This window comes from Alnus glutinosa, chromosome 14 (assembly GCF_958979055.1).
Source record: "Alnus glutinosa chromosome 14, dhAlnGlut1.1, whole genome shotgun sequence".
In the NCBI taxonomy this organism is placed as follows: Eukaryota; Viridiplantae; Streptophyta; class Magnoliopsida; order Fagales; family Betulaceae; genus Alnus; species Alnus glutinosa.
Window position 1 is genome coordinate 14,155,294 of NC_084899.1, and position 72,089 is coordinate 14,227,382.

The 72,089-nt window shown below is 39.1% G+C and overlaps 1 protein-coding gene across 1 annotated transcript; it reads right to left on the bottom strand.

Moving 5' to 3' along the window:
• Nucleotides 1-4,265: 4,265 nt before the first annotated feature.
• Nucleotides 4,266-26,386, bottom strand: LOC133856982 (E3 ubiquitin-protein ligase RGLG3). Its single transcript, XM_062292060.1, has 12 exons — nucleotides 26,229-26,386; nucleotides 24,799-25,120; nucleotides 9,874-9,958; nucleotides 9,640-9,780; nucleotides 9,437-9,550; nucleotides 7,521-7,618; nucleotides 7,343-7,422; nucleotides 7,157-7,262; nucleotides 5,730-5,851; nucleotides 5,477-5,645; nucleotides 5,340-5,396; nucleotides 4,266-4,582 (listed from the first exon to the last, which is right to left on the bottom strand). Exons 2-12 carry the CDS (start codon nucleotides 25,105-25,107, stop codon nucleotides 4,499-4,501), a joined length of 1,365 nt encoding a protein of 454 aa, XP_062148044.1. The 5' UTR covers nucleotides 25,108-25,120; nucleotides 26,229-26,386; the 3' UTR covers nucleotides 4,266-4,498.
• Nucleotides 26,387-72,089: the final 45,703 nt, after the last annotated feature.

Here is a 72,089-nt window from a genome sequence, read left to right on the forward strand (position 1 = left end):
ATATATATATATATATATATATATATATATATATATATATATATATATATATATATAATCCTTTTTGAAATTTTCACTGAATAACTAGACTTCTTGCTTCATTAAGCATTAAGTGTTCACGTCAAAAAGTGAGAAATTTGGATTGGTTAAAGCCATGGCTAGTTTAGTTTTGTAGCCTTTTTTTACTGGAGATAATAAGCTCTTAGGGGTGTTTTCACACCTAGTGCTTTAAAGCCATTTGGTTTGGGAGCATTGGCTTAACACTTACTACATTAGTAAATTAGAAAGCTTAAGGGAACTAAGCATTGAATAGTCTAAAAAAGAAGAAGAAGAAATGATTAAAGCTCTTACTATTATGCCATGGTCATTCATTCTGATGGGAACCCCAGTAAACTTTGAGGTATTGAGTCATTATACATTGGAAATAATTTGAAACCTCATGATTATGTTCTAATTTACTTTACACTGAATTGAACTTGTGATGCCTCAGCATGTCATCTATAAGTGATTAGACTTTGGAATTCCTTTTCATTTTGAAGTTGGAGTTTATCTTTTTAAGCTTGCTAATGAATGAGAATCATAATTTTGGTGATGCTTCAATCTTTTAGATAACACGATTTGCATATCATTGCTGGCAAACCCTCAAGAGACTTCACTCGCCCACTAAGGAATCTTAGAGGTTTAAAAGACTTGTTGCATAAGTTAAATGCAATCGTACATCCCACGAAAGAAGGATTCTTCTTATTGTTTTTCAGCTTATTTTCTATTTTGTATATTGCTAAGGGACTAGCAATATATAAGTTTGGGGGTGTGATAAGCGCCGAATGTTGCATATTCTATCCCTTTAACTCGCATATGTTAAATTCCTTAGCGTTGTTATTTGTTTAATTTTGTTTTACTCCATGTTTCAGGGCTTTATAAGATACATGTAAGAATTCAAGTGGAAATTGGACTTGGAAGACATTTTCTAATTATGCTGAAGCCCTGGGACCGAGCGCACCTATGCTTGAGCACCTTAGCACTTAGGCTCGAGTGTGCGACCACATCATCACCTAAGCTCAAGCACACATACACTCGAGTGCAAGCGAGCATACTATACACGACAGGAGTCCTATTTCAGCTTGGATTGGAATTTCAAAAAAGGAAAATCTTGTACTTATTCTACTCGGACTAGGAGACCTATTTATAAGTTTTTCTAGGATTCTTAGGGCTTCTAAAGCTTATTTAATCTCAATAAATAGACCTCTAACCTTTGAAAAAAAAAAAACACAAGCTTTGGAAAGAATCAAAGGCTACTCAAGAAGGAGGATCTCTCTAGTTTTTATTTTCCTTTATTATTTTCTTATGAGGATGATTTCCATCCAAATTTTGTGTAACTAATACTTTAATTAGGGCTCAATTGAAGCCCTAATCATGTCTCTTTAAGTTTTTCAATTTGCTTTACTACAATTTGTATATTGATGTTTAACATGATTAATTCAAGTTTCTTGAATTCCTCACATGTTTATGTTAGGCCAACATATTCTTGTGGTATGGATTTGTTATTTATGTCAATTTGGATGACTAAGTTCTGGGCATAATAGAGTAACGAAAGAACTTCGTTATAGGTAATTGGATTAATCAAGATAAAGACAACTGGAATAGATACCATGTTCCAATCTAAGTGTGTTTACCGATTTCCATAGATTTATGCTTTTTTGAAGAACAATTTAGTAGATACCATGCTAAGTCATTCAAGGAAGAAAAGAGTTAGAGTAGATACTATGCCTAACTCGTTGCTTAGGGAAATCAAAAGCTTTAGGAAAAGATATCATTCCCTTATAGCTAGTAAACATTAAGCATGATGTTATGATTGTAGTATAGTGCATCTTGAGAATCTTATTTTAGTATGATTAGCGGTGGATATCAAAGCCCTACCTTTTCTTATTATTATTTTAAGTCAATATTTCATCTCACTTCATTCAACATATCTCTTTTAGGAATATCTCTTTAAATACAATTTATATTAATCCTCGTGGGAATGATCTCGTATTTGTCTGCTATAATATTGTTTTGATCTTGTGCATTTGCAAGTAAAATGAACAAGTACTTACCTATTTATTTAGGTTGATATTTGCACAACAAATACTTTATTAAAGAAAAACTCTGAGACTATATTATCTACACACCATATGTGATTACAGGTGAACAACTTGATGATATTTTGACAAATTGAGTGTTTAGTAGTGTTATTCATTCAATTTTATGCAAGCTGGGCATGCGAGATATCTATGCCTCTACTTGAGGGGGAGAGTTGAATATGGAAACTACCGACATACTATGATTTTATTCTCTTTAAGTTATTCTAATTGTCATATTGTCTTTATTTCTTTCCATGTTAATCTATAGGTTTCTTCTATTTAAACCTATTTAATCATATGAAACAAAATAATTGAATAAGAATTTATGCTTCCCTCTCTTGGTCTATCTTTTCTACTAATAATAGCACTCCATATCTTTTACATCTAACCAAGATTCTTCACCCTATGTCGATCGTGACTTAGATCGAGATTGCTTCCTTCTGCCATTCTTCCCCTTAAACTTATCTCTTTCGCGCTTTTGCTCAAACCTCACCACAAGCCAATAAGCCTAATGATTAATAGGTTTTCTCTCTGTTTCACGTGACAAGAGAGACAGTCACCTCTTCAACCGCCAGTCTCTTTCTCGTACAACAATGTCGTAACCAAGTGATCATAAGAAAGGGGAACAATGCCAACAAAAGTATCGTTTTATCTTCTTGTTCAATCCTCACTCCAAAATTCAACAATTGTGTATTCAACATGTTGAACTTGTTGAGGTGCTTCAACAAATCTGTATTTTCCTCAATTTGTAAACCAAATAGCTGCTTCTTCACATACACTTATTTGTCAAGTTCTTTTCCATATTGAAACTTTCTAATTTCTGCGAAATTGAGTATGCTTTTTCCTCATCAATTACATTGTGAATGACTTCATCTGACAAATTAAGACGGATTGCATTGGTAGCCTTTGCATCCATCTTTTCACAATCATCATTGTCCATCTTCTTAGGTTTCTTCTCCTTTTCTTGTAATGCCTTGTAGACTCATTATTGAGTTAAGTTGAATCCCGAACCTTAACTCTAATACCACTTGTTGTGCAAAAGGCCATAATTACGGTAAATAAGACAAGACAATAACACCAAGATTTATGTGGTTCCTTCAATGTGAGGTATATCCATAGGCGGAGGCGATCGCGAAAAAAAATTATTATAAAAGATAGAGAACAAAAATAGTAGACAATAAATCACTCAAAACCCAAAGCTCCAATACACCCATATCTCACTATTACACAATAGAGATTCTTTCCAGTCAATAGAGTTTCTCTTTTCCTCTCTAACTTACTGTGACTAGACTTGAGCTCTCTATTTCTCTTTGAAGGCACAAAGCTGAGACAAAACTCTCCTGTTACTGTGCGACGCCTCCAAACGAAGAGCACCAATTCTCTTCCCGTGCAATGCATCAAAGAACCAAAGAGAAACTAGAAGCTCGTGCGGCGATCGTCGCTCAATAAACAAGGGCTGATTATATGCCCTTTGATAAGGAGCAAAGGCGGTCATCAAAGGCTTGTCCAAGTCAGTCTCTAATTGAAGTCACGACGTCAACAAATGATTTTCTAGCTCTGCCACTTAACGTGGGAACCTATAAAACTATTGTCTACCAAAGCAAGTGAAATCCTTGTAAACCAAGCCTTTCGTGCCTGTTTTTGCTTATGCAATAAACTAAATTTTCACATCAGTATTAGAGTAATGGCCTAAAAGATGATAACTTTCTCGTAATTAAAGAATAGTATTCGATAATTTAAGATCATGTAGCCCTCCTTGAGTAAAACGGACTCATGATGTTAAAGTATTCTTTTCGTAATGGTTGTGCATGCAATGACCATTATGGCAGTGATTAATAGTTTGTTTTCTCAATGAGAAACTGGACTCGAATACACACCAGGCATGAAATTCAGGAGACGTTCAAGAAATTGATCAAAATATGGGATATCATTATGCTTATGACAAAATTTAAGATTGTGTTCAAGTAAAGACCAAACAAAACAGAGCGATTACTACCAGTTTGCATGTCTAACTAGAGCATTGACGAACAATATTGCTATCAGTATTCACTAATAAAATTTGTGCTTGTTTGAGACTTCTTCACTTTACAAGGTGAAGATTTAGGTTTAAACTTCGAATCCATCAGGGAGACAATTATTCTTGCATTGGGAAGAAAGAAATAAATATATGTACATATATAAAGATACAAAAGAGGGGAGAAATGCAGCTCAAACACATCCACCAATTTGTCTAGGCAATACACAGAAGAGAAACATTTCAAATAGCTTCCATATATCTGAACGTACTAAAAATTTACAAACGGTAGAATAATGGTAATGTTGCCTGAGATCAATTAATGTTCTCATAAACAGTGAAGCTTTTAGTATTGAGGAAGTAATCAAGTATAGAGTCTCAGGCGTGTTGTTATGGGCTCCCGGCAAATAGGGCATGATGAGATGTTCCCACCGCAATCCTTACAAGTCTTGAACAAAGAAAACATAACGATAAATATGACGTACTTGAAGGAAAGTCAAACCCATAAAAGTAATTGTGTGAATTTTTACAGGATTTTGCAAAGTCATTGTATTAATATCTTCCCTACTTTTTTCTGGAGGTTTATATTACCTTCTTCTCCATCTTCTATTTAAAATTTCTTTTTTATGTGATAACCAAATGCTAAAAAACCCTAGTAAACACTGTTTTCAGATCAACTTTCATGTGGTACCCAGATGATTCCCAACAACTTTTACAACAGGAGCAATAAGAAATGTCTTTCTCCTCGAAACAAAAAATAAGTGGTCTTCCAAGGGGCACTCTAGGTTACAACCAAGAAAAAATGATAATGGAACATTCATACCATTTCATGAATTGACATTTTTAATGTTCATTAAATTTGTAAACGCTCAACTGCATATCATTTATTTATCCAACATATCTGCAATTTGTTTGTATACTCGAGGTTGTTCTACGAAGCAATCTCATGGGGAAGCAAAAAAAAAAAAAACACCAGGCGTTGTGAAGACAAAAATAAATCACAACTATAGATAATATTTTGATGAACCACCTTAAAGATTCCTTTTTACCATTTTTATTTTTAATTTTTATTTATTTTTTTTTTATTATTATTTTTTTTTAAACTTCCTCTATCATTTTGATCTTGGACAGGACAGCACATTTGTCCACTAGACTATATTATGATAGTAACACCACATAAGAAAAACAGATTTGCTTCAACTTACTGTATGACCGCATCCAAAAGCCATGTCCTTAGGATTCACCAGGCAAATTGGGCAGACCTTGAATAAGAAAACATATATCTTAGACCATTCTGATTTGAATATAAATGTGAAGGAGAATTAGGGGGAATTGAAATTACTTGTTCCACTGGAGCTGTTGGCTCAACTGTTTTATCGTTTGTCACGTCTGGGACTGATGATTTCATTACATTATCATGATAGATCATCTCTCTCATTACATTATCATGATTGATCACCTCTTGTGGAGGTGGAAGTGGTCTTGTACGTAAATGGTCCCCGGATTCTCTACTGCAAAGTGGAAGTGTTTGATGTTTTCAGAATTCCCTAAACTGGAATTACATATTTACTGAAAACTGCAACTCTTGGCCTTACATGATGAAATTTTGTGTTGCCCGGTACTGTATTGGTATTTCCATGAGAGCAGCAAGTGCAAAGGCTGTTTCCTTCTTTGATGCTTCGGTGTTCTCAGACATGATTTTTGTGAAGTTGACAAACTGCAAGAGGGAGTTAAAAAGTGAAATAAATAATTAAAAAAAACAGGTATCATATTATCATCCATTCATCAAAAGTTCAACTATCCAAAATGGAGTACTCTGCATAGAACGATCTTTCACGGTGTTAGGTTCATACTAGGTGAGATTTTTGAACTAGGACAAACCAGATGCTGTTGTCAATGAACTGATTTATCTTCCAAAAGCACAATTAAGCCAGTCATCCTCTCAACCCCAAAGGAGACCATCTCAAACCAAATCCTTCATTGGTCATGACTGTTTGTTAAGTTGTATTTCCTAGATCAAAGCAAGGTACATAACCCAAATGCAAGGACCTGAAGTAGTGAAGACATGGATGGAGAAAAAACTTCCATAGATGATATATATCAACTTGATAGCAAAAGCCAAGCTCCTTCAAAAAGATTTCTGTGGCTCAGGTAGTAGCCAAAGTCATTCAAAAAGTATTCACTGACTGGTTGAATTTTTTTTTTTTTTTTTGAATATTTTAAACGTGACTTAGATAAAGGAAATAGACTACAGCATTACAGAATGCATACATTGAGAAATGATTTCTCCATGAATTCCGTACCAATGGAACATAGTTTTCTTAAGTGAAACATTTGACAGTTTTACCCAAGACACCTTGGAAGGAGCACCAGCAGGCAAATTACTCTGCTGAGGGAAAATAACATGTGTGGCTTCTCAAAATGACTTACAAAAAGATCTAACCTCAAACTCCTTACTCTAACAGAGTATCCAACAAATGACATCCTTGTGAGCAACCACTGACTATTCACACCGAATGTTTTTAACTGCACTGAGGAAGGACTCCAACATGCAGCAATATACCATCCCATGAGTTCATACGAGCATTTAGAAACAATTTCATCGACCAGTGACCAATTTTACAGTTAACTTTAAGTATGCATCTCGTCTTTTACAAATTTCTACTTTCTGGTATGCAAGTTTTCAACCATTTCATGATCAAAGCTTACACAAGATGAAGATAAGCTTCAACTATATTTTTATGGTGCTAAGAGGGCAGAAAAGGAGCACAGAAATGGAGAAGACATGCAGCTAGCACACCAATCACAAGAGAAAGAGATAACTCATTATTTTGAACAGAAAGCTCATGCTTTATTAGTTAAACAAAATGACCACATATCTAAATATCTACCAGCCACCACATTTCAACCCTTTGGTGGGAACTGACCTAGATATGGAAGTATGAAACTTCATATAGACCGTGAGTACAGATGCTAAAGGAAAAGTGAAAAATCAATATGTAGTCAGACATTTACCAAGTACCTGGAAATTGTCAAATGAGCGGTGAGGAATGTTATCATCAAATTGCTGCATTGCATCCCACGGTCCATCCCCCACTCCAACCAAAATGATTGAGAGAGGATATTGGCTGTTTAGGAGAATGATACCGTAAACAAAGCACGGACAACTCAATGTAACAAATCATGAATACGAATGGAGTCGCCTTACCTAGCATCAACTATGGAGTCTACAGTTAATTGTTCTTGTGGACTGAACCTTCCTGGTGGGGTATCAGGACTTCTAGTAACCTATATAGAATCCCGACAACAAGGAAAAGATTAAAAGAAGAGAAAATGAAACCCAAATAAGAATAAATAAAGCATGGGATAAAACATGTTCAATGAACCTGTCCATCTGCAATAATGACAAGAACATGATACTGCCCATTGCTTCTCTCCACAATGTCAATTGCCGCATTAATTATTGGGGCAAATGATGTTGGACCTACAAACAAGGGTTGGAAAGTTGTCATAATCAAATATATGCATCTGCCTCCCTCTCTTCCTCCACGTCTCTTTTCTATTGGGTCTGAACCATGCTAATCTCATTTAAACCCAAAATGTGATTCACAAGTTATGTCTCAAATGCCAATGTGATACCATAAAGAGGTCACCTACATATAGCGTCCATCATAAAGATCATATCAAAGGTTTCACATATAATTAGCAATGCAGAAAAGTTACATACAAATTATGATGACAAGCTTATCAAACACTGGATTGAAAGCTGATGACACTGCCAGATAAATATAACATGCATAGTGGAGAAAGATATGACACACAAAGTGACAAAAAAGATAGCTTAATATAGGGGAGATAAAAAGGTATTTGTAGCTAACTCCAATCAATCAGGCAAAGGATCAATGAAGATAAATCTTATAAATTGAGAATAAGGCTTACTAGAGTTGCATTGAGTTGTTAGTAACCCAAGATTCAAAATTTTGGACTCAAGATTACAAGCTAAAAGACAAAGGCAAGACACAAATAGACACACACTCGCACAAAGACAAGGTCAAAAGAAATAAATAAATAAAAACAGTGATGACTAACAACATATCATTACGAAAATTGAAGGGGAAAATACACTCACTCCCTTTGAACTGACAACTCATTTGCACTTACCCCCAACATACCATTTGTGACACTTGACCCTCTTCAGCTATCATTTTCTTGTAGTTAACACCCTTCACTAGAGTTTGACGTTAAAATGGATAGAAACAGCACACGTGACCCAGACGTGCAAATTTTTTATTTAAAATACCACAATTTCAGGAGTTAGAATTTCGCATTTGTCCTCCAAAAAGACAACAAAATTTTAAAAAGAAACTAAGAGAGAGAGAGAGAGAGAGAGAGAGAGAGAGAGAGAGAGAGAGAGAGAGAGAGAGAGAGAGAGAGAGAGAGAGAGAGAGAGAGAGGGTTGAGGGGGTGGCTCGACCACCGCCAAAAGATGACTTTGGGGGTGGTTGAGAGTGGTTCGGTCACCCCCAAAAACGATTTTGGGGACGGCCAAACCACCACTACAGCCGTCAGCCGTGATGGAGGTTCAGCCACTACTCAACTCCTTGCTTCTTCTTCTCTCTCTTTTTTTTTTTTAGATAATAATAAATAAATAAAAAATAAAAAATTGGTTTTTTTTTTCTTAGGTTGCAGGGTAAATTGGACATTTCAAATATAAATTTTGCATGTGTAAGTCATGTGCGCAAATTTCCATCCATTTTAACATTAAAATTGAACATGTGTTGCAAATGAGCTCTAATTAAAAAATGGCACCTCCTCCCCTTATAAGTAAAGGGAGAAAGGAGAGGCTGTAGGTTCAAAACCCACCAGGTACATGTGACTTGATAGGAAATTAAAAATTAAACTTGCATTGGAAATGGATGTTATTGATGTTGTTTGCAAGGACTTCTTAGATAATCAATACCCTGAATTAGAGGACAACGTTCAAGGCACTAAAAAGACATTTAGATGTGGGGAAAGAAAATTTGGCAAGCAAGAAATTTTCTTGGTACTGGAAAACTTACAAGTAATGTCTTTCCTATTCTAACTAAAGAGTTACTAGTCCGGCATCATCATCAATAAAACTGTTATTTTGTAATGCATTTTGTATTAGCAGCTATAAAGTACAAAAATTACGATGTGAAAGAAAAAAGCAATCCCTTCTGCAGAGAAGATTAGAGGGAAAAGATACATAGGAACCAAACTTCATTAGCTGTTGGCAAAAGGAATATGTAGATAAGCAGCAAGGGAAAACTAGTAAAAGAACCTGACAGATTTAAGTTCGGAACAATATTTCTATAACGTGCAAGAGCTTCCTCAAAACCATTACAAGATTGGTGATTGGGATAAAAGCTGAACACATATTGATCATGTGTTGTTGCTGTAAAAAAAATAGACATTATCAGATAACTCGCAATGGAAAAATTTCTTTGCATCTTCTACCAAATGCAGAGAATAAAAGATACTAACCATCTCCAAACCCAAAACATGGTATCAAATTATCTTCATCAAAAGGAGACAAAGTGCGACCAATAATAGATATTGCTTGCTCATACGGATTAGGTGTGCTACCAATTGCATGAAGGCTTTTCCTGTTGAATGAATACTTGCCTACAATCATTGAATGTGATTTTTATTTACTTAGAAAACCCAAATTATTGATAACTATTTTATCTTTTCAAAAAAAGAAGAAAAAAGAATCACCTGTCCACTCATTGCTCTTAGTGAAGTCAATACCAAGTATCAAATTTGATGATTCAAGGCCAGCTTCCCTTAATGCAGAGATAACCTGAAAATTTGGGTGCCACTCCTGGTTACTATGCGAGTTCCATTAGGACAAAATAACAAGTATAATTAACACCACGTATATATAAAACCCATTCCCCAGGACTATCTATTTGAAAAAAACACATGCAAATGTTAGTTAAAAAGATAATTCCCAAAACTCTGTGTTTTCCTTCTATTTGGTTATATATCTTTTCTGAAGTTGAATGACTGCCACTCAAGATATGTAGCATTATTTTTCTTTGAAGATACTCAAATTGCTAACATTAAATTACTAATATAATACAACCAGAGAGAGTCTCGCAATGCTTTGTATGGTGTAATAATCTGTAGTTTCATGACAGTTCCTTGAAGATTTGAGACCATGGAGCAGTCATGATCATGCAGTAGGCAACATGCTTTTCTATGCTTCTAGAATATTCAATCAAGTGCTGTGTATTATGACTACATTATATATGGTCTCCCTACAAATAATTTGGTCTCATCAAGGATTTTGTTTGTTTCAACTTTCCCGTTTTCTTCAAAATTATCTTCAGGTTTCTTTAAACATCTATTAGATTTTAGAAATTGGCCTAATTCGGTGTCCAAAATCCTACTTGTAAATCATTTAATTTCCTAAGTGTTCAGTGTGAAAAAGATAGGTTTTTGGGTGTTTTTATTCTTGTCGTCAGAAGGACGTCAAGACGTGGATGTGACGTGGAGCCACATAGAGCCCAAGAAGCCCGTCAAGACATAGACATGATGCAAACCCATAGAGACCTCACTGCCTTGATAAGTCAGAAGAATGTCAAGACGTGAACATGACGTAGAGCCACATAGAGCTCACTGCCTTAAAACGTTAGAAGGATGTTAAGACGTGGACATGACGTGAAGCTATAGAGAGTCACTGCCTTGCAACGTCAAGATGTGAACATGACATGAAGCCACAGAGAGTTTCTGCCCTGCCACGTCAGTAGCCCGTTAGAAGGCTGTCTTGACGTCGCCTACAAAAAGTTGTCAAATGTCAGAGAGTTAGCGATGAAACCCTAACCGCCCTCTTGACGTGACGCCGTGATTTGCACAAATCCGAAGACGTTTTTGTGTCTTTTCTTGACCTCATATAAACAGTTTTTTCATACTCATTTCTGAGGTTAAGCAAGGAGATTAAAGAAGACCTAGAGAAAACCTCTAGAGGTAGCTTGCTTCAATTTTACTTTGATTCCATGACCAGATTTGTACAAAGCTTCAAGCATTCCCTCTCTTCATGTTTTGCTCTTGTTTTGTTCAAACCACATCATACACATCCTTGAACCACAAAGAAGTCTACTAGTGGATCAGTGAGGAAAAGCACTCAAAGAAGATTGGGTAGCAGGAAGGCAAGTAGGGAGATTATTGTCATACGGAGTCTTAGCCTTGCAAAAGGGTTGTATAAGTGTCTATGTTTGTATTTTGGATCTTCTTCATTATAGTAACTAGCTCATAACCAACGCAATGCGCGGGATTATTAATTATAATTTAATTTTGAAACTTAAAAAACCATCTCCATTACACATAGAACATTGCATCAATATATAAATCATATAAAATTTTACTATCAAAAGAACCATAATTTTAATTTTTATCTAAATAAATTAAAACATTTAAAATATTCCCAGATGTATAGTTTAAAATGGAAAGAAGTGTAAAGAGAAAAAGTAGCAAGAGAAAAACCCGGATTCTGATTATCAAAGCATTAATAGAAAGATTAATAGTAAGAATCTCTGATATTGTTAGTGTGATACGCATTACGTTTTCTAATTTTTTTTTTTTTTTTAGTGTGTATCACGTAGGACTTTGTGTACAAAGTGTGTACAAGAAAAATTTCTCTAAATTAAAACATTTTAAAATCTTTGTTCCCATAGGTATAGTTTATAATGAAAATGAGTATGAAGAAAAATAGTAAGAAGAAAACCATGATTTTGATTACCAAAACATAAATAGAAAAAGCAGGAATTTTTTCTATCGTCGGTGTGGTAATTCTCACCACTTAATGCTATAATGACACTTAATGCTATAATGCGAAAAGTCTTTATTTTGGTTTCATGAAGATTCACACCCATGATTTTTTCATTAAAGTACAATAAATTTATTAAAATCATGACAAAATCGGTTCAACTTTTAGAATTCACCGGTTTTTTACTTAAAAGACCGGGTCAGTATTTAAAAATGATGGGTTCACGCCATGTGTCACAATTATAGGCTAACTCTAAGTTAAAACTCGGCTTTTATATATATATATATGATAAGGAAAAGTTTTTAATTTTAGATTTTTTTAAAAAATTCTCACCACTTAATGCTATAATGCGAAAAAGCCTTTATTTTGGTCTCACGAAGATTCATACCCATGATATTTTCATTAAAGCACAATAAATTTATTCAAATCATGATAAAACCTGTTCAACCTTTAAAATTCACCGATTTTTTACTTAAAAGACCAGTTAGTTAGAACCCGGCTTTTATATATATATATGATTTCCTACCTTTGGCTGTCCCGTAGTAGTTTTTTCCTTTCATGTGTTCAAAGGGTTTTCCACTTTATCAAGAAAATCTTGTGTTGTGAATTTGCGATTATTTTTGTGGTTGTGTTCTTCATGTTGTCTTAGTTCAATATTTTAATTCACAAATTATTTCTAGTATTGTTGTTTGTGCAATTAGAACTGTTCCACGAGTTCCTTCAATTGGAAACTGGGTTCACTCTTATTTGAACTAACGTCTTGAGTGTGTTTCTTAACCCCTTTTGTTATGTTGTTTGTGCGGTTAGAACTGTTCCACGAGTTCTTTCAATTGGTAACAGACTGGGTTCACTCTTATTTGAACTAATGTCTTGAGTGTGTTTCTTAACCCCTTTTGTTATGGGTTCTTCTCAGTCCCATAATGTGCGTTCTCTTGTTAGAAAAAACAATGGGGACAAGGATGAGAAGAATACTCAAGGCATCAAGTTCAACACCCATGACCCACGTTGAAAAGATAGGGAGTAATCCACATAATCTACCTAACAAGGATGAGAAGAATACTCAAGGCATCAAGTGTAATACCCATGTCCTACATTGGGAAGATACGGAGTAATCCACATAGAATGGTTGATTTATAAAGATAGTCATGACTCATTAGTATTAAGTTACACATTACTAAGTTAGTAGATGATAGCACAAATGTGGCTAGCGCTTTTTTCTGGGACGTTAAGAATAAGTATCAAATCTACCTAATAATGCCAGGCCATGTGGTACTGGAGTACCGCATGACATGGTCCTGATGAGGACATCAGGGGTTTAAGAGGGGGGTTTGTAATACCACTGTCACATTAGGAAGATAAGGAGTAGCCTACATAGAGTGAGTGGTTTATAAAGATGGTCATAAATGCTGAGTCCCACATTACTTAGTTAGTAGATATGAATTCACATGAATATAATTGTATTAGCTTTGCACCGTACTTATCTAGTGAGTTTGTATTGATATTTATAAGGTTTTATAAGTGTAGTTTAACTACAATAGAAGTCAAGAAAGCTATTTACCAAAAGACTCCTAACTGTGATAGAATTCAAACTTATCACTTGTTTGATTCTAATCTCTAATCACTTACTTGTTTGATTCTAATCTCTTATCACTTGACTCTCGTATAGGATTAGAATTGGTTTGGATATGTGTTGTTTTGGATAACACGTGATATGCTTTAACATCCCCCCGCAAGTTCAACGGGGGAAAACAGACATTGAGCTTGTTACAAAACTCATGGAATCATGTGGCCACAATGGGTTTGGTAAGAACATCTGGTAGCTAATCTTTACTGGGGATAAAAAGGAATTGTAAGGATTTGTCGGCAACATGATCTCGGATGAAATGAAGTCAATCACCATGTGCTTTGTTATGGCATGGAAGACTAGATTTACCGAGAGGTAAGTTGCACCTATATTGTCAGACCATAGTTTTGGTGGAGAGGGAATCTTGATTCCAAGATCACGAAGTAAAGCCTGTATCCATAGCAATTATGCCGCGGTGTTGCGATGGATTTGTAATCGGCTTCAGTAGATGAACGAGAGATGGTTGGCTGTTTACGAGAGCTCCATGAGATGAGGTTAGGACCAAGGAAAACACAATAGCCACCCGTCGAGCATCATCCATCAGGGCAACCAGCCCAGTAGTGTCAAAAAATGCTTCAGGAATAGGTGACCTGGTTCTTTTGAGAAGTAAGCCATGTGACGATGTGCGATTGAGATAGCGAAGAATCCTCTTTACAGCTTGCCAGTGAAGCTTTGTTGGGCGGTGCATGAACTGACATACACGACTCACAGCAAATGCCAAGTCAAGTTGAGTGAGAGACAGGTACCCAACTGTGCTACGATATAGGGATGGATCTGCCATAGGATCACCTTTATACGCTGAGAGGATATGAGAAGAAGACGTTGGAGAAGTGATTGGTTTTGCTTCTAGTATGTTAGTTTTCTGCAATAGATCCATAATGTATCTGCGTTGGGATAAGAGGAGTCGTGACTGTAGAGGTAGAACTTCAATGCCAAGGAAGAACTGAGTTTGCCCAAATCTTTCACTGCAAAGTCAGCGCGAAGGAGTTGCAAGATATCATCAATAGTAGATGGTATGGAGGTAGTAATAAGGGGTAATTACATTTTCCCCCCATGAACTACCAACTTTTGTAGATACCCCCCACGAACTACCAACTCGACCAAAATAGAGCATTCAATTACCAAAGTTACACGTTTTCCCCCCTTCCGTCAGTCAGAGGCGTTATTTTGGACAGTCAACGCGTCATGTGCGCATCACGTGCATTTTTAATGAATTTTCTTCCACTTTTGCCCTCATCTCCCTCAATCCTCTCTCTCTCTCTCTCTCTCTCTCTCTCTCTCATCAGATTTAACACGACTAGAAGAAATAAGAAAAAGCTCCCCGGAAAACAACAAGCTCCTCGAATAGCTGCTACCGGCGCTGGAGAGTCTCGGCAGCGAGACCTGGCAGTTGAAGTTTCTGCCAATGCTGCGATCCCTCACGGGCTCCACCACATACGTCTTTGGGGAGCAAAAGCTCGCGGTCCCTGTCGTCGACACATGACAGACTGGACGACGACAACGACTTCAAGTGACAGGATCGCTCTCCTTTTCTCTCAACCAACCAATCTCAAAAAGCCGCAAAGATCGGGAAAAGCTGAGACGTCCACCCATTGCTAGAGTTTCCAACCTCTACCCATTTCCCAAAGCCTTCATGGTGACTGGAAACAATAAAGGATATTTTATGAATTTTTTTCTCATAGCTAAAGATAAAATAGCCATATTAGAGAAATACATTATTCATTACTTGAAAATCTCCAAGCTAGGTTCAGTATATGGATTATAAGCAGGCTTGAAACACAGCTTGGACATGCTTGGAGACAGGAGACAGAATTGAAAACGTCAAAATTTTCATTATATCAGTGCCTCCAACATCACAAATTCACAATACCCTTTTCAGTTGTTAATTATCCATGTCAACTATAAGCAGCAATAGTTTATATATGCAACAAAACCAACTAGCTTCATTTTAGAAGAAAAAATCGGTGCTAATTATTCAACATTAAGTGCATAAAACCACTTAGTGCTCAGCCTGGAAAAGTTCCAACTTGAGCAGAAAAATTACCCAACCTGAGAAGCGACACCAAGCATTTTTTGCAATGTGTTCGCCACAAATAATTCCAGATATATTTGCTATTGTAACCCAGAAATCTCCAAACTCTGTTTCTGAGATATAATTACGGAGTATTATTTTGCTCCTTCAATTCTTAAACTCTTGCTTTATTGCTTTCATTTTCAATAATAAGTCTTCACGAAAAATTATTAACTGTATAGTTAGAGGCTTGGTTGAAAGTCTTATGAACATGGATCGCAACAGTGACATGCCTCATATATATATATATATATATAGCGTTCAACCACAGTGAGTCATGAAGCATCCAATAGCAAGTTGGAAATCAAATGCTCTGTTTTAGACCCTCCAAAACAGAGCATTTGATTTATAAGGAAAATATAGTTGTAGAAACCTAAATTAATTAACAAAATATTGCATAAGGTTTTTGAAAAGGGAAAATTTAGACATGACCGGTTTTCATCATTTTCCCAAGCTATATGAGCACTCAAGGCCAGGTCGACCCATCATGTGAAGAAGAAATACTAAACGTATGATATGGCGACGAAGATGGAAATTTGTTGAAAAAAAAAAGAATCACGTCCACGAGTCGTGAATCATGTAACTTTGGTTGAATAACGTAACTTAACAATGCCAATTGTAGCCAAAAGAAAACTTGCAACTTTTCATAACGCTTTTTTTGCAATATAAATGACCGTTTTCTCCAAGTTTCCTTCGTATCAGCTTTCGCACAAAACAAACAAGAAAAATTATTTGCCTTCTACTTTCTAGGTCTCGTTTGTGCATGGCCACCATTGTCTTCTACGCATGCATTTGGGTCCCATTCCTGCAACTCAAGAAAGCTTTTGCCATGGCAATGGGCTTCGTCTTCTTCACGTCTCCGCCTGTAGAGAGCTTCACTCAAGAGTCTGTGATGCTGTGGAAGGAAAAGGAGGTTGCGCGGAGTTTTTGTCTACTCTCAACATTGGAGGTTTTCCCAGGTAGAAAAAGAGTTGGTGAGGTCTCATTACACGTAAGAGGGACTGGAAAAAGGAAAACAAAAAGATAAAAAATTAAAAAAAATTAAAAAAAAAAAAAAAAAAAAAAAAAAGCTGGGACAAATGCGTGTTGGCAGTGTCAAGTTGGGTCATTGAAAGTGAGGGCAAAAGAGGAAAAAAAACTTGTAAAACGGCACGTGATGCGCACATGACGCGTTGACCGTCCAAAATAACGCCTCTGACTGACTGAAGGGAGGAAAACGTGCAACTTTGATAGTTGGATGCTCTATTTTGGTCGAATTGGTAGTTCATGGGGGGTATCTGCAAAAATTGGTAGTTCATGGGAGAAAAGGTAATTACCCCTAGTAATAATAATGTCATCTACATAAATTAAGATGCAGATGAATGAAACGTAAATAAGGAAGAATCAACCTTGGAGCCAACAAAGCCAAGCTCTTGTAATTTCTAACTGGATTTACCTTACCTATAGTAATTTAATCACTGAAAATTTCTAATTGTTCAAATGTGAAAATTGTAAGAACAATCTTAATCTTTATCACTGTTAGCAAATTTTCTCACAATCTTACAATCTCTACCATTTGTTTAAACAACCAAAAATTTCCAATAATTAAATAACTAGAGGGAAGCCAAATCCTTCTGACAAAGCTATAAATTTATAATGCTAATTTTGGATTTCTTTCTTATAGACTAACGTCTAACGTGGGCCATTGTCGTGTGTCCTAATCAATCCTCACTCTTAACCAAATCCATGGATACCAAGCGTAAAATCAATTAACCAAACCAGATCCAAATCCCACCTTACACCTGTCATATCTTCTTGAGACATCTTTACTATCTTGAGCTCCACACTCTGATGCTTCCCTTCCCCATGCCATCACACGTCTTCTTTTTTGAAACACTTTCAACAACTACACTATCACGCCTCTTCCACTTCCAGACAACCCTAATCCTTCAACAATTACTTCTTCAAGTCTTTCTTCACCTTCCCAATTCCATCTTCTTCCCTACCAAATCCATAACACTCTATCTGGCTAATCAAGTCGTTCATCATCACCATCAATAACTGGTTAAAGTGATATGGATCAAAAACAGTGTCTATTCGATGAGTTAATACCAGGATCCATGTTCCTATTGGAGAAGAACGATCGGTCTAACTTTTGAGTAGCGTAATATGCACTCTTCGTACTAGATCATGACCTCTTTTTCCTTGGGGCAATACTCCTTAATCATGTCATAGGTTGCAGCACCCACGCACTCTTGGCAGTGGTGGTGCAGTCGCCACAGCAGAGGAATAGACCATAGACAGTGTCCAAAGTGCCTTGTTGAGCCAAGTACTCGGTAAGGCACTTGCCTCGGCTAATGGGCGAACTCGAGCTCGAGCTCACACAAGTTTTTGGTCTTGTCGAGTTGAGTCGAGCCTAAGATTCAAACTCAACTCGAGATCGAGTAAAATGTGAACGAGCCGAGCTCGCATAGCCACTACTCGGCTTGACTCGACTCATTTACAGCCCTGTATATATCATCCTGTAGTTAGGGGCATAATCATCATTATCACTTTGTTTCAATTGAATAGATTACCTACTATACTGCCATGTATAAAGCACTTCAAAAATCGAGACCTGATTTTTTGGGGGCATAATCCTCATTGTTATGGGACACATCATTTACTTTAGAGGCACTTTCAAGATAAAATCTAGAATTCAGTTTGATTGTTTTTTCTCCAATAGTTTTTATTTTAGAATATTAATTAAATGACTAAATTCACCATTTTCTATCAGCTAAAAGTTTTGGGACAACATATGATTTAAAATTTAAAATAGTATTAAAGCAGTGTTTTTGAGTTCGAACATTGACTCCTTAAATTACCTCCCATTTTAGCTTTGGGTGATGAGCCCCACTTGTTGAGAGAGGGGAGGGGTTTAGTCCACACGAGGGGGAGTATTGAAACATTAATTAAATAATTAAATTAACTATTTCCTATTAGCTTAAGCTTTTAGAATAACAGGGGTGTCTCCAATTAGTGCATTATGGAGAGGTGGTGCTGGGTGGAGGCGAAGTCGTTTGTGTTCTCAGTGGTAGAAGGAGCATCGGTGGTGAGATTGGAAGAAATTAGGAGGAATTTTTCAGGGCTGGTTTTGCTTGGAGCTCAAAGTGTTGGGTGGCTAGCTTCGACGATGGAGAGTCTGTTGTGGTTTCTGGGGGATAAGGATTTTGTTAGGTCTTTCAGGGAGGGGTCAAAGGTTCTCATTGTTAGACGAGGTGGTAATGCAGCTGGTAGATTTCTCGAAGTGGCAGTCTACGCTGTGGGTGGCCGGAGAGGGTTTATTTGCATTCCTGAAGGATATGAGGGGAGGGGTTGGAGCAAATTTGTTCTTGAGCTGGGTAAGGTTAGAGATTTTCTCAATATCCCGAATGGGCATGGCACGGGTCGTTTAGCTTCAGTTCCAGAGAGGATTCGGAGAGCAGGTGGTGAGGATAATGAAGGTTCTGTCCCCTTTATTCCGGTTGGTTCTCCCGGCAAAAACGGAGTTTCTTCCTTCGTGGAAGTCCTGCGTAGAGGTGCCAAAGGTCCGGAGGTGGAGAAGAAGCTGTTTCTTCCGGTGGCTCCGTTAGGTGAGAAGTGCCGTGATCACTCGGCTGAGGAGGAGCTGTCCCGATCAGAGAAGCCATCGGAGAAGAATTTTTGTAACCGTTGTGGCGCAGAGAACGTGAAGGATGGGATGGGTGTCAGTTTGTTGCCTATGAAATCTGCTGCTCGAGGCAAGGGTGGTAGCTTCTGTGGTGATCTTTTTGCAGATTATCTGCTGACAGGAGAAGGGCACACGTTTCCCTCTCTTTTGTTGTGGAAAAGCCAGCTGGAGAAGCTGAAGGCTAATGTGGATCAAGCTCTTAGCAGGGTTTGTGATGGGCTTTCTTCGTTTGGGCCTGGCTCTAAGTCCAAGTGTGTTGGGAGAGAAAAAAAATAAGAATAGGAAGAGAAGACTGCGTTGGGTTCCGAAAGGCCCGAAACCCAGCTATTGTGACCTTTTAGCGGAATCGGTAGGGCGTCCTGAGGTAGGTCCGTCGCCGGCGTTGGACTATGGCGATTCAGAATATCCTTCGGCAGTCTCTGAGCCTCTCGGTGGGTCGTGTCCCATGTCTCGAACGTCCGGTTTCTCTGCTCCGGAGAACCAGTCTTCCAGACCCGTGCAGGGCCATCGGCCTGATTCGGTCGCAGCGGCTAGGGAGGATGGAGTGGGTTCGTCGGTAAGGATGGGTACTTTTCCGGTGACTCCAGAGGGTTCTGGTGGGTCGTCTTCTTTTATGGGTTTTCACGATTTGGCTAGCTTGGTCTCTCATCCGGAACTTTTTTCTGGGGTTGTGTCTTCCATTCTTAGTCTGGAGGGTCCGGAGGCTAATCTTGCTTTGATCGACTCTCCGATGAATGCAGAAGGTGCGCTGGTGGTCGGGGCTAGTTCGGACACTTTGGTTGTTTCGGATTTTTCCCCCTTTGCTCCTTCTTTGGTTTCTGACCCTTTCGGTTCGATGTCTAGGAATGGGCTGGTTTCTGTTTCGATTTCTGAGGGGGAGGGTGTGTCTTCTGCGGGCATTCCTAGAGAACAGGAGGGCTCAAAGGAGTTGTCCTCCTCCTTTTTCCATTATGATTTCAGCTCTGTATACGTGGAGGGTGGTGTAGGGGATGAGGTGGAGGGTTTGGGCCCATTATCGGTTTTGCCTTTGGCAGTGGAGATGGACAAGGATTCTATTTCGAATGTGTTTCCTAGATGGGTGATGGAGAGGGTGAAGGGTTACTACAAACTAGTAGGAGTGTCTTGTGACCAATTTGAAGATAAATTGTTGGCTTTGTTTGAACAAATTGAAGCCAAGCGGGGGGGTTCTCAAAAAAGATATTATGGCGGTATGTTCAGAATTTCATAATAGTTGCCAGTTTGAGAGGAGTTTGAATGCAACATTTGTTCCCCTTTTTCCTAAGAAGGCTGATGCTTTGGAGGTTAAGGATTTTAGGCCTATCAGTTTGGTGGGAGGGGTCTATAAAATTATTTCTAAGGTCCTTGCTAATAGGCTCAAATCAGTGTTGGGGAAAATTATTTCGAACTCTCAGAATGCTTTTGTTGGTGGAAGGCAAATCTTGGATTCGGTTCTTATAGCCAATGAATGTCTGGATAGCCAAAGGCGGTCAGGGGAGGCCGGATTATTGTGCAAACTGGATTTGGAGAAAGCTTATGATCACGTGAATTGGGATTTCCTCCTTTACATGCTACAGTAAAATTTTCCATTTTGGTTAATGGCGTCCCTTCTGGTTTCTTTCAGAGCTCGCGGGGGATTAGGCAAGGTGATCCTCTTTCTCCTCTACTGTTTGTGGTGGTTATGGAAGCGCTTAGCAGGATGTTGAATGCGGCTATGCTCCAAGGCTTACTTTCAGGCTTCTCAGTGGGCTTCAGGGTAATGAAGCTTTAGTGGTGAATAATTTATTGTTTGCGAATGATACCTTAATTTTTTGTGGAGCACATGTCGAGCATGTTCGAAATTTGAGGTGTATCTTCTTATATTTCGAAGCAGTGTCAGGGTTGAGGATCAATTTAGGCAAATCCGAATTGGTCCCTATTGGCGAGGTGAATGATGTAGAGTCTTTGGCACATATTCTGGGTTGTAGAATTGGGTCTCTGCCGATGACTTATTTGGGTATGCCGTTGGGGGCGTCGTTCAAATCTATTTCTATTTGAAATGGGATTATTGAGAAGGTGGAACGAAGGTTGGCTAGTTGGAAGAAACTTTATTTGTCCAGGGTGGAAGGGTGACCTTGATTCACAGTACTCTTTCTAGCATTCCTACTTATTACTTATCTTTGTTCCCTATTCCTGTGAGTGTAGCTAAGAAACTGGAGCGGCTTCAAAGGGAGTTTCTGTGGAGTGGTTTGGGTGATGAGACTAAATTTCATTTAGTCAATTGGCATCGAGTCTGTACTCCAATTAAGGCTGGTGGATTGGGTGTTCGTAATGTTGTTAATTTTAATCAAGCCTTATTGGGGAAATGGATTTGGAGGTTCTCTCAGGAGCGCGATGCTTTGTGGAGATCGGTGATTGAGGTGAAGTATGGGAGTGTGAAAGGAGGTTGGTGTTCCTTACCAATTACGGGGCCTTATGGTGTCAGTGTTTGGAAGTTTATTCGAAAGGGGTGGGATAGTGTTGCCAAGTTTTTGCGGTTTGAGGTGGGTGATGGGTCTCATATTCGCTTTTGGCATGATCTTTGGTGTGGGGACAAGCCTCTCAAGCTCTGTTATCCAGCTTTGTACTCTATTGCGTGTTCTCCTAATGCTTGGGTGGTGGATAATTTGTCTGTGGTAGGAGGCGTGATTCATTGGAATGTTCTCTTTACGCGCTATGCTCAGGATTGGGAGGTGGAGATGGTGATGTCCTTCTTTGATCAATTATACTCTACTCGGGTTCGGTATAGAGGTTGATAGGGTGGTGTGGAATCTTTCCAAGAGGAGGAATTTTGAGGTGAAGACTTTCTACAAAGCTTTAGTGTGTCACGAGGCGGCCTCTTTTCCTTGGAAGGGTATTTGGCGTGTTAAAGCTCCGAAGCGGGTGGCGTTTTTTGTTTGGACAGCGGCTTTAGGAAAGATCTTAACTCATGACAATTTACGTAGGCGTGGTATTGTGGTGGTAGAGTGGTGTGTTATGTGTAAGAAGCATGGGGAGTCCGTTGATCACCTCCTTCTTCATTGTGATGTGGCACAGGTTGTTTGGAGTTTTTTTTATAGCTTGTTTGGGGTAGAGTGGGTTATGCCTAGTAGTGTGTTGGATTTATTGACTAGTTGGGGCACTGTGCTGGGTCGTGGTCCTGGTTTCCATATTTGGAAGCAGGTTCCTTTATGTGTTTTGTGGGGCTTGTGGCATGAGAGAAATTCTAGGCTTTTTGAGGATGTGGAGGTTTCGATTGGGGCTCTTTGTAGAAATGTGCTTAATATGTTATATCTTTGGGTGTCGGGGCATAGCCCGGGTAGTATGTTGTTCGCTGACTTTTTACTTTCTTGTTCTTTTATTTCCTCTGTATAGGGGCTTCTTTAGTATACTTCCTGTGTACTAGGGTTGCGCCCCTCTGCGCTTTTTAATGAAATCTTACTTATCAAAAAAAAAAAAAAAGAATAACAGGTGATTTCACCCCTTAAAACTCTATAAAGAACAACAGTCCAATAATACTAAATGAATCAGCTCCCATCAATGAAGTCCATTGTTCCAAGCTTCGCAAACCATCAATCATATAGTTGTTACCATATAAAGCTTGCTAATTGACTTCAAGGAATCTCTATCCTTGAAGGATCATCCTAAAGCTCAAACCAATCCTTCTCAAACCGATAATTCGAATTCAAAAATTCCAAGCCAAATATCCACACAAAACCAAATTAAATTGGAAAGCACCATCCTCATGACAAAACAAATTTCCTTTTCGCTGGATAACATTGATAACCCTTCCAGCTTGATTCCAAAGGACTTTCACATTGACCATTCAGCTATTTAGCCACTAATATAGGCATATAATAGAACTCAAGAAAGTATGTAGGAGGATTAGCTTATTTAAACCATTTGTTCCTTATTTTGACTCTTTTTGTTTTTTATTTTTTTTTTATTATTTTTTTTTTTTCTATTAAGTACTTAAGTTCATTAAAAGAGCACAAGGGGCATAACCCAAGTACACATGAAGTATAGAAGAGAAAGCACCCAACAAAGTTAAGAACGAGAAAAGAGAGTATAAAAGTCTACAAATTTAGAGATACTGAGAAAGGCGTTTGCAGAGATCCATTCAAACAAGGATTTAAGAAAAAAAAAATTGTAGATCCTCTCTAACTAGAAGCATAAATTCTTTTCTTTTTGAATGATAAATCACATTCTTGGTTTTTTGTTATATTCTTATTAAAATTACCTGCATATTGGTCATTCTATATACCAGATCTAAAGTTTATTCCCCATATGAAATCACTTCCTACCACAAAATGCTCAACCAATATATCCTCTAAAAAGAATGCTGGGTAACAGAACCCTAATTGGTGAAGGAGGGATATTCAAGAAACCAACGATATGTCATTTTGATGAGAATCTAAGACTGAACCAACAATATTTTTTTTTCTTTGTTCAAGAAACCCAATGAACTCCGAATGGGTAACAGAATCCTCTATTATTATTGGTTAAAAGAAGATAAAATAAAGCAACTCCAACTGCGTCAGCAATATGATTTTTTATATGCTAGTAGTTTAGACATTAGGACTACATCCCCTCAGACCAGCTGAGTTGCTTTGTACAATTCAAGAGATTATCCCAATATGGTGAACTCGACCAGGGTAACAAACTGGCTAGGTCTAGTAGAACTAACAAGTTTAAGGCTTAGGTTGGGTCAGGATCAAAACATCAAGAAACAGGGAACAAACTGGTTTTGGTTAAACCATTCCAACCTGAAACAAGTTGCATTCTGTTAATCACAAGAGCAATTAAAAGGACTTCATGTAATTTGCTAATGTGGACTCATTTGCTGCTTTTATGGAAATGCTAAATTGGTCTTCAGCTTAGTTTGGCAATAGTCTCTTCGCACAAACCTACATGTGTCTTAAAGATTTTGTTGAGAGAAGGGAGAGAGAAAATATGGCTCGATATATAAAAGAAAAAGTAAAGAAATTGAGAACAAAGAGAGGAGAGAAAAAATGGATAAGTGGGATAGAATCAGCTAAGAAATAGTTACGCTCATGCTGTTTTATACCCAAATTACATATTTGTTTCTTCTTTTTTAGGTGTTTGAGTTTGTTAACAAAGAAGGAAGACTTTTCAAGATATTCTAGTAAAATACTTATGATGTAAAACTCTCAGAGCTTTTCCTATTAGCAATAGAGACAAGAAGAAAATAAGAACCAATACGTTAAAAACTATTTTCTCATCTAAATGGTAGTCAATATTGATGATCCTCATGAGTTGTACATCTATGTTTCAGATGATTGACCAGCTTCCAGAATGATCCTTGTCAACTTATTCGAAATCGATGATGCCGTCTTATGATGCCCCATGACATTCAATAACTGAAGAAGCACCTTATATATTTATTTATAACTAAAAAAGAAAAGCATTCTGCCAATAATGAACTTGCATCAACCAGCCATTAACATTTAATGTCACCACAAATTCTATCAACAAGTCAAAGTAACAGTGAAAACCTGATCCAAGGATTTAAAATTATCAGGTATGCATGTAGTTTGCTGCTTCTGTCGATGGTGAGTATCTGTTGAACTTCCTGCATAAGAAGGTGGATGAATCCGCAAATCGTCATGGGCATCAGGATATATCTGTCGATAGTGAGTATCTGTTGAACTTCCTGCATAAGAAGGTGGATGAATCCGCAAATCGTCATGGGCATCAGGATATATCTGTCGATAGTGAGTATCTGTTGAACTTCCTGCATAAGAAGGTGGATGACTCCGCAAATCGTCATGGGAATCATCATATGCTGATTCCACATTTCCCATAACAGGATATCACCTACATATGCCAAGAAAAAATATACTTCAATACAGCGCATGAATCAGAGGGCTTACTTCTGAATAACATATCCACTTTATAAACTTCTAGAGTTAAATACATTAGGAAATAAATTAAAAATACTTTGGAACAAATAAAATAGCAAAACAAAGTGCAACAGGTAACACATTTCAATTAGTTATGCAATGTCTGCAGCAAAACCTTTCCTCACGAGCTATATATAATTATAAGTGTGTCCTCAAAGATCACAGCGTCGCTTGCTTTTGTAACCTCTACTACTCCTGATCCATATTTAGATTCCTAGCTGATATTGGGAGCTCCTTGAAATTATGCATAAAAGTAACCTCGATAGCAGTAGGAGTTAATAAAATGGCCACAACAAAATTTACTGCTAATCTCATCTGGACTTCCTAATTCCTATTGCAATAAGGTGAGACTTACCTAGATGCCGTACAAAAATCAATGTTGTGGCACAAATCAGGACACATGAACCCAGCCAAAAAGAACCGAACCTGCACTACTCGGGTTATATAAACTTGGCAGAATTCAGAACACGAGACAAACATGGATAATTTCTACTCAGATAAACGAACCTTTAAAATCTTAAACAGCCTGCATAATATGTAACTTGGTTCATATTCATTACTTAAACAAAATTAGGTTCTTAAATCAGCATACTTCTCCTATCATATAAGCGCATACCCATAAAAAATAAAGGTCAACACTCAGAGGTTCTATCTTTTTGACCAAATTTTTCTGAATAATACGGAGCATTATGCTTATAGAATTTGCCCAGCATACACACATTCCATAAAATTTTTGCTTTAAGCGGTTATCGATGTCGTTTTCTCCACACATTTAACTCACAGTTGAAATCTCTAAATTGAAACATTATGTTAAAAGTTTGTCAATTTCCCCGATATATATACACTAACCGATAACATCAATCTCAAGATGTCCGCAATTTCTAGAGGGCGCAAATGCTATAAGGAGTTCAAATACCGAGTTCTCATTGCAACCCAATGTAATCAAAGTACGAATGCTAAGAAAGAAAAAACAGGGATTCCAAGGCAAAAATGTTGAAGAGAATCAGAAAGGAGCGTCTTACCTGTAAGAATTTAGAGAGAAAGAGCAAGAAGAAAAGGGATTCAAAGCGATTCTGCAGTTTTGTAGACGTAGCTTTACTTCTTCTTTTCCAAAGGTGACTTTTGAGGGTTGACGTTTTGGTCGTTTGAAGAAGCCTCGATTGCTTCCTATCCATCGTTGTCTTGTCATATTATCTTATTCATTGGCTGGCTTTGCAATAGTCCTCTGGCGTGCCAACGTTGAATTCTAACGTCGACAGCTAAGTCTACTTTCTCTTGCAGATTAAAGAATCTGGTACGATCGATCACATGGGCTGCGATCACACGTGCTCACAGTAACTTTACGGATCCTACATTCCTGCAATAAAATATATATATATATATATATATTTGTATGAGTTAGAGAAATTTCATTAAAAGCGTACAGTGCGATCAAATACACAGGGAGTATACAAGAATGACAACTAAGAAGAAGAGGAAAACAAAACAAGAAAATCATTATAACTAATTACTAAAGGGGCAAGGAACGCAACCGTCCAAGAGTACAAAGAATAAAAGAAAAAATAAATGAGCTCATTAATGGTTCTTTTTTTGTCCTCTAACTGTCTATTGTTGCGTTCCCTTCACAAGCACCATAAGAGGCAGCAATGAACCATCTTCCACACAACCTCACTCCGAGAGCGCTCACCCAACGAAGCATAACCCAAGACAAACTAAAACGACTAAAAATGGCATTCCATAGAACGCAAGCAACCTCATAATGAAGAAGTAGATGATCCACAGACTCTCCCTTCTTTTTACACATACATCTTTCAATCACAATGACTTGCTTCTTTCTGAGATTGTCCAAAGTACAGATATTCCCTAGAGTTGCCGCCTAAGTGAGAAATGCAACTTTTAAAGGAACTTTGTTCTGCCAAATACTTTTCCAGGGGAAATGAACTGTCTCCTTGTAAGTAAGAATCTTATAGAAAGATCTAACATCAAACTTACATTTGCAAAAAGGAAACCACCAAATCTTGTCTTCCCCATCACGATCTAATCTAATAGAAAAAATACAATAAGGTGAAGAAGGAAGCCAAGACGTCCACCTCCTAATCGTGGGCCGCTCGAATGAACTTGACATCCCACTGAAAAGATCCATTCTCCAGAATCAAATGAGCTGCAACAAGCGAGTTCTTGTCGCAAGCTATGTCATACAAACTTGGGAAAGCTTCCTTAAGGGGCATCTCTCCACACGACACATCATCACAGAATCTGATCCTGGATCCATCTCCCAATACAAGATTGGAGCTACTAAACAAACTTCACTCCTTCCTAATGTTCTTCCAAAGCCCAACTTCGTGAGACCATGGGGGTCTAAGGAACACCAACCAGCCCAAGTAGAATTGTACTTAGCATCCACTATTGATCTCCACAAAGCCTCTCTCTCATGCTTATAACGCCACAACTATTTCCCTAATAAAGCCTTATTAAAGGTCCTCAAATTCCGGATACCCAAACCACCTTCTGAAAAAGGGGAACAAACCGTGGACCAGCTAACCAAATGATATTTGAAATCTTTACCTAGACCTTCCCACAAAAAAATCTTGATGCAACTTCTCTATACGACTAGCAACACTGGAAGGAAAGGGGAAGAGAGAAAGGAAATACGTGGGGAGATTAGATAAAGTGCTCTTTCTAAGGGTAACTCTACCACCCTTTGACAGATACATCATCTGCCAACTAGCCACCTGTCTTTCAATCTTGCCCACTACATCATCCCAAATGGACTTAGCCTTAAAAGGGGCCCCCAACGGAAGACTGAGATACTTTAAAAGTAGAGAGGAAACTCTGCAACCCAAAATGCCAACCAAATATCCATACTAACAACATCACCCACAGGAACCAGCACTGACATGGCCAAATTGATCTTTAAACCTGAAACCGCTTCAAAAAAAAAAAAAACTTGAAGAAAACGGAGGCGATCAAGATTAGCCCCGCAAAAGACTAAAATATCGTTTGCAAACAATAAATGAGAAATATTAAGCACCTCGTTGCTACCAGAACCAACTGAGAAACGTGATAAAAAACCTCTGTGAACAGCAACAGTGAACAACTTACTTAGGGCCTCCATGAGCCTAACATGAAATACTATAACCTCTCCTTGTTAGTTTCAAGCCACATAAAACTTCAGGTTCTACTAGTTAGGTAGATTATCACCAGTGTAGTGCCCTATATTATTAACAAAGGTAAATAAGTATTAATTGTGAAAAATAAAGTGACTTCTAATTTAACCGTGTGCGTGTGCAACGTGTAACAAAATATTGTAAATGCGGAATTTAAATGACACAAATATTTTGTTAACGAAGTGGAAACTCAATTAAGAGAAAAACCACTTCGAGGCAACTAAATCTAGGATATCCACTATTCAGAAGACAAAGCTAGTTACAAAGCAGTAGCACTCACATATCCTTGATGCAGTGGTCGTACCTTGAACTCTGATGCATAACCCAATGCAAACGCTTCCCAACCAAGTCACCTACTTGAAGGGGTCTTTGAAAAATTAAATGGACTTCTAATTTTATCAAGTGTGTGTGAACAGTGTGCAACAAAATATTAAATGCGGAATTAAAGGAGACAAATATTTTGTTGACGAAGTGGAAACTCAATTAAGAGAAAAACCACTACGGAGCAGTCAAACCCAAGATATCCACTATTCAGAAGATAAAGCTAGATACAAGATAGTAACACTCACATATACCCGATGCAGTGGTCGTACCTTGCTCTCTAACGTATAACCCAACACGAGCGCTTCTCAACCAGGTCTCTTACTTGAAGGGGTCTTCAATTGAATCTTTTACCTTAGGGCCAACCCATAAGATAGACTTCACAGCTGATCAAATCACACACTGGCAAAGCTAGAGAGCTAGCAGATCTTCAATATCTCCCTAAACACCCTCTCTAAGCTGTAGAGAATTCACCACTGAATTCTGTCTTGAAAGCATGCTTCAAGCCTCTTATTTATAGGCTTTGGAAACCCAAAATCGAGTCAAAAACGGATTCTGAGGCACGTGTGTCCGGACGGGAGCCAAAACATCTATCGTCCGGACGGTCCCACTTTAGCTGCACGCAATTTCCATATCAAGGCTTGGCGCGTTTGAACCATAACATCTATCGTCCGAACGGTTGATTTGATGCACGCAATTTTCATATATGAAGCTTAAGTGTCTGGACCATGAAGACTAACGTCCGGACAGGAATATACATCGTCCGGACGATTGCAACTATCTTTTCATATCTATGTTTTAGAAAGAAATCCCATAGCTGATCGAACACTGGACGGCGTCCGGATGTGCTGCTGAGACGTTTGGACGGATGCAAGGTGGAACAGTTTGAAGCTTCTTGACATAGAGGAAGGTCCAAACGAAAAGTTCTTATCGTCTATATGGATGATGCTTGGACAGTTGAGCGTCTGGACGGTATAACATGTCGTTCGGACGGTTGCATAAAACAGCTTTCTTGAATAACAAGCAACATTACATAGAAGTGATTTTATCCAACATAATGTAGCCAATCACAAACTAACAGCTCGCTTTTCGCCCTGAGGAATAGCATGAAAGAACTCCCTAAGATCCTCCAAAGAGGGAGCCACTAAAATCTTATTAAATGGGCTAGCAGAAATCTGAAGCACTGGTACACCAATGATCCAGCTGATGACCTGTGAATCAATTTGAATCACATGCCCCTCAATAGTAGATTGAAGGATAATGTCACTGTCCTTATCCTGCACAACCTCCAGATGCGTGTAAAACTCTCTGACAAACTTGGAGAGCACGATGCAGGCACAATTGTAGAGGTAGCCCCGGTTATATGTCTGAATGATCTCATTGATGACATCAAGGGGTGCTACCATAACATCAGCCTTGACGACATTCCTCTCTGGAATGACTGTCCAGTTTGCTATTCTGGCTATGGAAGTTGCAACGCCTTCCTATGTCCTCTGGTGGACCCTGCGCTGAGAGCTGCTGGCAGACATGATTCCGCGAAAAATAACCAAAAAATATTTGCCAAAAAAAATAATACCAATGATATTAGATTTTGTTAGTCCAAAAAAAAATCGGCATTATAACGGCAGTAAAATGGACTTCCCACAAATTACAAATAAGCAATAGATCCCAACACAGTCCAAATAAATGATACAACAGTTTTTAGGTTCTAGGTTCAACTTGAATTTGGTCAATTTGGCCATCTCATCAAAAACAACTTTCTCATTAGAATTTCCAGAAGCAAGAAGTCAGAGAGGAAAATAATGTACCTTAGGGGAGCCTTGGATAGTGCAGATTTTCAGGGCATGAGAAAAATAACTATCTATCATTAAGATGACACAGGAAAACTTAGCAGATATCATGCATAAACTCTCAATCATATATAAGCATATTTAATCAAGGCACAATGAACTGAGATATCAGGCAAAAAAATATGCAATATCTAAAAAGCTATCAAGAGAAAAAAAAAATAAAGTTCCGCATCTTCTCCCCCAATTTTTTTTTTTTAAAACAACAGAACATGCTTATGGAAAAGGAAATAACATCTAGTCCCAGTATGTAAGGTAAAACCAAACCTGTCCTCATGGAGAGAGGTTTAGAAATACCAAAACAGAAAAGCAGCCGCCCAACGTGCTTTTAATTGTCATCCCAAAAAAAAAATCTGTAGAAGTTTCTCAAGATAACAAGAGAATATATGGGGGATAGAATAAACGATTCCTCAAACAGAATGCAAGGCATGAATAAGATATGACAAGATAAACAATGCAATGCAAATATACTTGACATGCATTAGGATTTAGGAACCACAATTCTAGGCATGAGAGACATCACTTACTAGGTGAGTCAACTCCCCCTCAAGGGGTGAATGGTCTCATCCTTCCTGACCCATACCTGCTTGACCCGTGGAGATGGTTTGCAGGTCATGTCCATGTTGGCCATACTCCTTAGCATATCTTGCATTAAGCTCAGCAAACCTTCATAGCCATGGTTGCTAGTGGGCTTTTGCGGCTTTCTCTTGTAGCGCCTTGATTTGTTCTTCTTTGATTTGCCACTTTGATAGGCAGGAACAAACTGCTGCTAATGCCGTGGAGCCTGAAGTGCCGTAGGAGGTAGAGTGCCTAATGTAGCTTTAATTGGCAACTCCTTCTGAACCTTCGACTTCTGAGCTTGGAGTTGTGGACATTTGGATCGGATGTGACCGATGATGCCGCAGTGATGACAGGTAGGCAGGCTTCTTTTGTTTGAATGCTTCTTGACATTCTCTGCAGAATTATGATTAGCATTCTTACAAATAACATTGTCCTTACCTTTTGTATGTCTCCTATGAGGAGGGACAGATTTAGATGAGGAAGAATCTTCAATTTTACTTTTCCTCAGGGCATCCTGCTTAATCCAAGTCCTGTGGCATTTCAACAAATAACAATTTGGTCTAATATGGCCAATTTTCCCACAATTATGACAAGTAGGAACAAACTTACCTCTTGTTCCTGATTCCTTGGATTTTGGCATCACATGATTATTTAAGCAAGAATTTTCTAAACAAGTTGTATCTACTATCACAAGCACAATATCTAATTCAGAATAAGATGCATGTAAAGTAGAAGTACCCATATCATCAACAATTAAAGCAGGCTTGTTAGAAATATCTGAATGAATACAAAGCATGCTTTTCAAATTATCACTTGATAATTTTTTTAAGAGATCTTCAGATTCTTTTAATTTATTCTCAAGTGTATCAATGATGTAATATAGCATGGTCTTCTCAGATCTCAAAGAATCAATCAAAACATGTGATTCAGATAACTAAACAATCAAATACTCTTTTTCTTGCTTCACCTTTTTGAGCTCTTTTGGAGAAACAATTTTATCCAATTTAGCAAAACTTTAGAGAGCTCAATATCACAATTTTCTTCAGATAACTGAGAGAAATCCATGATAAAAGGTGTAATCAAAAAAATAGAAGTCACAAGAGATGAGGATACCAATTGAAAAATGAAATTGACTTCTAAAATAAAGCAAGTGTGTGTGTGTGCACAATGTGTTAACAAAATAATGCAGAAAATAAATAACACAAGTTTTTGTTAACGAAATAGAAACTCAAGATGAGAAAAAACCACTCCAGGGCAGTCAAACCCAGGATATCCACTATTCAGAAGACAAGACTAGTTACAAGAAAGTAGCACTCACATACCCCTGATGTAGTGGTCGTACCTTGCACTCTAACGTGTAGCCTAACACGAACGTCTCCCAACCAGGACTCCTACCTGAAGGGGTCTTCAATGGAATCTTTTACCTTAGGGCCAACCCCTAAGATAGACTTCAGTTTAAGCGCAGCAACAGCACACACAGCAACGGCTTTAGAGAGAACAATTCAGCTCAATAACCTCACAAAATAACTCTCTAGGCACTAGTGGAATTCAATACCGAATTCTTGTAATTCTCAAGCACAGGGGACTCTATTTATAGGCTGAGGACTCAAATGGGTGTTTGGCTTGATAAAGCTAGGCGTCGTCCGGACGGTGGTCATAGGCCGTCCGGACGAACAACTGCGCGACCGAAATTCTGAAAATTTCGCTGGAGTTCTTTCCTGTTTGAGAGCCGCGTCCGGACTGTGAGGCACTGTCGTCCGGACGGTCGCACGTCCGGTGTAAGTAATTTCCTTATAAAGGCTTCGCGCGTTCGAACCAGAAGGATGGCCGTCCGAACGGGTGATCTGCTACACACAATTTCCATATCTGTCATACGCGTGTCTGGACCATGGGAGACTGGCGTCCGGACGGTTGAGTTTGAATTGCGAACTTGCCTTAAGGAGTAGCGCGACTGGACAGTTGCGACAATCTTCCTATATCTGATTTTGGAAAGAAAATCTAAAGCTTGGTCGAACACTGAGAGTTGTCCGGACAAGTTGCTGAAACGTCCGGATAGATGCAAGCTGGAGCAATTCGAAGCTTCTCGACAAAGAGGAAGGTCCGGACAAGAATCCACGTCGTTCGGACGGATGATGCTTTAGTCTGATGAGTGTCCGGACGGTATGACACGTCGTCCAGACGGCTGGAGCTTTGGACAGCTGGGCGTCCGGACGGGATGACACGTCGTCAGGACGGTTGACACGTCGTCAGGACGGTTGACAGGGAACCGTATTTTCTGTTTTGCAAACTGTGCAGAATCTTCTGAAAACACTTCTGAATAGCGAAAACCCTGTTAAAAAGCATCTTTACATATAAGTGATTTTGTCCAACAGAACGCGGCCAATTACAAACTAACAAATGTTATCCAGGAGTTTAACAAGAGTATCAAAATATAAAACAAATGTCTCAAATAAGTAAAGCAATAAGAAAAAAAAAAAAAAAAAAAAAAAACTCAACTGGCCTCGGCCATCGGCGCATCATCCTCATCGTCACTGCTGGAAGGATGATGGAACTTGAGGCACTCTCGAAGGTCCAGTTGGTTCTGCTCTACCCGGAGGTTAATGGAGTGAACCTCATGTTGCATGGTAGAGATGGACTGCTTCATGGATGTCATCGAGAGCTGCATGGAGCTCATGCCCCCCTGAATCGCGGCTAATACCTCCATGATATGAGAATAGCTAACTTTCGGCTGGGATGGCGGGACAGTCTGAGAAGAGGAAGCCACACTCGGTATGCCTATAGGAATAGGAGGAGGCGGGGGCACATCATCATCATCCAGATCATCTCTCCGTAGCTGAGCGTTTGACTTCATCAGCGTTTGCTAGCTGAGTGGATCCTGAATCTACATCTTTGGCTTGCCGGCAACACTGATGCCTGACTGTAGTATAATTTGTGTAAGCAGGCAGCCGAATGGAAGACCGATATTGCTCTCATCACGGGCCTCCAAAATAATGCCCAAAATATGCTTGCACAGGCAAAAAATTAAAGAATATAGCACAGAAAACTGAAGAATTACTGCTTGATTCTTTTGATGCTACAACCTAGTGAGTGCCAGAATTTTTTGGTTCTAGGTTCAACTAGCATTTGGTCAATTTGGCCATCTTAACAAACCTCTTCTCTTATCCAGAATTTCTAGAAACAAAAAGTCAGAGAAGAAAGAATGTATGATGTGCAAATTTATTTAACTCGCAAGCGCAGGAGTCATATGGAGCATAGTGCATTCACAAGTACGAGATCGTATCCACATGGAAGTGTGTGTAAGCAAACGAAAATCAATTTCTATTTAAATTAATTATGTTTTAATCTAGAACCAAATATTCGAGAGTTTTTGTCAAGGAAAAATAAAAATGAATAAGAACAATTGATAAAAGCACTAAGGTTTCAGAATCTACCTCGCCAAATCAAAAACACATTCTTTTATTCCATTCACACACCCGATAAACAAATAAGTTGTATTTTCTATTCAAAGTTCCATAAAAAAAAGCATGTTAAATTATTCAATGAATCCAACTCTATGACCAATCACAACGAATATCCAATTAAAATTAAATCATCCAATGTATCCGTTCAATGAACAAATCACAATGGATATTCTTTTTTAATCAAATCATTCGTTGTATCCATTTGGTTGAAACACATCAAATATCCAACTTTAAATAAATTAACATTCAATTAAAAGACGTAAATCAAATAATTGAATTTGGACTTTGAACAATATGCTGAAAAAGAATGTGGGATTGTATAAATAAAATAACAAGAATGTGTCTTTATCAATGATAAGGTTTCATCTTCAACCTTAGTTGAAGATTTAACCTCTCATAGCTAAAGACAAAAGGATAACAAAAATAGAAAACATAAAAGAAAAGAATAGAATGACGAGAAAAAGAAAAGAAGAAACAAATAACTTCAAATAAATTTAAAGTGATAAACTATATTTCACAATGATTTGTAGCATTTTGAATTAGCTTTCCAACGCCACTAATTTCACTTTAATCCGATAATTGAGCTGAAAGTTATAGTCAAAATAATGTGACTTGTGCAGAACCTGAAATTTAATCCCATCCGATTTTGACTTCCAAAATTTGCATTTTTCATTTTAAAAATACCGTTTTCTCTCCATGATCTGCAAAATACCAAAATACAAAAACTAACCAAAAACATTAAAAAATAACAAAGCTAAATGTTTAACAAATGTGAATTAAAGGGTCCAAATATACAATATTTGGCACTCATCAATGTACCTTTAGGAGAGTCTTGGATAGTATACATTTTCATCTCATGAGGAAAGAAGCTATCCAAATTTTGCATATACAGGAAAACATTTGACAGATATAGTCATGAACTCTCAATCATTTCTAAGCAAAGTAGATTAATGCATAAAGAATTGAGATATCAGGTGAAAACACATGCAATATCTGATCTGCCAAGAAAAGGAAAGTTTCCTGCAATTTCTCCCTAATTTTTTTTTTTTTTTATTATTATTAAAAACGTGCAATATGGAAATATCATCATATGCAAGGCAAGATCAAACCTGTGTAAGCTCGATGATGCCAATACAAAAAAACAGTCGCTCGACCTGTTTTTTCTGTCTTCTCCAACAAGTACCTGCAATGCTCTCTCAAGGCAAGATCAAACCTGTGTAAGCTCGATGATGCCAATACAAAAAAACAGTCACTCGACCTGCTTTTTCTGTCTTTTCCAACAAGTACCTGCAATGCTCTCTCAAGAGAAATAGGGGGCAAAACAAAATTGGTTCCTAGATTGCATACAAAATATAACAAGTAAAAGTTAAGCAATCAAACCTGATGCCTTAGGATTAGGAACCAAATCCTAGGCATGACCACCTGCTCTTGCTAGGTGCGTCCATTCCCCCTCATGAGGTGAATGTTATTCTTCTTTCTGACCCAAGCCTGCCTTCCAGTGGGTGGTTGCTGGCAGGACTTCATCTGTTGACCCATCTACTCCATCATGCTTTGCATCCAAATAGGTGGCTCACTGTGGTATTGATCCTCTTCCACCTTCTGCGACCTTCTAGAGTGCTTGGATTTGATCTTGGTTGTGCCACTATGATTGGCAGGTACAAATCGCTACTGAGGTCACTGATGCTGAGATGCCTGGTGCCAAGGTGCATGAGACCAATGGGCTTGATATTGAAGAGCTTGATACCTTGGTGCTGGCCTCCATGGAGCTTGGTAAGGTTCCTGATACTATGGAGTCTGATGCTGGGTCAAAGGTCTAGTGCCATGATTAGCTTGTCTGGGCACTTTTTTCTTGGCCTTCGCCTTTTGCGCTTTAAGGATGGAGCACTGGGGTCGGACATGCCCACTTAGACCGCAGTGATGGCATATAGGAGATCTTCTGATGGAAAGAGGCTTCTGAATGCCTGGAACATCATCATTAATCTTGTCCTTCCCTTTTTCTTCAGCAATGGGGGAAGGCTCTGGGATTGTAGGTTTGACAAATACAGTCTTGGAAGTAGAGGGAGTGTTAGTGGGAGGAGCTACATACCCGAGACCAGTCTTGTCGATTGGGCTCTTCTGAATGGACAACATGAGAGTCAGTTTTTCATCAGTGACTCTTTCTAATTGGAGCTGCGTCTCTAGTAGCTTTTCCTCGAGCTCTTGTATTTTGAGCAGCAATGAACTCTTCTCAGTCTGCAAACTGTTCAGATCATGAAGGTGCTGCTTACATCCTTCCCTCAACTTTTCATACTCTACATAGAGAGTTTTGTATGCCTCCTTGAGTTCATCCCCATTATCACTATGCTCCGAGTAATAAGAATCCTCCTCTTCAACAAGTGGAGCCACAAAGGCTAGAAATGTTTCAGACTCATGAGCTTCTTTTTTTGACTCATCACTGAGAGTCACATTGTAAGCCTTTCCTTTGCCCTTCTTGAGGTTCCCACAAACAGCTCTTATATGCCCAAATCTTGAGCATTCAAAACATCTTAGACCTCTAGGATCCTTCTTTTCTTCTTCCTCAGGTTCAGCTTCTCTGGGAGCTTTCTTCATCTTTTCAGAAAACTTCTTCTTGAATCAGTCATCTCTCGTTAGTCTTCTGAAATTTTTGGCCAACATAGCCACAACTTTTTCTTCCTCTTTAGAGTCATCTTCAGATGAGGTTTCTACCTTTTTCATGGAACCTTTCAGGGCAATGGTCTTCAGCTTCTTGACCGGGGGCAGAGAGAGCTCATAAGTTTGAAGAGATCCCACAAACTCTTCAATCTTCATTTCTTCTAGAACTTTGTTTTCTTCGATTGTAGTCACCTTGATCATAAAATGCTCAGGCAAAGATCTTAAAATTTTTCGGATGACTTTTACATGCTAAACGGGCTTCCCAAGACTCACCATGAAGTTTCTTAGGTCAGTCATTTTGGACTAAAACTCTCCAAATGTCTCTTCTTCTAACATCTTAATTTCTTCAAATATGGAAATCAACATTTGAAGTTTGGCAGATTTTACAAGTTTGGTGCCTTCATATGTTGTCTCAAAGATTTGCCACGCTTCTTGAGCAGATTCATAGTTTGAAATTTTTGCAAATTCAGACGGTGAAAGTGCTTGACATAGAGCATGGAGGGCTTTATCCTTTGAAAGGCGTGCATTTTTCTGTGGGACTAGTTCAAGTGCTGCATCCATTGGTTTAGTCCAACCAGTTTCAACAATACTCCAATAGTCAATAGATTTTAAAAAGAAACGGATACGAGCCTTCCAATAGCCATAGTCCGTACAATCAAAGGCAGGAACAGTATTAAGAGTTTGAGACATTTTTAGATAGAAGTAAAAAAAAAAAATAACACTCAAGAAATAAATCTCAATAGAGTGTACCAAGCTCTGATACCAATTGAAAAATTGAAAAGACTTCTAATATGAAGAAAGTGTGTGTGTGCACTAACTGTTAACATAATAACAATGTGGAAATTAAATAACACAAGATTTTTGTTAACGAAATGGAAAACTCAATATGAGAAAAACCACTCCGGGGCAGCCAAACCCAGGATATCGACTATTCAGAAGACAAGATTAGATACAAAGTAGTAGCACTCACATACCCCTGATACAGTGGTCGTACCTTGCTCTCTAACGTGTAACCCACACGAACGCCTCCCAACCAGGTCTCCTACCTGAAGGGGTCTTCAATGGAATCCTTTACCTTAGGGCCAACCCCTAAGATAGACTTCAGATTAAGCGCAGCAACAGCACACACAGCAACGACTTCTGAGAGATCAACTCAGCTCAATAATCTCACAAGATAGCTCTCTAAGCACTAATGGAATTCAATACCGAATTCTTGCTGTTCTCAAGCCTAGAACCTCTATTTATAGGCTGATAGTTTAAATGAGCATTTGGCTTGATAAAAACTGGGCGTTGTCCGGACGGTAGTCATAGGCTGTCCAGATGGACAACTGTGCAATTAATTGTCCGAGAATTTTGCTGAATTTCTTTCCTGAAATGAGCCGCATCCTGATGGTGGTGCCTTGTTGTTCAGACGGTCGTACGTCCGCTGCAAGTAATTTCCATATAGAGGCTTCGCGCGTCCGGACCAGGAGGATGGTCGTCCGAACGGCTAATATGATGAACGCAATTTCCATATTTGATGCTTGCGCGTCCAGACCATGATGACTGGCGTCCGGACGTCTGGATTTGAATTGTGATACTTGCCTTATGGATGAGCGCGTCTGGACGAGAATCCACGTCGTCCGGACGGTGGCAGAAATCTTCCCATATCTGTGTTTTGGAAAGAAATCCTGAAGCTTTGGTCGAACACTGAGTGTCGTTCAGGCGGGCTACTGAATCGTTCGCACGGATGCAAGCTGGAGCAGTTCGAAGCTTCTCGACACAGAGGAAGGTCCGGACGGGAATCAACGTCGTCCGGAAGGATGATGCTTTAGTCTGATGGGCATCCAGATAGTATGACATGTCGTCCAGACTGCTGGGTGTCCGGACGGTATGACACGTCGTCTAGACAGCTGGCAGGTAACCGAATTTTCTGACTTGTAAACTGTGTAGAATCTTTTGGAAACACTTCTAAATAGCGGAATCCTTGTTAAAAAGCATCTTTACAAAGAAGTGATTTTGTCCAACAGAATGTGGCCAATTACAAACTAACAAAATAGATATGCAATAATATCCCAACACAGTCCAAATAGATGATATAACAAATATTCCAATCACAACAGTAGAGAAAATACTCAAGAATATCCAACATTTATCTCAAAACATATTCCAAAATATTAAAAAGATTAACAGTTAAATAAAACTGAAAATAATGCAAAATATGAAGCAAAATACCTGGAGAGGAGATAAAATGCACAAGAGGACAAAATAAGTCGAGAACTCGTGAGAAATCACAAGAAAAGCGCACCAAAAAGTACCAAAAAAATTGAGAAAAACCGAGAGAAAAGAGTAAGGAGATGCAGCGGCAGAGAAGAATGCGAGTCTTAAACCTGTAAGGTAACTGTCTGGATGCATCACTAAACTGTCCGGACGCGGGATGCCACATAAGCATACAACAGAACTGCGTGCGTCCATACGTGTCACTTGATCGTCTGGCCGTTTGAGCCGCACTCGTCCGAACTCAAGAGGAGACCGTCCAGACGCTTCACACTGAAAAACAGAAACTGAAGGAAAATTTGCAGAAAAATTATTTTCCCTAAAGTCAGCTTCAAAACATGCATGTATAACCAACTAATATAGTAGTCAGATAGCATTTAAAAAATATGCAGAGATATAATTGACAGTTAAGAGTTCAATTAACACAAAGTTCCCTATAGATAGAAATTTTAAATAAATTACTCAACTCATGCAATACATGTGTGTGAAAACTTTCTCAATAAGGTATGAAGTTCACTAATATGACTTAAAGCAACTGAATTTTCTAAACAACAGAGAAAATTAATGAAAGATCAGTCAAAAGTCAAACCTTATTTTACTAGGGCCTAACAACCCTCAATGAATTGGTCACTGACTGTTTCCTTAGGACAAGTTCAAGAACAAATTTATAGCACAATAAGCAGTGGATCTTTTTATTTATCTATATTTACTGATTTTTGGAATGCTTTTTATCACTTGGTGCTGCAACCTAGAGAGAATGCTAGAATTTTTAGGTTCTACGCTCAACTAACGAGTTGGTCAATTTGACCATCTTACAAAAAAAATCTCTCTCATTAGAATTTCTATAACTAAAAAATGTCATAGAGAAAAAAAAAAATGTACCTTAGGGGAGCCTTGGATAGTGCACAAAAATAATTGCATGAGAAAAGTAACTATCTAGCATTAAGATTCACAGGAAAACTTGGCAGATATTAGGTATAAACTCTCAATCATATATAAGCATAGTCAATTAATGCACAATGAACTAAGATATCAGGCAAAAACAAATGCAATATCTGAAACGCCAAGAAAAGAAAAGAAAAGAAAAAAATTTATGCATCATCTCCCCCAATTTTTTTTTTTTTTTTTTTTAATTTTTATGAAAAATAATAAAAACATGTTATAAAGGTGAATAGACAATCATAAACCTAGCATGTGGTAAGATCACCTGTCTTCAAAGAGAAGGGATCAAAATAACCAATACAGAAAAACAGTCACCCGACGTGCTTTTTCTGTCATCCCCAAATAGTACCTGCAAAATTTTCTCAAGAGCAACAAGAGAAATAGGGGGCAAGTAACAATGGTTCCTAAATTGCAAGGCAAACAAGGATATGACATGTAGAGATTAATGCAATGTAATCAAACTTGATGCTCTAGGATTAGGAACCAAATCCTAGGCATGGGTATCCCCACCAACTAGGTGAGTCCATTACCCCTCAAGGGGTGAATGTCTGCCTCCTTTCTGACCCATGCCTGCCTTCCTTGTGGTGGTTGTTGACAAGACTTCATCTGATAATCCATCCACTGTATCATACTCTGCATCCATATAGGCAGCTCCCTATAGAATTGATCATCCTCCATCTTATGCGGCTTCTTCATGAATTGCCTTGATTTGTTAGTCTTGGGTTTGTCATTCTAATTGGCAGGAACAAATCTCTGTTGATGCTGCTGATGCTGAGGAGCCTGACGCCGTGGGGTCTAGTGCCTTGGAACCTGATGCCATGGAGCTTGATACTGGGGAGCCTGATGCCCTGCCAGAGGTCTAGTGCCGAAATTAGTTTGTCTTGGCACCTCTTTCTTGACCTTTAATCTCAGAGCTTTGAGAAGAGAACATTGGGGTCGGATGTGCCCGCTTAGGCCGCAGTGATGGCATATAGGAGGTTGTCTAATGGTGGGAGGCTTCTGAGTGATCAGAATATCTTCACCAATTACGTCCTTTCCTTTGTCCACAACTGTGAGTGGATGCTTGAGGACTGTGGGCTTGACAAAAACAGTCCTAGAAGTAGAAGAAATGTCAGAGGGAGGAGCTACATACCTGAGTCCGGTCTTGTCTGTTGGGCTTTTATGGATTGACAGCATATGGGTGAGCTTCTCATCAGTGACCCTCTCCAATTGTAGTTGTGTCTCCAGTAGCTTCTCCTCTAGATCCTGTATCTTGAGTAGTAGTGAACTCTTCTCAGCCTGTAAACTGTTCAGCTCATGAATGTGCTACTTACGAGTCTCCCTCAACTTCTCGAACTCTACATAGAGGATTTTATAGGCCCATTTGAGTTCTTCCTTGTCTTCATCACTATGCTCAGAGTAGTAAGAATCCTCATCTTCTTCATGCGGAGCCACAAAGGCTAGAAACTAATCTTGAGCAGGAGCTTCTTCTTCTTCGGACTAATCACTGAGAGTCGCATTGTAGGCCTTCCCTTTTCCTTACTTGAGGTTCCCACAGTCAGCCCGTATATGCCCGAAGCTTGAGCATTCAAAACATTTGGGGCCTCTTAGGTCTTTCTTCTCAGCTTCTTCAGGTTCAGACTTTTTGGAAGCCTTCTTCAGTCTTTTGGAGAATTTGTTCTTGAATTTATCATTCTTCATCAATCTTCCAAAATTCTTGGCATTGCATCTTCTTCTTTCTCAGAGTCCTCTTCAGATGAGACTTTGGCTTTCTTTTTAGATGCCTTGAGGGCAATAGTCTTCACCTTCTTTACTGGGGCAGGGAAAGCTCATAGGTTTGAAGAGATCCCACCAACTCTTCAAACTTCATCTCTTCTAAATCTTTGCTTTCTTCAATGGTAGTCACTTGATTCTGAAACATTCAGCCAAAGATCTTAGAATTTTACAGATAAGTTTTACATCTGAGATGAACTTCCCAAGACTCACCATTGAGTTCCTTAGGTCGCTCATCTTAGAGTAAAACTCTCTGAATGTCTCATCTTCATGCATCTTAATCTCTTCAAATTTAGAAATCAACATTTGAAGTTTGGTAAATTTAACAAGTTTTGTGCCTTCATATGTTGTTTCTAAGATTTGCCATGCTTCTTAAGCAATTCCACAGTTTGAAATTTTAGTAAATTCAGACGGTGAAAGGGCTTGACATAGAGCATGGAGGGCTTTGTTATTGGCAAGTCGTGCTTTCTTTTCAGTTACAAGATCAATATTTGTATCCATTGGCTCAGCCCAACCAGTTTCAACAGTTTTCCAACAATCAATGGATTTTAAAAAGAAAGGCATACGAGCTTTCCAATAGCCATAGTTCGTGCCAAAGATTTTCAAAAGCTTTTCAAAAATTTTTGAGACATGATAAAATAAAATAGAAGTCAAAGGATAACATTCAAGAATTAAATGTAAACAGAGTGTACCAAGCTCTGATACCAATTGAAAAATAAAGAGACTTCTAATTTAACCGTGTGTGTGTGCAACGTGTAACAAAATATCAAAATGTAGAATATAAATGAGACGGATATTTTGTTAACGAAGTGGAAACTCAATTAAGAGAAAAACCACTCTAGGGCAACCAAACTCAGGAAATCCACTATTTAGAAGACAAAGCTAGTTACATACTAGTATCACTCACATACCCCTGATGCAGTGGTCAAACCTTGAGCTCTGACACGTAACCCAATGTGAATGCCTCCCAACCAAGTCACCTATTTGAAGGGGTCTTCAATGAAATCCTTTACCTTATGACTCCTTCCTAAGATAGACTTCAACACGAGCATAGTAACAGCACTTCGGCAATGGCTTTGAGAGCAAACCCTGATGATCACAATAACTCCTAAATTATATTCTCTAAGCTCTAAGGAATTCAATTCTGAATTCTTACAAATTAAATGTGATGAGTGCCAAATATTGCAAATGTGGACCCCCTTAATTTGCATTTACTAAACCTTTAGTTTTGTTATTTTCTAATGTTTTTTTGTTAATTTTGGTCTTTTAGTATTTTGCAGGTCATTGAGAGAAAACAATAGCTTTAAGGTGAAAGAAAGCATAATTTGAGAAGACCTAGATGATGTGGTTATGTTCAACCAAATCAAGGAGATGACTAAATCGGAATTTCTCTAATTGGAGTCAAAATCGGATTGGATTAAATTTTAGATTATGTATATGTTATAGTATTTTGGCCATAACTTTCCGTTCAAGTATCGGATTAAGGTGAATCAAGCAGCATTAGAAAGATAACTCAAAGTACTACAAATCATTGTGAAATAGAATTTTCTCAATTCAAAGGTTTGCTATGCCAAAGTGTCCCGCAATAAAAGATCATAAATTTGGACGAATTTAGACTCCTTTTCATTCTTCGATTGAGTTTTCAATCTTCTACTCAAACTAGAAGACTAACCTCCGATTTCACTAGAAATTATAGGGCTTCTAGGATTTTTTCTCTCTCTTATAAATAGACCTCTAAGCCTCAAGAAAAAGAAGGGAGAAGTTAGAAACCAAATATATTCTTTTCTTTTTAGTTTAGTTTTTCTTTAGGGTAGGTTTTTATTTTCAATAATCATGTGTAGCTAGATTTTCAACTAAGGTTGAGGATGAAGCCTCACCATTCAAGAGCAACAATATTTTCATGTATGTTTGTACTATCCGATTTTATGAGTTTTTAATTTCTAATTGTTCTACTTCAATTCAATTATTGATATGATTCTTGGATATCTATTGTGATTTATGGACACATGTGATGATTTGAGATAGTTTCATTTAATTGATTGCTTGGGTTTTTATTTATCAAAACGTTTGATATTCATTGTGTTTTGTTCTACGGATACATTTGATGATTTGGTTTAAACCAGATATCTTTTGTGATTTGTGTAAAGAATGGATTCATTGAATGATTTAATGATTTTTTGAACCATAGTAGAACATACATAAGAATTGTATGATGAGAACTTCGGATGTGTATTGATGAACATGGGAATATGTTGATATGATTTGGTGGGTGTGGATTCCAAAACCTTTGTACCTTTTCTTTTGTTTTATTTTACTTTATTTAGTTTATGTTTTTTTTTATTATCAAAATTCAAAATCTCTTAAATTTTGGAACTAGGTTAGGTTTTGATTGATTTAGTCATAAATTTGTTTTCAAAAACACAATTCCCTGTGGGATCGACCTTGCACTTGCAATCCATTAACTGCAAACGATTCGTACACTTGCGAGTACATTTAAAATTCATATCAAGTTTTTGGCGTCGTTGCCAGGGATTTGTTTGATTTTTGAAAACAATTTATTTCTAAATTGATTTTATCTTTCTACTAGTTATAATATTTTTTTTTATTTGCAATTTGATTTTTTTATTTCCTTTTCAAAAAAAAAAAAAAAAAGAACCATAAAAAAAAAAAAAAAAAATTAGCTAGTGTGGTCTTACGGCGCTATCCAAGTGTCTAGGCAAGTTCTGGATAGGAAGGTCTTGGGACTTAAGAGGTCCGTGTGACCCCTCTCACTTTCCTGAAAACGAACCTAGGTCCTTGGAGAATTCTGTCTACCCCACTTGCATTTTTTTTTTTTTTTTTTCAGTTGAAAAAAAGAAAGAAAGATTGGTTCATATTTTATGTGGGATATTTGCATGTTATATGATGTGAGTGAAGTATGGATTTTTATTTTGACAATTATAGTAATTTTTCTGCACAACATGCTTTGCCTAGTGGTAGGACACCTGCTCTTACCAACTACAATTTTTACCCACATAACCCATGTTCATATTGTTTCAATCCTTATCATCATGTTAATGATTGTCTAGCATCTAGACAATTTTCTAATTCATCTTGTGAACAAATGAACACAAATTTCTCCAACATGGGGTTTGAGTCAAATTCTAATTTTTACAACCCGGATTGGAGCAACCATTTTGATTTTTCGTGGCAAGCTCAAGCCACGGGAAATTACGCTCCCCAATACCATGAATTGCACCATCTTGAATATCCACAGTTCGATCACCAATTTTCCAATTCTTCATCCTACAATTATCCGGAACCAACGTCATCATTGAAGACACTCTCAAAGCATTCATACAGGAAAGCAGCCTGAATATACAAGGGCTTAACCAGGCTATATAGGAAAGCAGGCAAGCTATACAAGAGCTGAAGAACGTCGCCATAAGCAGGAACCAAAATCTACAGGAGCTTAAGCAATTCATGCATCAAGCTATTGCCAAGATGGAAGGAGAAATCGATTATCTGGTTACTGAACTCAACAGAACAGAGGAAGAAGAGTTTCAAAGTCAGCTGATGGCTAGAGGGCACTACATGATTGATGAAGATGAATCCAGCAATTCTTGTCATAAGCATGTCCCTGCCACCACCATATTTGAGAGTGAGGAAATTGTGGATAACAATGAGAAGGAAGAAAAAGAAGAGCAAGTTGAGCACACAGAGCTAGTTGAGCCCCCAACAGATACAAGTCTGTCCAATGACAAGGAAGTGAGTACTGAAGCTCATTCCTTCATCATTGTCCCTCTTGAGACACATCATGAACCCAAAGCTTTAATTCTTCAATGTCTCAAAGAGCCATCTTATGCCACAATTCTCAAGGATTCATGCAAACAAGTGCACAAATCTAGGAATCATCGTCCTAAGAGAATATTTCCAAGCAAGCAAGTTGGCTACCTAAGATGGCAAAACATCCGTCCAGAGTGCTATCGAATTTTAAAGAAGAAAATGTGGAAGGGATTGGTTGGACATCCAAATGATAGGGGAAGGTATGGTAATTTTTACTTTTTTTTTTTTTAATTTTTCGCATTTAATTGATGAGTTATTTTTCCTTTTTCATTTTATCTCATGTCATTTTAGTTTTTAAACTGACTGCAATTAACCTTTTGATGTTTGTTTCTATGAGAAAATATTGCTGTTAGTTTTGTTGACAGGTGTTTTGGTGTTTAAGTTTGGGGGATGCCCTGGCCTTTTTCACATCTTGATGTTTCCCTACTTTTGGTAATGTATTTCTATACTACACATTGAGGGCAATGTGTAATTCAAGTTTGGGGCTATGGAAAAACACTTTGTCTATTTGTTTGTTTGTTTATTTGTCTTTTTGTTCAAAAAATAAATAAAAAAATGTGTTATGTTGTTGATTGAGCATGATTACATCGCAACTATGGTTTTTACGTCATTGGTTTGTTTAACATGTTGACCACTGTATGTCATTAGAAATCTGAAAATTTTGACTCGTGTGTTGGATTTGAGAGACATCAATTGTTTAAATTGATTATCACAAACACATTAGCATTGGTTCTGTGAGGTATGAGATTTGAATTGAGGAATGTGTGTCTTGAGATTTGCAGGATGATTTGTTGATGAAACCTTGGCTTAAATTAAATAATAATAATAATATCATCAGTTTGACTTCTCATTGAGTAACCAGGCCTCTTGACTCACTAAGCATTGAGTGTTCACGTCAAAAGATGAGAAATTCAATTTGGTTGATTATATGGGTAGTTTGGCTTTGTAGCCTTTTTGACTTGAGTAATTAAGCCCTTAGGGATGTTTCTACATCTAGTGCCATAAAACCATCTGGTTTGGGAGTCACTGGCCAACACTAGTTACATAGGTCAATTAGAAAACTTAAGGGAGTCAGATATTGCACAACCTATAAAAAAAAGAAAAAAAATGCACATTTGATTTAAGCCTTGGTTATTTCATCTGATGAGATTCCTATGAATTTTGGGGTACACAAACTTTGAGAAAAATGGAAACCTCATGAGTCTATGTTAGTCTCACTTTACACACATTTGAGCATGAGTTGTCTCAATTTTCCAGCTATGAGTTGAATGATTTTTGATGTTCTAATGATGTGAGTGTGATGTTCACATTGTTAAACTTGCTCATGACGTATTAACCATGTGTTTATATGGAAGTCATTGTTTGTCAACAACATAGAGCTTTAAAATGTTTGTGGGTACCATTCCCGGCAAACCCTCACGAGACTTCACTCGTCCACTAGGGAGTCCTAGGGGTTTAAAAGGCTTGTTGCATATGCTAAATACAATAGTCTCTCCCACGAAAGAGGATTTATGTTTTGTTAGTATTTTATATTGGCTACATTCTGGATAACAAAAAACACTTTATGTAATGGTTGTAAATTAACAGGATGGTCGGTTCTCAATTCAAAATCTTCATGTATTCAGACAGTGTTCAAATCAAAGCATGTGACTGATCAAAAGCTTCTAGAAGATGTCCATGAAGATTCCTTGCATATTCCAAGCCAAATCAACCGGTTCCTGTGCAACCGTTCGGACAAGCCTTTGAAGGCGTCCGGACGCCCGGCAGTGTCTAGCAGATTAAGTTGAAGATGTTCAAACGACAGAGCAACACCATCTGGACGCTAGGTCAATCATCATTCAACACGGAGTTAGATTTCAGAAGTCGACATTGTTAGTTTGTAATTGGCTTCATTCTGTTGGACAAAATCACTTCTATGTAATGATGCTTTTAAACAGGGATTCTGCTATTCAAAGGTCTTCTAGAAGATTCTGCACAGTTTACAAGTAAGAAAAATCAGATCCCTTGCAGCCGTCCGGACGACGTGATATACCATCCGGACGCCCAACTATCCAAAGCATCATCTGTCTAGATGGCGAGAACTTCTTGTCCGGACCTTCCTCTGTGTCGAGAAGCTTCGAACTATTCCATCTTGCATCTGTCCAGACGTTTCAGCAGTATGTCAGGACAACACTCAGTGTTTGACCAGCTATGGGATTTCTTTCCAAAACACAGATATGGGAAGATCGCTGTAACAATCCGAACAATGTTGATTCCCGTTCGGATGCGCTCATCCATAAGGCAAGTTTCGCATTCAAAATTCAGACGTCTGGACGACAGCCTTCATGGTCCGGACGCTCGAGCTACTTAAAATGGAAATTGCGTGCAGCTAAAGTGCAACCGTCCGGATGACAAGGCAACACCGTCCGAACGCGGCTCAAAACAAGAAAGAATTCTAGGGAAATTTTGGGAAGCCGATCATACAGTTGTCCATCCGAATGGCTTATGTCTACTGTCCGGATGATGCCTAGGTTATCAAGCCAAACACTCATTTGAACCTGCAGCCTATAAATAGAGGTCCCTAGGCTTGAGAACTGCAAGAATTTGGTATTGAATTCCTTAGTGCTTAGAGAGTTATATTGTAGAGTTATTGTGCTGAGTTAGTCTCTCTTAAGCCATTGTTTTGTTCGTTGTTGCTGTACTGATCTGAAATCTATCTTAGGGGTTGGCCCTAAGGTAAAGGATTCCATTGAAGACCCCTTCAGGTAGGAGACCTTGGTGGGAGGCGTTCGTGTTGGGCTACACGTTAGAGTGCAAGGTACGACCACTGCATCAGGAGTACGTGAGTGCTACTACTTTGTAACTAGTCTTGTCTTCTGAATAGTGGATATCCTGGGTTTGGTTGCCCCGGAGAGGTTTTTTCTCTTATTGAGTTTCCACTTCGTTAACAAAATTCTTGTGTCTTTTAAATTCCGCATTGATATTATTTTATTAACACTTTATGCACACACACACACTTGTTTTATATTAGAAGCCACTTTATTTTTTTCAATTGGTATCAGAGCCTGATACACTCTATTTAGATTCAATTCTTGAGTGTTACTTTTTTTGACTTCTATTTGATAAAATGTCTCAAAGTCTTAATATTGTTCCTGCCTTTGATGGTACGAACTATGGCTATTGGATAGCTCGTATGCGGTTCTTTTTAAAATCTATTGACTGTTGGAGTATTGTTGAAACTGGTTGGACTAAGCCAGCGGATGCAACTCTCGAACTAGTCAGTGAGAAAAATGCGCGACTTTCCAATGATAAAGCCCTTCATGCTCTTTGTCAAGCACTTTCACCATCTGAATTCGCAAGAATCTCAAATAGTGAATCTTCTAAAGAAGCGTGGCAAATTTCGGAAACAACATATGAAGGTGATAAGTCTTGAATTATTCGATTCAAGACCCCTTAATTTACATTTGTTATACCCAAGTTGTGTTGTAAATATAACGTTTTGTTGTATTTTTTGTGTTTTGTCTGATTTTCAGGTCTTAATTGAAATTTAGTTCAAAACACCTGAATTAGACCTGAAAATACATCAAGGGCGATTTGGTCATTTACAGAGTTCAAAGTTGCTCCTGCCAAGTGAAGAATCGGCTAAGGCAAATCGATCGATCGAATCATCAGTAGAAGAAAAATCGATCGTGCGAGATGCGATCGATCGAGACAGGGCAACCACGAATGCGATCGATCGACTTTATAATCGATCGATCGAATTTGGATATTTTCGGAACAATGTTGACATGTCACTCTTCCTTGATATTTTAAATATCTTAGATATTTTTAGATATTTTCAGATATTTCCAAAATATCTTAGATATTTCGAAAGATCTCTTATCTTATCTCTTCTTTAGATATTATTTTGTAAATCTCTTCCTCTATAAATAGAGAGCAACATGAGAGGTAGAGAGCATGCATCTTTTTGGAGCTTTGATTTTCTCAGGTATATCTTCTTAGTTAATTTTAGTGCTTTTCATTTCTTTTATGTAATCCGAATTCCATACTTTAAATATATTATTTTTAGTTCATTTTAATCTTGTTGCTTTACTGTTTTCCTTTGATTTCATTCTTAGATTAGTTTACTTCATGTCTAGCTAAACCCTTTCTTAGGGTTTTGATCAAATCTTTTCCAAAAGCCATGGAGTGTTCTTGATGTTCTTGAGTTTTTCTTTATATGTTTGATGATTGTATAAAGACTAGAGGATATCAAAACTCATGCTAAAATGTTTTGATTTCAATATTCCAATCTAATTATTCATGAAAAAGAGTTATGCTTGTCTATGAGTTTTCTTAGATTCATGAATAAAATCAACATTTTTGAAAGAGAATGATGTCTTGTGCAATGGTTCTATTTGACATGATGCATGTTTACCTATTAGAGTCACCTTATAGGGTATGCTAGGGAACACCGGTTGTTTCACACCTTTGGTAGTCTAAAATGTTTTTCAATTGTAGTGTAACTTTTACGTAGAATAGATCGGTGTGAAACTAATACCTTATCATTGTGGCCTAATTAGGGTGTTCGTGTATTGTGTATGCTTATTAAGATGTTTTATAGAGTAGTAAGCTAGGGAACATCAATCCCCCATACCTTTGGTAGTATAATTGCTTTTTTTTTTTTTCATTGTAGTTTAAATCTTTACGTGGTAAGTGATTGATGTGAAACTAGGTGCTTTATCATTACATCTTAACTAAAGTATTTTCATGCCGAGGTCGTTGTAATGGTTGACGCCCATTACGCGCTCATATCATGCATATTAGGAAGATCCATATAGACGAGAAGCATTCCATTGGTTGAGGATTTGATAAGATCATTACCCTAAGTTTTCTTTTAAGTTTGTTTTCATTTTCCGCTTTCCTTTACTTTACTAATTGTAGCTTCAATTCTACAACCTTTACTTTGTTTTTATTTTTAAGTTAAGTTAAATGCGCTCTTTAAGTATCCCATTACGCAAAACAACCCTCAATCTCTATGGTTCGATAACCCTTACTATAGTACAATTGATTCGTACTATTGCGAGTGGTAAACTCATATAAATTTAAAATCCACGTACGAAGTCGTCTAGACTCGACGTACCAGAAGGCACCAAACTTGTTAAATCTGCCAAACTTCAAATGTTGATTTCCAAATTTGAAGAAATTAAGATGTTGGAGGATGAGACATTTGGAGAGTTTTACTCCAAGATGAGTGACCTAAGAAACCAAATGGTGAGTCTTGGGAAAACCGTCTCGGATGTAAAACTCATCCATAAAATTCTAAGATCTCTGTCTGAGCATTTCAGGATCAAGGTAACTACAATTGAAGAAAGCAAAGATCTGGAAGAAATGAAGATTGAAGAGTTGGTGGGATCTCTTCAAACTTATGAGCTGTCCTTGCCCCCGATTAAGAAGCTGAAAACCATTGCCCTGAAAGCTTCCAAGAAGAAGGTCGAAGTCTCATCTGGAGACTACTCTGAGGATGAAGAAAAAGCTGTGGCCATGCTAGTCAAAAATTTTGGAAGATTAATGAGAAATGAGCGGTTCAAGAAGAAGTTTTTCGAAAAAATGAAGAAGGTCCCTAGAGAAGCTGAACCTGAGGAAGCAAAGAAGAAAGATCCCAGAGGCCCAAGATGTTATGAATGCTCAGGGTTTGGGCATATACGGGTTGATTGTGGAATTCTCAAGCAGGGTAAGGGGAAGGCATATAACGCGACTCTCAGTGATGAGTCCGAAGAAGAAGAAGCTCTTGAGCAAGAGAAATTCCTAGCCTTTGTGGCTCCGTATGTAAAAGAAGAAGATTCTTACTCAGAGCATAGTGATGATGGGGAAGAACTCAATGAGGCTTAAAAAACCCTCTATATAGAGTTCAAAAAGCTGAGGGAAGGTCGCAAGCAGCACATTCATGATTTGAACAGTTTGTAGACTAAGAAGAGTTCATTGCTGCACAAAATACAAGAGCTAGAGGAGAAGCTACTAGAGACACAGCTCCAATTAGAAAGAGTTACTAATGAAAAGCTGACTCACATGCTATCAATCCAGAAGAGCCCAACCAACAAGACTGGTCTTGGGTATGTGGCTCCTCCTTCTGATATTCCCTCTACTTCCAGGATTGTCTTTGTTAAGCCTGCAGTCCTAGAGCCTCCCCCCATTGTTCAAGATAAAGGGAATGACAAAATTAATGGAGATGTTCCGGGCACTCAGAAGCCCCCTTCCATCAGAAAATATCTTATATGCCATCACTGCGGTTTAAGTGGGCATGTCCGACCCCAGTGCTCCCTTCTTAAAGCACAAAAAGCAAAGGTCAAGAAAGAAGTGCCCAGACAAGCAAATTATGGCACAAGACCTATGGCCCAGCATCAGACTCCATGGCATCAGGGTCCTTACCAAACTCTATGGAATCAAGCTCCATGGGATTCCTTATCAAGCCCCATGGCATCTTGCTCCAAGGCACCAGGCGCCTCAGCATCAGCGACCTCAGCAGAGATTTGTTCCTGCCAATCATAGTGGCAAATCCAAGTTAAACAAATCCAAGCATTCCAAAAAGTCACAGAAGGTGGAAAATGATCTATATTGCAGGGAGCCACCGATTTGGATGCAAAACATGATGGAGTGGATGGGCCAACATATGAAGTCCTGTTAGCAACCACCCATAGGAAGTCAGGCTTGGGTCAAAAAGAAGAAAGAAGTGCACCCCATGAGGGGGAATAGACTCACCTAGTTGGTGAAAGTACTCCTGCCTAGGATTTGGTTCCTAATCCTAAGGCATCAGGTTTGATTGCTTGATCTTTTACTTATAGCTTGTGCTTACTATGCAATCTTGGAACCATACATCTCTTTTGCCCCCTATTTCTCCTGAGAGATTATTGCAGGTACTATCTGGGGAAGACAGAAAAAGCAGGCCGGGTGACTGTTTTTCTGTATTGGCAACATTGAGCTTACACAAGTTTTATCATGTCTTGCTTGCATGTTGTATGATGCTATTTCCATATAGCATTTCTTTTCAAATAAAAAAAAAAAAATTGGGGAGAAAATGCAGGGAAACTGTTTTCTTTTCTTAGCATGTCAGATATTGCTTGTGTTTTTACCTGATATTTCAATTCTTTATGCATTAATTAACTTTGCTTAGATATGATTGAGAGTTTTTGACTATATATCTGCTAAGTTTTTTCCTGTATATGCAAAAATTGGATAGCTTCTTTCCTCATGCAATGAAAATGTACACTATCCAAGACTCCCCTAAAGGTACATCTTTCTTTCTTTGACTTTTTGCTTCTGAAAATTCTAAATAAGAGAAGAGATTTTTAATAAGATGGTCAAATTGACCAAAATGCTAATTGAACCTAGAACCTCAAAATTCTGGCACTCTCTAGGTTGCAGCATCAAAAGAATCAAGCAGTTACTCTTATGAATTATGTGATATGTACATATATTCACTGCTTATGTGCTGAATTAGCAATATACCCTGCCCTTCATGGTGCAGGTAAAATTTTACCTTATCCTTCATGGTGCATGTAAAATTTTACCCTGTCCTTCATGGTACAAGTAAAATAATTGGGTGCTGCATCTTAGGGGGAGTGTATCAGATAAGGGTGGCTAGGCCCTAGAACCTTGTAAGGTTTGACTTTTAACTGATCTTTCACTGATTTTCTCTCTTGTCTAGAAAATCTAGTTGCTTCTTGTCATATCAGTGAAATTCATACATTTTGGGAAAAGTCTTCACACACACACACACACATTGTATGAGTTGAGAAATCTATTTAAATTTTCTATCTACAGGAAAATCTTTGTGCTGATTAAACTCTGAACTCTCTTTTATATCTCTGCATAGTTTTGAGATGCTATTTGATTGCCTTATTAGTTGATTATACATGCGTGTTCTGAAGCTGACCTTAGGAAAAAAATTTTCTGCAAATTTTCCCTTAGTTTCTTCTTTTCAGTGTGAAGCGTCTGGACGGTCCCTCCTTGCGTCTGGACGGGTGTGGCTCAAACGACCGGATGGTAATGTTACACGTTCGGATGTGCACAACTCCGACGGCTGGACGGTAAGGTTACACGTCCCGACGCGCGCAGCCTGTCGCATGCTTCTGTGGCAACGCGCTTCCGAACGGGTTAATGAGCCATCCGGACAGGGACCCCACTGGTTTTGAAAACCCTAGCCGCCGCATCTTTCAGCTAACCCACTCAATTTCTCTCCTTCTTTTGGTGTTTAGTGCATGGTTTCTTGAGAGTTTTGCTTTATCTCACCCTATTTTGTCCTCTTGTGCTTACATCTCTTCTCTCCATGCATATTTTTTTGCCCTTCGTATTCCTTTTAGTATTTTCTTATCTATTGGAATATTTTATCTTTGGAGAATGTTTTTTTTTAGATTATAAAGTGCATATTTGTGATATCTGCTGTGCTGGGATTATCTTGTTTCCGTAGTATTTTGGACTTTATTGTGTTTTTGCTGGATGTAATTTTTGGAAATGTCCAATTTACTGTCATTATAATGCTGGATTTTCTTTTGGAACTAACAAGAAATTGATCTTTTTGGATTAATTTTGGCAATCTTGTTGGTTATTTTTTTGCAGAACCATGTCTGCTGGCAGTCCACAACGCAGGGTCCGACAAAGGACAGATGGAGAGTTGGCAGCTCTGAGTGCCAAAATCATGAACAGATCTGTCATTGCCAAATGGAACGTGGTTCGTGCAGTTATTATGGTGGCCCCGCTAAACAGCGTTCATGATATCATCCAAACCTGTCACTGGGGCTACCTCCACAACTGTGCTTGTGCAGTCCTCACCAGATTGGTCCGCCTGTTTTATGCCAATCTTGAGGTCGTGCAAGATGATGACCGTGGGCTGGTTCTTCAGTCCTCTATGGATGGTCACGTCATTACAGTTGATCCTCATATCATCAGCCAAATCATTGGGGTACCCGTGCTTCAGCAGTCTGCCAGCCCGTACAATGAGGTAGTCTTGCCTCCGTCTCTGGATGATCTCCGAGAGTTCTTTCAAGCTATGCCTCAGGGTTTGGAGCGTACCACTTCCATCAGGATCGGTGCCCTATTTGCCCCACACCGCATGTTTGCCAAGATTGTCCAGCACAATCTCTGGCCTTTGTGAGGTGTAGTGATCTGATTTTGAAGAGGGCCTAGTTTGTATATGCCAACTGCCTTCGCTTGCCTTTTTGCCTGTGCAAGCATATTTTGGGAGTTATTTTGGAGGCTCGGTTGCCTGCTCACCTAGGTTATTCTACAGTCAGGCATCGATGTCACTAGAGAGCCGAAAATGAAGATTCAGGATCCCATTAGCAAGCAAACGCTGATGAAGTCTAACGCCCAGCTAAGGCGTGATGATATGGATGATGCTCCACAACCCCCTCCCATCCATGTCGCAGTGCCTGACATGGCATCCTCTTCACAGACTGCTCCTCCACAGCAGGATGCGAGCTATGCTTAGATTTTGGAGGCTTTAGCTGCACTTCAGAGCGGCATGAGCACTATGCAGTTGACTCTTTCATCTTTGCAGCTGGAGGATCACTCGATCAACCTCAGAGTCGAGTAGAGCCAGCTGGACATCCAAGAGTGTCTCAGGCATCATCACCCATCCAGCAGTGATGATGAGGACGATGCACTAATGGCAGATGCATTCTAATTTTTTTTCTTCTTCATTGTTGTTTTTGATGTATTTTGAGACATTTTGGTTATCATTTTGATAATTTGCTGCACTTGTTAAACTCTTGGATTATATTACTCTGTTTACCCTAGTCCTTCTGAGACATTTAGGGGGAGTAATTTTTATGTGTTTGATTTTTACCCTTTGTCCCTTTGTGACAAAATGGGGGAGTAATTTTTATTTGGACCGGGATTGTATTTTTAACCGGTCAAATGATTTTTGTCCCAGAATGGCCGAAAGGGGGAGTTTGTTAGTTTGTAATTGGCTTCATTTTGTTGGACAAAATCACTTCTATGTAATGATGCTTTCAAAAAGGGATTTTGCTATTCAGAGGTCTTCTAAAAGATTCTGCGCAGTCTACAAGTCAGAAAAATCCGATCTCTTGCAGCTGTCCCGACGACGTGATATACTGTTCGCACGCCCAACTGTTTAAAGCATCATCCGTCTGGACGTTTCAGCAGCACGTCCGGATGACACTCAATGTTCGACCAGCTATGGGATTTCTTTCCAAAACACAGATATGGGAAGATCACTGCAACGGTCCGGACGATGTGGATTCCCATCCGGACGCGTTCATCCATAAGGCAAGTTTCTCATTCAAAATTCAGATGTCCAGACGACAGGCTTCATGGTCCGAACGCGCGAACTACTTATGGAAATTCCGTGCAGCTAAAGTACGACCGTTCGGACAACAGGGCAACACCTTCTGGACGTGGCTTAAAACAGGAAAGAATTCCAGCAAAATTTTGGAAAGCCAATCGCATAGTTGTCTGTCCGGACGTTTTATGTCTACCGTCTGGACGGCGCCTAGGTTTATCAAGCTAGACGCTCATTTGAACCTGTAGCCTATAAATAGAGGTCCCTACGCCTGAGAACTGCAAGAATTCAGTATTGAATTCCTTAGTTCTTAGAGAGTTATATTGTAGAGTTATTATGCTGAGTTAGTCTCTTTTAAGGAATTGTTGTGTGTGTTGTTGCTGCGCTGATCTGAAGTCTATCTTAAGGGTTGGCCCTAAGGTAAAGGATTACATTGAAGACCCCTTCAGGTAGGAGACCTGGTTGTGAGGCATTCGTGTTGGGTTACACGTTAGAGTGCAAGGTAAGACCACTGCATCAGGGGTATGTGAGTGCTACTACTTTGTAGCTAGTCTTGTCTTCTGAATAGTGGATATCCTGGGTTTGGTTGCCCCGTAATGGTTTTTTCTCTTATTGAGTTTCCACTTCATTAACAAAATTCTTGTGTCTTTTAAATTCTGCATTGATATTATTTTGTTAACACTTTATGCACATACACACTTGTTTTATATTAGAAGTCACTTTATTTTTTTCAGACACTGTTTGGGAAGTCTCTGCAAGTCATCCGAATGACGTGGCAACACATCCATACGCTGTCCAACATTTCAGAATATTCTAGTGTTTCGTAGGAACGCAGAAAGGAGTTATAGCGAAGACTATCCAGACACTCTGCCAAGCCGTCCGGATGTGGACCTGATAAGGAAATCGTAGAAGACTGTTCAAACGTGGCTAACTTCCATCCGGACGCTCGACAGCCAAAGTCTGAATCTCAGCAGATTTAGGTTTTTTGTAAGCCTATAAATAGAAGGCCCTAGGCTTGTCAATTGTACAGAATTCAGTATTGAATTCTCTTAGCTTTGAGAGGGTGTTTAGGGAGAATGGAAGATCCGCTAGCTCTCAAGCCGTTACCGGTGTGTACTCAATAGTTCATGTGAAGTCTATCTTAGGGGTCGGCCCTAAGGCAAAGGAATCCATCAAAAACCCCTTCAGGTAGGAGATCTGGTTGGGAAGCGTTCACGATAGGTTTCATGTCAAAGTTAAAGGTATAACTACTGCATAAGGGTATGTGAGTACGAGTGTCTTGTAACTAGCTTTGTTTTTGGATAGTGGAGTTCCTGGGTTTGGCTGCCCCGGAGTGATTTTTCTCTTCACAGAGTTTTCACTTCGTAACAAATATCTTGTCTTATGTAAATTTCGCATTTAAGATATTTTGTTGCACACAAACACACACACTTGGTTAAATTAGAAGTCAATATTTATTTTCAATTGGTATCAGAGCTTGGTACACTATGCTTAGATTTATTTCTTGAATGTAATCTCTTGACTTCTATTTGTTTATTTTTATAAATGTCTCAAAATCATAATTCATTTCCGCCCTTTGATGGGACGAACTATGGCTATTGGAAATCCTGCATGCGCTTCTTTTTAAAATCAATTGACGTCTTGAAAATTGTTGAAACTAGTTGGATTAAACCAGAAGAAACAGACGAAATTACTGTTACTCAAACAAGTGCACGGCTCTCCAATGATAAAGCCCTCCATGCACTATGTCTAGTACTTTAACCATCTAACTTCGTAAGAATTTCAAATTGTGAAATTGATAAAGATGCATGGCAAATTCTAGAAACAACATATGAAGGCACAAAACTAGTGAAATCTATTAAGCTTCAAATGTTGATTTTTAAATTTGAAGAGATTAAGATGCTAGAAGAAGAGACCTTTAGAGAGTTCTACACTAAGATTAGCGACCTAAGAAACTCGATGATGAGTCTTGGGAAGCAAATCTCGGATGTAAAACTCATCCGAAAGATACTAAGATCTTTTCTTGAGCGTTTCAAGATTAAGGTGACAACTATAGAAGAAAGCAAAAATTTGGAGGAGATGAAGATTGAAGAGCTGGTAGGATCTCTTCAAACATATGAATACTCCTTACCTCCAGTTAGAAAGGCAAAAACTATTGCCCTCAAAGCATCTAAGGCACCTAAGAAGAAATCCAGAGTCTCATCTGACGTTGATGAAGACGCAGTGGCAATGTTAACCAAGAACTTCAAGCGGTTCATGAAAAATAATAAATTCAAGAAGAAGTTCTCTGACAGACTAAGAAAGGCTCCCCACACAGCTAAGTCAGAAGAAGCAGAGAAGAAAGATCGGAGGGGTTCCTAATGCTTTGAATGTTCAGGTTTCGGGCACATTAGGACTGGATGTGCAAATTTGAAGAAATTAAAAGGGAATGCCTTTAATGCAACTCTAAGCAATGAGTCTGAGAAGGAAGAAGAAACTCCTAAGGAAGAAAATTTTCTGGCCTTCGTGGCCCCACATGAAGAAAAGGAGGATCTCAATCTTACTACTCTGAGAATAGTGAAGAATAAGATATGCAGTCAGCCTATCAACTTCAATATGTAGAGTTCTTAAAATTGAGGTAGAAATACAAGCAACAGGTACTAGAGCTTAATAGCCTCAGGATTGAGAAGACCGCCATGCTCATAAAGATCAATAATTTAGAAGAGAGGCTTTTGGAGACATAGTAACAGCTAGAAAGAGTATCAGACGAGAAACTAATTCACATGCTTTCTATTCAGAATTGCCCAACTGACAAGATTGGACTCGGGTATATTCCTCTTTCTACTTCTAATATTGCTTCTACCTCCCAGACTATTTTTGTGAAGCCAGTTATTCCCGAGTCTCTACCCTCAAGCATGGATAAGGGAAAAACTGTTATGGATGGGGAAGTACCAGTCACCCCTCAGCCTCTGGCCAAGCTTCCTATCAGAAGAAAGCCTCTCACATGCCATCACTGTGGCGAGCCAGGGCACATCAAACCTTAATGCCCACATCGGTAAGTTCAGAGGAAGAAAAAGTGGCAGGCTCCTAAAACTCCCATGTGTCACCAATGTGGAGTTAGCAGTCATATCAGACCTAGGCGTCCTCCACCTAAGCCACCCAGGCATCATAGATCTCCACCCATAAATCATGTTCCAAGGCATCAGCAGCTGCAGAAGCCTACTCAAGCAAAAAAGACTTGGGTCCCCAAGAAGCTGTATATGGAGGAACATAAGACTGCAAGAAGGGAAATCTCCTATGAAGGAACATCTTCTGTCAGTTCCTTCATGCAAGATTTGGTCAGATTTCTGACACTACAGCTAAAGAAGGAAGGACATGATGATAAAGAGGACACCCACCCCCCAAGGGGGAGCGGACCTACCCAGTAGGTGAGGTCACATATGCCTAAGATTTTGGTTCCTAAATCCTAGAGCAAGACAGGTACACTTGCATAGCATTTTTATAGCATCTTATGAAATCTTTTGCATGCTGTTATGGAACCATCTTTTCTATCCCTATATTTCCTCTTTTTGTCTTGAGGAAATTCTGCAGGTATTAAATAGGTGAAAAATTAAATGGACTTCTAAAAATAAAGTGTGTGCACAAGTGTCAACAAAAAATTAAGCACAGTGGAAAATAGAAGACACACAGAGGTTTTTGTTGATGAAGTGGAAACTCAGTTAAGAGAAAAACCACTTCGGGACAGCCAAACCCAGGAATTCCACTATTTAGAAAACAAAGCTAGATACAAGATAGTAACACTCACATATACCCGATGCAGTGGTCGTACCTCGCTCTCTGACATGTAACTCAACACGAACTCTTCCCAACCAGGTCTTCTACCTGAAGGGGTTTTCAATGGAATCCTTTACCTTAGGGCGAACGCCTAAGATAGACTTCAGTTTATAGCTCGGCAACAGCACACTTTTAAAGGCTTCAGAGGAATTGATGACGTCTCTGAGCTCTAAAGGAGTTCAATACCGAATCCTTGCAGTTCTCAATGCCCAGGGGCCTCTATTTATAGGCTGAGGTGCAGAATGGGCAACTGTTGTAATATGTACGAACGCCGTCCGGACAGTGAACCTGAGTCGTCTAGACTAACAACTGTGCGATAGGATTTTCCAAAAATTTCGCTAAAAATCTTTCCTGTTTAAGAGCCGCGTTCGGACGGTCGCATGTCCGCTGCAAGTAATTTCCATTTAAGGCTTCGCGCGTCTGGACCAAGGGGGATGAACGTCCGGACGGCTGAACTTCAACACGCAATTTCCATATCAGTTATGTGCGCGTCCGGACCATGAAGGTTAGGCGTTCGGACAGTTGAAGTCGAATCGGCAATTTCCATATTAGTTGCACGCGCGTCCAGACCGTGATATTTGAATTGCGATTCTTGCCTTATGGAGACGCGCGTCCAGACGGGACACCAACATCGTCCGAACGGATTTATCGATCTTCCCTTATTCTGAACTTGGAAAGAATCTGAAGCTAGTTGATCATTGGAGGTCGTCCGGACAGGCTGCTGAGACGTCCAGACGTATGCAAGCTGGTACAGAAGCTTCTCGATACAGTATAGGGTCCGGACGGTATGGCACGTTGTCCGGACGGATGATGCTGGTCTGTCTGGTGTCTGGACGGGATGACACGTCGTCCGGATGGATGGAACAGTGGGCAGATGGGCGTCTGGACGAGATGGCTCGATCGTCCGGAGGCTGACAGAGAACTTGAATTCTTCATCACTCTGAATAGTGGAATCCCTGTTTACAGCATCTTTTACATACAAGTGTTTTTGTCCATACACAGAATGAGGACAATAAAACTAACAATAGGGATGATAGAAAAAGCACGTCGAGCGGCTGCTTTTTTATCATGGTACTGTCAAACCTCTCTCCCTGAGGTCAGGTTTGCTTTTACCTTACACGCTTGTACTATACTATCATTTTTGATGCATTTATTCTTTTGCCTTTATATAACCGAGAGTTTTTCTTGATATCTGCAAAGTTTCCCAGTTGCATCCATACTAGATAGTTGCTTTTCTCATGCGATGAAATTATGCACTATCCAAGGCTCCCCTAAGGTACATTTTTCTTCTCTGACCTTTAGCTTCTAGAAATTCTATTGAGAGAGATTTTTTTTGCTAAGATGGTCAAAATGATTAACTCGCTAGTTGAACCTAGAACCTATAAATTCTGGCATTCTTTCTAGGTTGCAGCACCAATGATAAAAAGCATTCAAAACTAAATAAATATGGATAAAAAGATCCACTACTTATGTGCAATAAATTTGTTCTTCAACTTGTCCCTATAGAAACAGTCAGTAACCAAATCATTGCGGAAATAGGCGGTCACTAAAGGACGATGTAAAAAGAAAAAAAAAGTGGTACAGCTTATGGGGAGTGTATCAGATGAGGGTGGCTAGGTCCTAGTAAAATAAGGTTTGACTTTTGACCGATCGAACATTGATTTTCTCTCTTCTTTAGAAAATCCAGGTGATTTAAGTCATATCAGTGAAATTCATACCTTATTGAGAAAGCCTTCACACACACACGCATTGCTTGAGTTAAGTTTACTATTAAAAAATGTCTTTCTGCAGAGATATTTTTGTGCTTATTGACTCTTAACTCTCAATTATATCTTGGTATATTTTTGAAATGCTAATTGAACTGGGATATCAGCTTTATATACATGCGTGTTCTGGAAATTATTTGGGAAATATTTTTCTACTATTTTTCCTTCTTTTTTTTTTATCAAATTTTTTAGTGAAGCGTCCGGACGGTGGTTCTGGTTGTCCGGACAGTAAGGTTGATTCGTTCGGACGTCCATTCTCCTTGTCCGGATGAGCATGTTTGTACGATCTCTTACGTGGAACTACGTTCGGACGTCACTTAAGTTTTGCCCGGACGGTGAACCCTGTAGGGTTATATCGCATTCCGCTCGCGCCGCAGCCTCCTCATTTCATTTTTTTTTTGGTTTCTTTTGTCTTTTCTTGCTTTTTATGTGTGCTTCTCAAGTGCTCTTATCCTCTTTGCAATTTATCTCCAATCCAGGTATGTTTCTCTATCCTTTTACTGTATTATTTTAAGTTTTTATGCTTAAAATAGTTTGTTTTGGGTTTATCATATGTTGAGTTTAATATGATTCATTGCTCATATTCTTTATTGATTAGGATGAGATTTTGCATATTTTCTATTTTGTGGTATCTTGATATTGTTTGGGTTGAGTTTTATGTAGTTGTAAAATTTTTGGGATAGTCCATTTTACAGCCGTCATAATGCCCAAAATTTTTTTTGGACTAACATGAATTAATGTTTTCATGGATTTCTGTGTGATTTTATTTTAGCCCAGGAAATATATCTTCAGATGACTCTCCTTCCCAAGTCAGGAAAAGAACTGAAGAGTCAGTTGCTGGCAGGCTGCACCGCATGCAATCGCGGCAGGTCCTATCGGAGTGGAATCTTCTCCTCGCAGATCTGAGGGATCCAGTTCTACTTCCCATTGCTCAGATGATTCTGGAGAACCAATGTGAGTACTTGTACAACTGTGCCTGCCCGGCCTTTCCCAAATTGGTGGGGAATTCTTTGGCAACATGATCATCATCCAGGATGATGACAGAGGACTGATCATGCAGACTATGGTCAGAGGGCAAACAATTCTGATTGATCCCCATCTTATCAGTTCTGTGATCGTGGTCCCTGTTCTACCAGTCTCACAAGTTCCTTTCCTTCCTAGTGATGAGACTCCCAGCATTGACTTCCTGCATTATTTCTTTGGCACGAGACCACAGAGAGAGGACAAGTCCCATTCACAGATCAATATCGGTGCTTTTGCTCCAATGCACCGGTTCTTAGCAAAGGTTGTTGTAACCAACCTTTGGCCTCAAGCTCGTCGAAGTGAGCTTACTTTCAAGAAGGTCATCCTTCTCTATGCCATTGTGATGCGGACTCCCTTTTGATTGTGCAAGTACATCTTTCACACTATGCTCGAGGTTTGCGATGAGAAGAACACGAGTTTGTCTTTTGGGTGTTTGATCACTCAAATCTGTCTTCAGGTCGTGAGAGATATTTCAGACTCTGAGCCCAGATCACGAATTCCAGATCCTCTTGGCATTCAGACCCTCATGAAGTCTAATGCGTAGTTGCGACATGAGGCTCGAGGCGGTGTTCCTCAGCCTCCACCAGGTCCCTCACCAGCAGCTGCATCATCATCACAGGCTGTGCCTTATTCATTTGATATAGAAGCTGCATTTACTCAGCTTATGTCATCCATGGGAGCTCTCTAGTGTGAAGTTAATCTTATTGGAGAGCGTGTTGAACAGTGTTAGATTGACATCAGGGAGTGCCTGTAGTATCATCACCCCAAGCCCGATGATGAGGACTGATTTTTTATTACTTATTATTGTTTTTTTAGAACAATTTTTAATTTGTGATGACATTTTGTGTATTTCTTAAACACTTATGTTTTTATTAATATTCTGTTTGCCCTTTGTCATTGTATGACAAAAAAGGAAAGTATTTTTTGGTTTTTAGATCGGGAATGTATTTCCAAACCGGTCAAGTGTTTTTGTCCCAGAATAGCCAAAGGAGGAGTTTTTAGTATTTTATGTTGGCTACATTCTGAATAACAAAAAACATTTTATGTAATGGTTGCAAATTAATAGGATGGTCAGTTCTCAATTCAGAATCTTCATGTATTCAGATAGTGTTTAAATCAAAGCATGTGACTGATCAAAAGCTTCTAGAAGATGTCCATGAAGATTCCTTGCATATTCCAAGCCAAATCAATCGGTTCCTGTGCAACCGTTCGGACGAGCCTTTGAAGGTGTCCAAACGCCCCGTAATGTCTAGCAGATTACGTTGAAGACGTCCAAACGACAGAGCAACACTGTCCGGACGCTAGGTCAATCATCATTCAACACGAAGTTAGATTTCAGAAGTCAGCACTGTTTGGGAAATCTCTGCAAGTCTTTCGGACGACGTGGCAACACGTCTGGACGCTGTCAAGCATTTCAGAATATTCCAGTGTTTTGTTCGAACGTAGAAAGGAGTTATAGCGAAGACCGTCTAGACGCTCGGCCAAGCCATCCGGACGTGGACCTGATAAGGAAATCGCAGAAGACCGACCGGGCGTGGCTAACTTCCATCCGGACGCTCGACAGCCAGAGTCTGAATCTCAGCAGATTTAGGTTTTCTATAAGCCTATAAATAGAGGGCCCTAGGCTTGTCAACTGTATAGAATTCGGTATTGAATTTCTCTTAGCTTTGAGAGGGTGTTTAGAAAGAATGGAAGATTCGCTAGCTTTCAAGCCGTTTCCGGTGTGTGCTCAACAGTTCGTGTGAAGTCTATCTTAGGGGTCAGCCTTAAGGTAAAGGAATCCATCAAAAACCCCTTCAGGTAGGAGATCTGGTTTGGAAGTGAAAATAAATAATGACTTCTAACAACCAAGTGTGTGTGTGTTTGTGTGCAACAAAAATGTTAGTTTGTAAGTGGCCACATTCTGTTGGACAAAATCATTCTTAGTAAAGATGCTTTTTATCGGGGATTCTGCTATTCAGAAGTGTCTCCAGAAGATTCTGCACAGTTTGCAAGTCAAAAATTTTGGTTCCCTGCCAGCTGTTCAGACGACTTGTCATCCAGTCCGGACGCCTAGCTGTCCAATACATCAGCCGTCCGGAAAACGTGTCAAACCATCTAGATGCCCATTAGAATAAAGCATCATCCGTCCTGACAACGTGGATTCCCGTCCGGACCTTCGTCTGTGTCGAGAAACTTCGAACTGCTCCATCTTGCATTTGTCCGGACGATCCTCAGTGTTCGTTCAAGTCTCAGGATTTCTTTCCAAAACATAGATATGGGAAGATTGCTGCAATCGTCCGAACGACATGGATTCCCGTCCGGACGTGCTCATCCAAGGCAAGTATCGCAATTCAAATCTAGACGTCCGGACGCCAGTCAGCATGGTCCGGACACGCGTGCATCAGATATGGAAATTGTGTGCATCAGATCAGCCGTCAGGACAACCATCGTCCCTGTCCAGACGCGCGAAGCCTCTATATGGAAATTACTTGCAGCGAACGTGCGACCGTCCTGACGACAGGGCATCACTGTCCAGACGCGGCTCTCAAACATGAAAGATCTTCAGCGAAATTTTTGAAATTTCGGTCGTACAGTTGTCCGTCCAGACGGCCTATGACCATCGTCCGGACGGTGCCCAGTTTTATTAAGCCAGACGCTTTGGCTGCCCCAGAGTGGTTTTTCTCATATTGAGTTTTCCACTTCATTAACAAACATTCTTGTGTTATTTATTTTCCGCATTTTTATTTTGTTAACACTTTGTGCACACACTTGCTTTATATTAGAAGTCAATTTCTATTTTTCAATTGGTATCAGAGCTTGGTACACTCTGTTAAGATTCAATTCTTGAGTGTTATTTTTGAATTCTATCTGTTAACATGTCTCAAACTCTTAATATTGTTCCTGCCTTCGACAGCACGAACTATGGCTATTGGAAAGCTTGCATGCGGTTCTTTTTAAAATCTATCGACTGTTGGAGTATTGTTGAAACTGGTTGGACTAAACAAAAGGATGCAACGCTTGAACTAGTCCCTCAGAAAAACGTACGACTTTCTAATGACAAAGCCCTCCATGCTCTATGTCAAGCACTTTCACTGTCTGAATTTGCAAAAATTTCAAACTATGAATCTGCTCAAGAAGCGTGGCAAATCTTGGAAACAACATATGAAGGCGCTAAATTGTAAAATTTGCCAAACTTCAAATGTTGATTCCCAGATTTGAAGAAATTAAGATGTTGGAAGAAGAGACATTTGGAGAGTTTTACTCCAAGATGAGTGACCTGAGAAACTCCATGGTGAGTCTCGGGAAGCCTGTCTCAGATGTAAAACTGATCCGAAAGATTCTAAGATCTTTGCCTGAGCGTTTCAGGATCAAGGTGACTACTATTGAAGAGAGCAAAGATCTTGAAGAAATGAAGATTGAAGAGTTGGTGGGATCTCTTCAAACTTATGAGTTGTCCCTGCCCTCGGTCAAGAAGTTGAAGACCATTACCTTGAAGGCTTCCAAGAAAAAGGTAAAAGCCTCATCTGGAGATGACTTTGAGGAGGAAGAGAAAGTTGTGGCTATGTTAGCCAAAAATTTCAGAAGACTAATGAGAGATGACCGATTCAAGAAGAAGTTTTCTGAAAAGATGAAGAAAGTTCCTAGAGAAGCTGAACCCGAGGAAGAAGAAAAGAAGGATCCCAGAGGTCCAAGATGTTTTCTGAAAAATGGAATTGACTTCTAAAATAAGACAAGTGTGTGCTTATCGTGTTAACAAAATTAAACAATGCGGAAAATAAATAACACAAGTATTTTTATTGACGTAGTGGAAACTCAAGATGAGAAAAACCACTCTGGGGTAGCCAAACCCAGGATATCCACTATTCGGAAGACAAGACTAGATACAAGATAGTAACACTCACATACCCCTGATGCAGTGGTCGTACCTTGCTCTCTAACGTGTAACCCAACACGAACGCCTCCCAACCAGGTCTCCTACCTGAAGGGGTCTTCAATGGAATCCTTTACCTTAGGGCCAACCCCTACGATAGACTTCAGTTATAGCACAGCAACAGCACACTTGCAATGGCTTGAGAGAGAACGAATCAGCTCAACAACTTCACAAATAACTCTCTAAGCTCTAGGGGAATTCAATACCGAATTCTTGAAGTTCTCAATGCCCAAGGGCCTCTATTTATAGGTTGAGGGTTCAAATGGGCGACTGCTGTGATAAGTACGGACGCTGTCTGGACGGTGGACATGAACCGTCCAGACGGACAACTGTACGACCAGAATTTCTGAGATTTTCGTTGAAAATCTTTCCTGTTTGAGAGCCGTGTCCGGATGGTGAGGCACTGTCGTCCGGAGGGTCTCATGTCCGCTGAAAGTAATTTCCTTATAAGGCTTCGCGCGTCCGGACCAAGGGGAATGGCCTTCCGGACGGTTGATCTTCAACACGCAATTTCCATATCTGTTTATCGCGCGTCCGGACCATGATAGGCAGGCGTCTAAACGGTTGAAGTTGAATACGCAATTTCCATATCTGTTGACCACGAGTCCGAACCAAGCTGACTGACGTCTAGACAGTTGTATTTGAATTGCGATTCTTGACTTATGTATGAGCGCATCCGGACGGGAATCCACGTCGTCCGGACGGTTGCATCAATCTTCCCTTATTTGAACTTGGAAAGAAAATCTGAAGCAGATCTATCACTGGACGTCGTCCGGACGGGCTGCTGAGACGTCCGGACGGATGCAAGCTGGAACAGATTACGATACAGTGGAGGGTCCGGACGGAAATCCACGTCATCCGGATGAATGATGCTTGGTCTGTCAAGTGTCTGGACAATATGGGACGTCGTCCGGACAGCTGGAACTGTGGATAGATGAGCGTCCGCTCGTCGTCCAGACAGCCGGCAGGGAACCGAAATCTCTGACTTGTACAACAGTGCAGAATCCTCTAAAACACTTCTGAATAGTGGAATCCCTGTTAAAAAGCATCTTTACATACAAGTGATTTTGTCCAAACAGAATGTAGCCAATTACAACCTAACAAACTCCCAATTTGGCCATTCTGGGACAAAAATCACTTGACCGATTTGGAAATACATTCCCTGTCCAAAAATAAAAGTTACTTGCCCTTTTTGTCACAAAGGGACAAAGGGTTAACCAGAGTAATAAAAACCAATTGTAAATAAAAATTACTCCCCCTAACGGTCTCAGAAGGACCAGGGTAAACAGAGTAATATGCGTCCAAGAGTTTAACATAGTAGAAAATAAACCAATTGTCTTAAATACAACAACCACAAAAAGACAGCTAAACAAAAAGAAAACTCAAGCATCCTCTGCCATGGGTGTTGTCCTAGGCTCATCATCCTCATCACACTACTGTCAGGATGATGATATTTGAGGCACTCCTTAAGATCCAACTAATTCTGCTCCACACGCTTGTTGATGGAGTGCACCTCATGCTGCATAGAAGTGATGGACTGCTGCATGGAGGTCATAGAGAGCTGCATGGTGCTCATGCCTCCCTGAATGGTAGCTAAGGCCTCCATTATCTGAGAATAATTGACTTTCGGCTCAGAGGGTGAGACTGTCTGAGAGGATGAAACCATGTCTGGAAAGCAGACTGGCATAGCAGCAGGGATTGGCACCTCATCATCGGAGTCATCTCTCCGTAGCTGGACATTAGACTTCATTAAAGTCTGCTTGCTGATGGGCTGTTGAATCTTCATCTTAGGTTCTCCAGTAATGTTGATTCCCGACTGAAGAATGATCTGAGTGAGTAGGTAGCCAAAGGGGAGAATGGTATTACCCTCATCATGGGCCTCCAAGATAACGCCCAAAATATGCTTGCACAGGCAGAAAGGCAAGCGGAGGTAGATGGCATAAACGAACTGGGCCTTCTTCAGAATCAGGTCACTGCGCCTGACGACTGGCCATAGGTTGTGCTGAACTATTTGGGCCAGCAAGCGATGAGAAGGAGACAATGCGCCGATCCGGATGGTGGTAGCACGCTCTTCTCCCTGTGGAACTACATGGAAGAACTCTCGGAGATCGTCCATAGAGGGAGAAAGCACCACCTCATTATAAGGACTGCCAAGCAACTCAAGGACTGGTACCCCGATGAAGTGACTGAGGATCTGGGGATCAATAGTGATGCTATGCCCGTCAACAGTGGACTGAAGTACCAACCCACGGTCATCGTCTTGTGCCATTTCTAGGTTGGCATAGAAGAGTCTGACAAGCTTGGTGAGGACAACACAGGCACAGATGTAAAGATATCTCCAATGATAAGTCTGGATAGTGTCATAAATACTATCCAGAGGAGGCACCATGATGTCAGAGCGAACCATATTGCGCTTGGCAATGACTGTGTGGTCCATGATTTTGTCTTGTAGTGTGCTCCTATCTTCCTTTGTCCTTTGGCGGACCTTGCGCTGGGAACTGACTGCAGACATGATGCTGAAAAAAGAAACAAACAAGATTTACCATAAATAATCCAAAAATATTCTTGTTAGGTCACACAAAAATTATAACAGCAATAAACAGGACTTTTCCAAAAATATAGACAGACAACCAGTCCCAACACAGCAGATATATGCATCTCAAAAATTCAACAACATTCCTAAAAGATATAAATATTCCAACAGTTTAAAAATAAACTGAAAAGGAAAAGACTAGAAAAATACCTGGAATGTGAGAGGAATGCACAAAAAGACAAGAAATAAGGAGATAATGCCAAAGGAAACTTTTTGGTGGGGTAGAGAGAATATGCGGCGACCAGCTATTTATAGGGCCTGTGGGGTCCCCGTATGGACGATGTATTAATGTCGTCTGGACGCGCGCTGCCTCGGAACCATGCGGACAGGTCGCGCACATCCGGACGAGTATCCTTACCGTCCGGCCGTTGGTTGCCGTGCGTGTCCAGACGTAACCTGATCCCGTCCGGTTGACTAAGCTCCACCCGTCCGGACGCCAAGAGTGACCGTCCAGACGCTCCACACTTAAACATTAGAAAACTAAGGAAAATTTACAGAAATCAATTTTTCTCAAGTCAGTTTCAGACCACACATGTATAATCCACTAATAACACAATTAGAGAGCATCTCAAAACTAAGCAGAGATATAAAAGAGAGTTGAGAATTCAATCAGCACAAATATTTTCCTGGACACAGAAAATTTAAATAGACGACTCAACTCATGCAATGCGTGTTTGTGTGAAGACTTAAACCACAAGGTATGACTTTCAATGACATGACAAATAGCAAAGTTTTTCTAGACAAGAGAGAAAATCAATGCAAGATTAGTGAAAAGTCAAACCTTATAACTTACTAGGGCCTAGCCACTCTCATTTGATACACTCCCCTTGAGATACAGCACCTAATTGTTTTACTTGTACCATGAAGGAAAAAGTAAATGTTTTACTTGCACGTAGAGGGAAAGGCATAAAGCAAATTCAGCACATAAGCAGTGAATATATAATTAAGGTACAAAATTCATATGATTTACTGCTTGATTTTTATGGTGCTGCAACCTAGAGGGAATGCCAGAGTTTTTAGGTTCTTGGTTCAACTAGCATGTAGTCAATTTGACCACCTTATTAAAGACCTCTTCTCTTATCCAAAAATTATAGAAACACAAAGTCAGAGAAGGAAAGATGTACCTTTAGAGGAGTCGTGGATAGTGCACATTTTTCATCGCATGAGAGAAGAAGCTATCCTACTTTTGCATATATAGGAAAACACTTGGCAAATTATAGTCAGAAACTCTCAATTATATCTAAGCAAAGTAAATTACTATCCAAAGAATTGATATATCAAGAGAAAATACATGTAATTATCTGATAAGCTAAGAGAAAAGAAAAAAAAAATCTTACAAATTCTCCCCAAATGTTTTTTTATTATTAAAAAAAAATGCAATACGGAAAAACATCATATGATATATATCAATTCATAATTGAATATTCACCGTTGGAACTGTTTTCCTATCTCTCCTTAGTCGTAGTTAATTAGAAGACAAGCGCTCTAATTAACCCTAACTACTAAACAACCTAAGACAAGCGCTATAGGTTTAATCTAGTAGCAGCCTTAAGAATTAGAGAGATCGATGAAGCGAAACAACACAAGCACAAGCGGTTGCATTTAATTTCGTCAGATGTTCTTCCTAAGATTTAATAATCACTGAGAAGCAGCAAATCATTAAATCTTAGTTGCTTCATAGATTGGAGGGATCAAACAATTACGGATTTGATATCCAACCCAGCAATAGATTGCAACGAATAACAAACTAGTAGACTTCCTAGGATTTAATGATCGCCAGCACAGAAACTCAGTCAAATCATTAAATAAACTAGTTGGCCTCCTAGGATTTAATGATCGCCAGCGCAGAAACTCAGTCAAATCATTAAATCTTAGTCGTTAAACGAGACAATCATAAAAATAAGTATAGAAGAACATATGATACTCAAAGCATAAATCAAACAATGAAAACAAATTAGATCTCACAGTTTTATTGATTCCGAGGCTTCCGTTTCCTTCGACCAATTATGAAAGTTTAGCCACGCAGGGCCATGACTAAAACTTAGAGAAGAGGGGAGAAGATGGAAGATAGAAGATGTGTGGTAGAAGGTGTGTTGTGTGTCATGGTTCCCCCCTTTTATACACGTTTCATCTCATATGCTAGAAGCCTAGGAAATCTCCTAAAGAAAGATATTGTAAATACTGTCCTAAAATAACAATACACAAATCTAATTTATTAAGGAAAGTATTAAACATAAAATAAAGGCCTAGGAAGGTGATGATTTCAATGGGGACTTTTGTTGCCATATGCTTTATCAATTCTTTCCTTGTTTAAGTCCCCACAAATCAGTCAAGTATGGAGAGAAAATCAATTTGCCTTGTCATGGAAAGAGATGCTCCTTTCATGTTGTCTTCTTCCGCGTGGTCCCCACAAATCTCTTCTTTATTTCCATGGTCCTCCACGCATCTTTTCTCTCCTTTTGCTTTAACTTTTTATTTATTCCTTGGCTTCGCTGGAATTGATTGGATGATTATGAAAAGGCTCAAAGTAAAGAAATTTCCATATCTGAAAACTTCCGCAAATAAATCGCATCAGATCCACATCAAAACGTCAACTTCAAGCCCGATTTCGACCTTGATTCATTCGGTATCTCTCAAAACGCAAAACATAAAAGTTGTAGATATTTTTCTTGGCGTTCCACAGCATCTTGAATCATCTCAATCGAAGCTTTTATGAGAGAGTTATGCCCAGAT

Bases quoted from the DNA above. Each gene is read 5' to 3' on its own strand.
- LOC133856982 (XM_062292060.1), bottom strand. From the start codon at position 25,107: ATGGGAAATGTGGAATCAGCATATGATGATTCCCATGACGATTTGCGG. The intron at 7,263-7,342 runs GTAAGGCGACTC...TCTCCTAAACAG, and splicing joins GACTCCATAGTTGATGCTAG to CCAATATCCTCTCTCAATCA. The intron at 5,646-5,729 runs GTAAGGCCAAGA...TCCACTTTGCAG, and splicing joins GCAACACAAAATTTCATCAT to TAGAGAATCCGGGGACCATT.